Consider the following 72,089-nt stretch of genomic DNA (forward strand, 5'->3'; position numbering starts at 1 on the left):
GACCCAGAGGGAGGAACTGGGGTGAGGGACGTGGGGGCGGAGATGAGAAGCTGTTTGTTGTACTAGAATCACTGGGTGGAGGTGAGCATCCCCAACAATTTCTGACTTGATGGGCGGCAGCTGGGGCAGTTATGTAATGACCACTCCCAAGGACCTTCCTAAAATAACATAACCTCAGCAGCAGCTGATAATCACAAAGAAAACAATAGCACAAAAGGAAATCAGGGCGCGTTTTACTGACAGAGTGTTGCACCTTCGGCAAGAGAAAGCGTGTCCCCCAGGGCTCAGGAGAAGAACCATGGAAGATGGTGGATGGGCCCTGTAGGCCCTGTCGCTCCAGCTCTGGTTGATCCTCTTTAGGGCTGGAGAGTCAGATCCAAGCTGGTTCCTGCCTGGGTTTTGGGACTGGAGACCCAAAGCCATGTGGTTAATCATCTCAGTGTCAAAAGCACTGAGGTGTGTCAGATGTTCACCAAGCGTATCAGTTAAGTAAAATGAATACTTCCTCCCCCAGGCCTCAACAAAAACTGACAGAAGAATCTGAGAATGCACCACCTGTGTACGTACACTACCAATGAACCTGTTCTCTGTCTCAAGAACCAAGCCGTTGCGAGATCTCGCCCCTGTATCCAAGCAGTGATGTCATCACTACTCCAGACAGGAGACCCGCTGGGCCCACTCCCTCTCCCTGGCCAAGTGTGACCTCTGGGGCTTCTAGTGGTCAAGTCCCAAGTTCACACCTAGGAGTTCATGGAAATATGGCTATAGCTGCACACACACACACACACACACACACACACACACACACACACACACACCACTAAAGTGTAAAACCTAGGAGCACAGAAACCACATTTCCTGGCATGGGGTGGTGCTGGTCGTCAAGAAGAGAGACTCAAACTGATGACCTAAGTAGGACAAGAGATGCAGTCTGGGGGCCACTCAGATCTCTTGTTCCAGTTTATTCTCAGGCTCAGCTGCATCTCATCATCAAGATTTCTCTTAGATTCTTGAGTCTGTGAATTTCCCTTTGGAACTAAACTAGCTTGAGTTGGGGTGCTGACTCTTACCAGCCCAACAATACACAGAGGCTAGTGAAATCAGCTCAGGCACTCACCGAAAAGCATCTAGCTGCCAGGGAAGAGGAGCACAAACCTCACAACAGAAGCAGGCTAGTAAGGGTCTGGTGGGAGTTGAGGACCTAGAGGTTCTTGCCTTTTTAAAAATGATTTTTCTTTTATTTTTAATTGTAGGATAATTGCTTTATAATGTCGTGTTCGTTTCTGCTGTACAACATGAATCAGCTATATGTATACATAAATCCCTTCCCTCTTGACCCTCCCTCCTAGCCCTCTACCCCACCCCTCTAGGTCATCACAGACCTAGAGCTCCCTGTGTTACACAACAACTTCCCACCAGCTATCTGTTTTACACGTGCTAGTGCATATGTTTCAATGTTACTCTCTCAGTTCGTCCCACCCTCTCCTTCCCCAGCTGTGTCCACAAGTCCGTTCTCTACATCTGAGTCTCTATTCCTGCCCTGCAAGAAGTTCTTGACTTTGGGATTATCCCAGTGAATGCTGCTGTAGGTGATTAGATCAAGCTGGAAAGCTGGGACAGGGTGAATAAAGGAGGTCCCTAAAAGAGCTGGGAAGCTGGTGGGGGTACAGGCAACGATGCAGATACTGCTCTTACCCATGACCATGACCATGAACAGGATAGCAGTTTTAACCACCAAATTAGGGAGCTCATCATTTAGAGGAGGAATTTGGCTGATGTAGGGGATGGTCAGACACATGCAATGCGTGTAACTCAAGCACTATATTCAAGGTATAGTGCTTCTAATCTGCAAGATTAGGACATACATTACAACATACATTGTAGGACATACAATGCAACTCATAAAAGAAAATTATATAAAATGTCAGCCATAGAGCAAATCATATGTCTGCACACAATGGGGTGACCATAGAACTCCACCAGCAACAGTCCCCGTAAACTATTGTTTTGGCATAATTGTTAACAGCACCCTCCTTCACTCAAAAAGTATCTGTTTGAAGGATAAATTCTATGGTCACCCCAGTGAATAGCTAACTTGATCCTGTGTCACCATGGAAGGGAGGGTTGGATTTCAGGGTCCTAACATGGAAGGGCAATGGCAACTTTTGCCCTGAAAGCTACAGGGAAGCCACAGAGAGCAGTGGGAGGATGGGAAGGAGGGAAGTGGCCGTTTGGGGAAGAAAAAGAAAAAAGCAAAACTGCTGGCCAGTGTTGGTAGGAAAAAAGAGGAAGATATAAGAAACAAATCAAATGATTTGGAAATGAAAAAATCAGCATGCAAAATAAAACTGCTGAGGACATAATGGGTGGAGCTGCCGGTAAGGTCTGGTGAGCTCTGAACACAGGACACGTGATCTCAGGCACAGTGGGATGACCTTGGGGAACACTCAAGTGTCACAGATGGAGAAGCGTGAGTCATAGAGGTAGAACCAGACCGGGCAGAATCTGGGGCTGTGTGAACTTGCCGCAGGCACTCAGGTCAGTGTGTATCCCTGCCAGCGACCAGAGCTGTGCAGTGATGATGAACAACGAGTTCAAGACTAAGGTCTGGTCAAGGGGAGAAAGCATCAGGTAGCCCTCTGAGGTGTCTGTTGTTCTGAGGTTGTGCTTTTTACCCTGAGAAATTCAAGGTTTCTGGTCAACCCTGACTCTGGGATAGACACCGAATCCTAAAGGTATGAACACCTTAGATTGACTCCTTAACTCAGAAGGACAAGGAAGATGAGATCCAAGGAGGTTAAGTGGCTTGTGGTGTCCCCACACAGCCAGACAGTGAAAGACCTGCAGCTAGAATCATGGTAGCCTGATTTTCAGGGTGGTGCATGTGTGGATCATAAGGAACAGACTGGTCCTTGAGATTTTTCCAAGAAACCTTTCCGTTAGGAAATCAACCTTGAGTTCTAAAACAGTAAAGGGCCTCAGAAACCTTGAAGTAAAAATCAGTTAAACTCAGGACCTTCTGAACTTATTTGATTATTCTGTCTCCCCACTCTCCCACCCCCCGGCCGTGGAACATGGAATTTCATATTGAGAGGCACATCTAAGAATACACTTTGGAAATGCAATCCGTGTGGTCCTTGGCTGCTTAGAACACACCTAATTTTCCTGGGGTGGAGGTGCTGCCTTATCTTCTAGAAGACTTTGTGATTCAGGTCTGAACATACAGTCATGCTCTCTGGTCAGTAAGCATCTCAACCCTCTGGACTTTCTTTAATTTCCACCTCTTATGAAACTATAAGCTGGATCTAGCCAACAGGTATGAGACCCCCTGATACCCATGGCTGTTGCTTCCTCCCTAAGATTGATTCTTTATGAACTTTACTTGGTATTTCCCTTCATTCCAGATATGAAATCTATACTTCTGAGGAATGTAACCACATGCAGAAAAATTAATACACTAGAGATACTGCAACTCTAGGAAAGGAAGGAAGGAAACATTTATTGAACATCTATTAAGTGATATGTGCCATGTGAGATGCTTTACATTGTTTTGCTCACTTGGTGTCTTTCATTTGCCACAGTGTTTTCCAATCTAGACCATCTTGGAAAGATGGTTTAATAATTTATGAAAACATACCCATAGGCTTAGAATTTTCCTTGCAGTGGGAGTGAAGTGCATATCAAAAGGATGGGGTTGGACCCAGCAAATCTTTGATGTAGGAAAAGGTTTTGTATAGTTGAGATACCATCTCTGCCTCCTACGTGGTCTCCATCCTCCCCGGCTTGTCCTGCTTCTTGGTTCCACTTAGTAGACTTATGCATAGAAAAGTACCAGGGAGTGAGTGTGGCATATTTCTTGAGTATTTATAATTTGAATAAAAACTAGAGGGAGGAACTTCCCCAATGGTCCAGGGGCTAAGACTCTACACTCCAAATGCAGGGGGTCCAGGTTCCATCCCTGGTCAGGTAACTTGATCCCACATGCTGCAAGTAAGTGTTTGCATGCCACTATTAAGATTCAGTACAGCCAAACAAACAAAAAAACTAGAAAGAGGGCAGTGCTTGAGTAAAGGGAGTGAATGACGGATGGTGACATTTCTGGCCTTGTAGGGAAGGCTGTTCTGCAGGAAGAACAAAGGAACAGTGATCCCTCCCAAGCCCCTCAGAGCACACCGTGTAGGCAGCTGTGTGCTCAGTCATCTGTAAGGTGGAAGCAGGGTGAAGACACTGGTGTGGTGTTTTTGCATCTCACTCCTTTACTGGCTCTAGGACAGGCTGGTTTAAAGCAGCTTCCAGGTGCCTACAGGACATCTGCACACCCAGGAGCCCTTGTTGGAGACTGGTCGCTGGATGGCTCGGTGCCCCTGTCCCAAGGTTTCCTTTTTCTTCACCTTCCTCACTGGTCTGTGTTCTCAGATTTCCCCAAAGTATAGAATGTAAAACTTGGGGTAGCTGGAGAACAGTTTTTCTTGATTTTGCTTTGCTCTGCTCTGCTCAGTTGCTTCAGCCGTGTCTGGCTGTTTGCAACCCCATGGACTGTAGCCCCCCAGGCTCCTCTGTCCATGGATTTCTCCAGGCAGGAACACTGAGTGGGTTGCCGTTTCCTTCTCCAGGGGAGTCTTCCCAACCCAGGGACTGAACCTGCATCTCCTACATTTCCTGCACTGCAGGCAGATTCTTCATCTGCTGAGCTACCAGGGAAGCCTGGTGATTAGAGAAAGTGTATGAAAAGGTCCCTGGAACAGTTAAACTGTGAGTAGCCCTGCTAGGTCAGAAAATGCAAGCACATGGATGCACTATTGCTCTGGAAATCTGATTTGCCTGCATTAAGGAAAAAAAAAAAGAAAAAAGAAAACTTGAAAGTTTATGTATGGATGAGATTTGGGATTTGCAGCAAGCTTTGTTCACAGTTTTCCTGCTTGAAAAGCTGGATTCCTGCTTGAAAAGTTGAAATTTCATTTCAAAAGGAGTGAGAGAGAAAGGGGGAGAGAGGTTGAATCTTCCTGGCTACATGATGCAAACCATCTGGTCAGTCAAGGTCAGGACTGGGTCCCCGTGGAGGCCCCCAGGGCATTTTTGGAAGGGGTATTGGGGAATCACTCTAGCGTGCAGCTCTGTTCACAGGGCCTGAGAGAGAAATTTCCCTGGACTGGTGCTGACCGCTGTTTACTTCTCAGAGGGACTCTGGGCACCTCGCCCTCACCACTTCCTTCCCACGCTCTCCCTTGCTTTCTCTGCCGATCTATAAACACTACAGTATTAACACCTAAGTCTTTGGAGAAATGAATTCTCCTCATCTAAAAAAGTGCTATTCTAAACTACTGCCTCTAGAACTGGCTGTGCATGAGTGCTAAATCATTCAGTCATGTCCAGCTCTTTGCAACCCCATGGACCATAGCCCGCCAGCTTCCCTTGTTCATGGAATTTTCCAGGCAAGAATACTGGAGTGGGTTGCCATGACATCCTCCAGGGGATCTTCCTGACCCAGGGATCAAACCCACATCTCTTAGGTCTCCTGCTTGGCGGGTGGGTTCTTTACCACTAGCAACACCTGGGAAGCCCATAGAACTGGCTACTTAGGACTAATTAGTTCAGTTCAGTTGCTTGGTCGTGTTCAACTCTGTGACCCCATGGACTGCAGAAAGCCAGGCTTCCCCCTCCATTACCAACCCCCGGAGTCTGCTCAAACTCATGTCCATCGAGTTGGTGATGCCATCCAACCAACTCGTCCTCTGCCTTCCCCTTCTCCTCCTGCCCTCAATATTTCTCAGCATCAGGGTCTTTTCCAATGAGTCAGTTCTTTGCATCAGGTGGCCAAAATATTGGAGTTTCAGCTGTAGCATCAGTCCTTCCAATGAATATTCAGGCCTGATTTCCTTTAAGAGTGACTGGTTTGATCTCCTTAGAGTCCAATAGCTGTTCAGAACTAGATGGAAGAGCTTAGCATCATCTTATGTAATTTTTTAGTTTCGTGGCCACAAATGCCTGAACCACGAATTGAAAATATGCTGTAAGGTGAAAGGATTGATTGAGTATCACAGCAGAGAGAGGTCTGGGGAAGATTTAGCAGGATTCAGAGCTGGAGAGGTGATCTTCCAAGGAAGTAGGATGATGGTCCAAAAAACCCACAGTTGCCGAGGGCCTAGGTGTTTCTGACAGCTGGTTCCATCCTGTTTCTTGAACAATATGGTTCAAAAGACACTGAAGTTAAGTCTGCTACATCATAGTTTAGAATGGGAGGCTGAGGATGGATGCATTCAAATTATAGATATTTTTGAAAGAAAGATATAAAAAGTTTAATGTGATTGTAATAGGGAAACTATGAAGGTTTCAGTCTGGTGGATTTATCTTCAGAATTCAACAGAGTGCTCCAATGGAAGCCCATTTCTCCAGGGACTACATATTCTCAGGGGCAGACCCTGCCATCTCGGGGACTTGCGTGCAGGTGTTCATCATCAAAGTGAAGCTGCCACAGCACTCCCTTGTCTGGGACACTCCAATGTCCAAATAAAAAAGTAAGGAAATGGGGACTTCCCTGGTGGTCCAGTGGCTGAGACTCTGCACTCACAATGCAGAGGGCCTGGGTTCGATTCCTGGTCAGGGAACTGGATTCTTCCTGCAGCAACTAAGATTTTGCATGCTGCAATGAAGATCATAGATCTTGTGAAGCTAAATAAACAACAAAAAATGCAAAATGATTAAAAAGAAAGGTAAAATAATAGGCATAAGAAGAACAAACTACTATGTATAAAATAAATCAGCTACAAAATTATGTGGTACAGCCTGGGAATAGAGCCAGTATTTTATAATAACTTTAAATGGAATATAATCTAGAAAAATATTGTATCACTTTGCTATACACCTGAAACTAATGTAATATTTTAAATCAACTATACTTCAATAAAAATTTTTTTTAAAAGGAATAGATGAAAAGAGAAATATATACATTATTCTTTTAATGTAATTTTTTTGAAAGTATTCTTTGATAAGCTTTGTTTCAGGATGGGAAAAATAAAAAAAGTTTGCATTTCCTTTCACTAAGTAGTGACCGTACCAATCACAGTCTCCATGGTCAAAACCACCTTTCTCTGATTTTTCTGATGCCCTATTTTCACTGCTATGAGTTAACATCTATTAGCATTAACTATTCTTCTCCTGAGATGCTTACTATTTATTTAACATCCACAACAATCAAGACAAAATTCAGAATATATGCAGACAATACCCAGAGGATACTGGGACACAAAGCCCAGAATCTTCATTTATTTATTTTTTGCTGAAGTAAAAGAATGATAACGCCTTCCCATCAGGTTTTTGATGTTGCTTTATGAAGACAGCGTGCCAAGCACAGGTAGCAACTGATAAGACCGTTTCAACAAAGGGGTCATTATCTTCAGACTTTTAAAGTAAATGTTCCAGTTTGGCATAATTTTATTCAGGTACCCTTTCAAGAGGGCCTGTGTTTATATTTTGCATTTTACCTGAGTAGAAAAACATCTCGTTTCTCGTACTTAGGAAGTGGTTTTAGCACTTGGAAAGACCTCAGTCACAGGGTGTGATAAGCAGGCCTGGCACAGCTGGAGGTTCTGACAATACCTGCCCCGGGCAACCCACTGTGAGGAGAAACCATCCAGAAATGACACACGTCAGTGGCTAGGGTTAAGCCGTTTGGGGATTTGCATCAATCTGCCCAAATGAATGACGAAAAACCAAAGAAATCACTCAGTCTAGCGTTTGTACATCAAACGGTTTCTTATAAACCTTTGGTTGCGACTGTTTTTCACCTATTAAAACAAGTCTCAAAACTCCTGAAAGTTTAGCTAATTTCCAGTTTATCACAATAGCATTTTTTTAAGTTTTGATTGTTGGTTTTTTTTTTTTAATGTGGACCATTCTTTAAAGTTTTTTTTTTTTAAATTAAAAAAAATTTTTATTTTTGACTGTGCTGGGTCTTTGTTGGTGCACACGGGCTCTTTCTAGCTGCAGAGAGTGGGGGCTACTCTTGTTGCAGAGCATGGACATCGCCTTGTGGTGGCTTCTCTTGTTGCAGAGCTTGCGCTCTGGGCCTGTGGGCTCTAGGAGTTGTGGTGGACAGGCTTAGCTGCTCTGCGGCATGTGGAATCTTCCCGGACCAGGGATCGAACCCCCTGTCCCCTGCATTGGCAGGCGGATTCATGACCACTGGACCACCAGGGAAGTCTCATCTTTTAAAGTCTTTATTGAATTTGTTGCAATGCTGCTTCTGTTGTTTATGTTCTGATGTTCTGGCCTTGAAGAGTGTGGGATCCTAGCTCCCTAACCAAGGATTGAACCCACTCCCCCTGCATTGGAAGGTGAAGTCTCAAACACTAGACCACCACGGAAGTCCCAAAATAGATTTTTTTCCTGTTGTTCTCTTTTACTATTCTGCTTCTTTTGAGTAATTTTCTGTGTCTCAGCCTTTGGGAGCAGCATCAGGCTTCTCTGGTACAAAGCTGCTGGGGACTTTGCATCCTCTTTTCCCTCTGCCTCTACTAAGTCCCATGGATGGAGGAGCCTGGCGGGCTACAGTCCATGGGGTCGCAAAGGGTCGGACATGACTGAGCACAGCGCAGCAGCACTACCTTTAGTAGCTCTGGGGTCAGCCTGCAGCCCCTCTAGGTGGGCAAGCTTCAGTCATCACGAGAGAGTTCCATCTGAATATCTGAATGATGTATCAAAGTGAATTTTCCAGTGAGAGACTGTTAGACATTCACACCCCCCCCCCGCCCCCCACTCCCCCCACTCTACCCTCTGACTGTTCCCTCTTTAGTTTCCTTGGCTGCTCCATACTCAGCCCTTGTGGGGTTCCATAGGGCTCTGCTCGAGGTTGGTTCTCTCTTCCTGAAACACGTCACTTATTCCCAAGGATTTGAATTACCATCTACCAAATTTAATGACTTAAATTTGCCAGATTTTTCTATTAAGTCTGTGAATCTAACTGCTTACTTGACATCTTGACCCAGAAAACTTTCAGGCAACTTAACCATCATCACAAAAATGGAACACATCCACATCCTTTGTTCCCATCCTGTGCTTAGGTATGTGCTTTATCCAAGATGCACAGCCATCCTCCAAGATGCCGGCCAACATCCAGGACACCCGTTTTCTTCCCCCTCCTTTTCCCTGTCTCCCTCCAACAAGTTCTTAGCATCCTAGACACTAATCATAGGTGTTCATCTGAGACATCTTATCAAAGGGAACAATTCAGTCTTCCTATGGCTCCTAAGAAAATGTCCCGAGATGATGTGGCTGACAAGGTCATCTGTGTCCCTACTTCTCTGCCTGCCTCCTCTGCGTCCTTGTCCTCCCTGCTCACCACATGCCAACCACATTCACCTTGCCCAATCCCATGGCAGACATGCATGAGATGCTCAGTCCAGCTCACTGGGTTAACTCTCACCTCACACCTACCTCTCCTCTCCTCTGAGGTTGCCCAGAGTCCTTCCTGTTTCTTTTTACTTGTGTGTGTATTAAGTTGCTTCAGTCATGTCTGACTCTTTGTGAATCCATGGACTGTAGCCTGCCAGGCTCCTCTATCCATGGGATTCTCCAGGCAAGAACACTGGAGTGGGTTGCCATGCCCTCCTCCAGGGGATCTTCCTGACACAGGGATCAAACCTGTGTCCCTTGCATCTCCTGCATTGGCAGGTGGGTTCTTTACCATGAGCTCCACCTGGGAAGTCCCTTTCTTTTTACTTGGTTCCTTTTATTGTATATTTTTGTTTGGCAATATATTTTTAAAATCAATGATTTGTTACATGTTTGTTTATTTGGCTGCATTGGCTCTTAGTTGTGTCATGTGAGATATTTCACTATGACTCACAGACTGTCTTTAGTGTTGTGTACAGGGTAGTTGCCCCTTGGCATGTGGGATCTTTGTTCCTTGATCAGGGATTGAACCCATGTCCTCCGCATTGCAAGGCTGACTCTTAACCACTGGACCACCAGGGAAGTCCCTTGGCAATGTATTTTTAAATAAAAATTATAGCTTCACATGGTTTAAGAGCTGAATTGTTTTCATGGTTTTTAACTCCCAAATCCCAGTTCCTTGAAATCCCCCCTCCATTTTCTGCTCCCTAAGGGCATCTACTTTCAGCAGTTTTAACTGATTATTTTGGTAACATTCACTTCATCACTAAATAACATCAGTTCAGTTCAGTTCAGTCGCTCAGTCATGTATGACTCTTTGCAACCCCATGGACTGCAGCATACCAGGCTTCCCCGTCCATCACCTGGAGTTTACTCAAACTCATGGCCATTGAGTCGGTGATGCCATCCAACAATCTCATCCTCTGTCGTCCCCTTCTCCTCTTGCCTTCAATCTTTCCCAGCATCAGGGTCTTTTCACATGAGTCAGTTCTTCCCATCAGGTGGCCAAAATATCGGAGTTTCAGCTTCAGCATCAGTCCTTCCAATGAATATTTAGGACTGATTTCCTATAGGACTGACTGGTTGGATCTCCTTGCAGTCCAAGGGACTCTCAAGAGTCTTCTCCAACATCACAATTCAAAAGCATCAATTCTTGGGCGCTCAGCTTTCTTTATGGTCCAACTCTCACATCCACACATGACTACTGGAAAAACCATAGCTTTGACTAGACAGACCTTTGTTGGCAAAGTAATGTCTCTGCTTTTTAGTATGCTGTCTAGATTGGTCATAACTTTTCTTCCAAGGAGCAAGCATCTTTTAATTTCATGGCTGCAGTCACCATCTGCAGTGATTTTGGAGCCCCCAAAAATAACGTCTGTCACTGTTTCCACTGTTTCCCCATCTATTTGCCCTGAAGTGGTGGGACCAGATGCCATGATCTTAGTTTTTTTAATGTTGAGTTTTAAACCAACTTTTTCACTCTCCTCTAACATACTTACTTACTAAATAACATACTTACTACTTAATTTTCCTGTTTAGGTGTCATCTATTGATTTCTCCATATGAAAGATGAGGATTTAATTCTCCTCCTGAACGAACCTTTGTGATATCCTTGGACACTTTCTGATTTCTTATTCTTCCAACATGTTATAATTTCAGTTAGTTTATACTGTGTGGTGTTTGCATTATTATGATGATGCTATTTAGAGCTGAGCCAAGTGGTTGTGAATGAAAAATGTTGCCTGCTATATCAGTGAATAGGATGTTGCTGCCATCAAGCCAGTAGCCACGGGAGCTGCCTGACTGTGTGCACCCTGAGGGGATTCAGGATGGAGAAAGTAGGAAACTGGCCCTACACAGCTAAGGTTCACATCAAGGGAATGAATTCAGTGAGCCCAGGCTCTTGTATTTTTCCATACATGGAAAGTGTTAAATTCATTAACTTAAGATATCCAGTTTTCTTTAACTAACAGTCATTTTTGGATGTTCTGACTAACTGGTTTTTGTTACAACCCACCCCCCAATCGGTCCTGGCTCCTCCCTGAAATCTTCAGAGCAGTCCCTCAGAGCTACCTGAGAGGCTGCTTTCTGGGCTCAAGTCCTCAGTATGTCTGCTGAATAAAGCATAGTTCTCAACTTCTATTGTTGTACATTTTTCAGTCAACATAGTAAACTAGGTTTTTCCCCACTAGGGTTAACTATTGCCTTTATTGAGGGCAGGCAGGAGGCTAACTGCCTATGTATTTATCACTAATTATCCACCTCTGGCTTTCACTTGTGTTAATATCACTCAATAAAATCAATCCTGGGTATTCTAATATTTTTTCTTCTTGAAGAAGCTTTTCCAGGAAACTTCTGACCTAAATTTGTTTTGGATTTGTGCCAATTTGGGTTCTCCTGGAAGCAGACACCAGGATGGTATTTAAAGAGCAAAGAGATTTATTAGAACAAATGCCTGGGCAGGGGGAACATAAAGGGGCAAGAGGAGGCAGGGAGAGCCTTCAGACTGGGATGCGGGTCTGACATCTGGGAAAGGAGAGGAGGAAGGAAGGAAGCTGTGGTAGGAAGAGTCTCAGACTGCACTGTGGCTCTGAGGAAACCTCAGGGTGGCAGCTGGAGTCTCCTTGGAAGAATGCTATGTTGGGCAGAAATGACCAGCTGTAGGAACCCTGCAGTTGCAGGAAGGGGGACCCCTTCCAGGGCCTGAGAGTGGGCTCTTGTATAACACTTGGAAGTGAATTCATTGAGGAGACACATGAGCTGACAGAACAAAGATTTTATTGTGAAGGGGCACCCAGGTGGAGAGCAGCAGGTTAAGGGAACCCAGGAGGACTGCTCTGCCACTTGGCTCACAGTCTCAGGGTTTATGGTGATGGGGTTAGTTTCTGGGTTGTCTCTGGCCAATCATCTTCTTTGGCCCAATTCGGTCTGACTCAGGGTCCTTCTTGGTGGCACTGGCATCTCCCAGCCAAGATGGATTCTCATGTGAAGGATTCTGGGAGGTTGGTAGGACATATTATGGGCTGGTGGCTCCTCCCTCCTTTTGGCCCCTCCCAAATTCTCCCAGTTAGTTTTCAGCAGCAGCACCATAGTCCTTATCAGGACCTCCTGCTGTGAGACAACTCATACAAGTAGTTATTATCATGTCTGGCCAAGGCGGGCCATTTCACTCAATAGTTCCCTAACACTGCCATGCTGAGGCATTGTCTGGGAGCTGCCAGCTGGAAGCTGTCACTGACTGCTTCCCTTCTGCAAGACATCTCCTGAAGGAAGGGCTGAACAGCCATCCCACATCTTTACAGGCTGGTATAGCTCCTGATTTTCTGTTCCAAAGGGCCACCAAATGAGGCTGGAGACCTTGAGAACTTTCACTATCACATGGTTTCTATCTTATTTCTTAGCTGTTTACTTCTTGATCTGAGTTCATTCTCTGTAGCTTCCTGAGGAGGAGTGCACGAGGAGGAGTTTTTGAAAGCTTGCATCTCTGAAAATGTCTTTATTCTACTCTGTAGGGAAGGAAAATTTGCCACCCCAAAATGTCTCCTTGGCATGCAAATTATTTTGAGCTGAAAGCAATCGAGGCCCAAAAGACACAGTAAGTCACTTTCCCCTTTCCTCTTACCTGCCTAGAGAATTTAGATAAAGGGACTTTTTCCAGAATAGATCTATTACCTGAGATGCTTGCAAAGATTACAGGCCAAGTGTGATGGGGGAAACTCGGCAGGGCCCAGAAATTGGAGTCCACTCTGTGTCCTATTTGTCTACCAAATGTTTGTTTTCTCATCCTCATGCCAATTGCTCCCTCCCCTTTAAAGTCCCAAACCACTACCCCAACATCCTCTTTTGGTTTCAGTTGAAGATGCTATTTAAGATGAGAACTTCGGCCATTTTGGTGAATTACTCAGTTTTCCTGAGTCTCTCCTATGTATGTTGTTGTTGTTTAGTAGTTAAATCATGTCTGACTCTTTTGTGACCCCATGAACCTCCAGGCTTCTCTGTTCATGGGATTTCACAGGCAAGAATACTAAAGTGGTTTGCCATTCCCTTCTCCAGGGGCTCTTCCAACCCAGGGATTGAACCTGTGTCTCCTGCATTGGCGGGCAGATTCTTTACCACTGAGCCACCAGGGAAGCCCCTCTCCTGTGTATGCATGTTATTAAACTTCTGTTTGATTTTGTTTGTCTATCTCACGTGAATTTAATTCTTAGACCAGACAGAAGAACGTAGGACAGAGGAAATTTCTCCCTCAGGAAGAACTCTCATACTTAATAAACAGCTGTGCATAGGTATCTAGATAAGAAGTAACTTCCCTTCAAAACTCTGCAGGCATTTTGTTCTGTTTTCTCCTACCTTCTAGTATTGCTCTTAACAACTTTAAAGTCATTTCAGTTCTTGACCCTTAACTCCAGGGTTCTGAAACACTGTGGTAATGTGTCTCAGCACATTTTTCAGGCATCCTGGGGTTCTTAATTTGGAAACTCATTCTGAGCCTTGGGGAAATTTATATGCATAATTTCTTTAGTGTTATGTTCTCATTTATTTTCTCAGCTTTTCCCCTCAACTCTTAATCAGCACCTATAAATTTCTTATGATTTTCTCCCTCCTATTTTTCCTTTTTAATTTCTGGGACATTTCTTCAATTTTAACTTCAAAACCTTTCAGAAATTAAAATTTGTTCTCCTATTATATACTAAGTTTAAACACATTTGTCTCAGGAAAACTTCTTTTAAAACATTGTTCTTATGTTATGGATAGAATATCTTGTCTTATTTTGTTCTGAAGAAATTCACAAAGGTTTTTTTTTTTTTTTAAGCTTTCTTTTCTTACTTTTCTTTACATTTTTATTCTTGCTTAGTTTGCTTTGACTTCTGTTTTTCTTACTACAAGGCTTCTTCTGATGTCTGCTGATCCTTGGCTGTTCACTCATATTTAATGGTTGGATACTCAAAGCTGACTGTCAGTGGTGGGCATACGGGCATGGTTTTTAACTGAGATTCCTCAGAACTCACATGGAAAATGGGGATACTTGTGGTGTTACCTCATAGGGCTGCTGTTAGATAACACAGGTCAAGAGCGCATCATGGCCCAAGCTTGGAGAAAGTACCAGATAACACGAACTGAAGAAAAGGAACAGGTCACCTCCTGGAGGTAAATGGACCCCTCCTGCAAGGGAAAGCAGTTGGAGATTCATTCCTTCTGGACTGATACTCCAAGAGGAGAACAGCAGGACAATCTAGACAGGAGGATGGGCCCTGCCCAGATAGAAGAGACCACATATTTCTCATTCTTGAAGTCAGGAGACCTAGCCAACTGCACATGCACAGAAAGTATCCTTGGAGGTCAAAAGGGAAATGATGTCAACCTACCCATAGGCCTCTTCGCCTGAATCCATCTTAGCTGAGAGATGAACATGTAGATATAGGAGGATCCTGAGTTATACAAAATACAGACTCTGAAACAGGCAAATCAAAATCATTGGTCAAGGAAACTTGGAGGAAATGCCCCTTACAAGTGATTCAAACGCCCATGAGGGCACGACTCTCCCTGAGTCTTGCCGATGTGTCTAAGAACAGGTACTGTACTCTTTTCCTCCTAATAAATACTTTACTTGTTTCACTACTTACTGTCTTGAGAGAATTCTTTTCTGCAAAGCTGAAGGGCCAGGGCCTTGTTGCTGACTTCTGGTCTAGGGGCTAGGATTCAGCACTCTCATTGCCGTGACCTGACCTCAATCTCTGGCCAAGAACAAAATCTCTGCTTGCTTCAAGCTGCTCCAGACCAAGGCCACCCGAGATCAATTTGAGTCTCGACTGGACACTCTTGAATCTCTCTGTGGTTTGGGAAGTTACTTAACTTCTCCATGTATTGGTTTTATTTATCTGTACAATGGTATTATAATTTTGCTGCCTCAAAGAGTTATGAGAGTTCAATGAGGTAATGCATACAAAATGTTGGGAATATGGCTCGACCTCACTTACAGTTAGTGATCAATATCCCAGATGGTGTCCCCTCACCGAATCACTTCTACATGTCCTTGTTTGGGAATTTAAGGAGATATGGTTGGAAAACTGATTCTGGCTCCTTCAGAGCAGAGACACATCTGGAATAAATGTTTTCATGTAGTCAGTACATCTCTGCTCTTCCAAACAAACATGAGCTAGACTGCTGCTGAAGGGTGTATTTAAAAAAAAAATAAATTCGTGGTCAGCATTGTCTAAACTTCAGGATAGAATCTAAACTCCAAACCCATATTAACCGCTTATTGGCCCTTAAGAAACCCACCAGACATGAGATCCCAACCTGGTTCACAGCTCGGGAGCATCAGAGGAGGGTGGTAAGTGAGTGTTTACAAAGCTCCTGTGAGAAAAAAATGTCTGGTTAGATTCTTTAGAACAACAACAACCACAGAACTGAATCTAGGTTGTTAGTTTTTTGAGGGCAAAGGAGTTGAGGTTGGGATGGCTTTGACCTTCCATTTTAAGGAAATCAGTGGGGAATGGCCCTCTGAAGACTGGAAGCTAAGATCAGTGAGGCAAACAATGTTGTGTCTCTCATTAACAAGGTTCTTTAGCATTTAAAGACTTTCCCATAATACCTTCCTGCTTTGACTTCCCCTCCCACACTGTTTCCTCCTGGGCCCCTGGAATAGAAGACACACATCTTAGCCCCTTAACAGAGGAGAAACTGCCTCCTTGGAATTGGTAATTTTACTTGGAATTAGGATCTGCTGCCTCAGAACTGGTGATTTTACTGTAGTTTAAAAAGTTTCTCTGAGTAAGCAGTGGCTTCTATCTGAGAAAAAGCGAAGTCGAAGAAGTATTAAAAATCATGATTTGACAAAGATACTCAGAAAGTTGACTGAATATTTAGCTCTTGTGTTTAAAGATAACCATGGCTGCTGCTTCTTTTTTTTCCTTTTGCCTGTGCCACGTGACATATAGGATCTTAATTCCCAGACCAGAGATCAAACCCTCACCCTCTGCATTGGAAGCATGGAGTCTTAGTGACTGGACCACCATGAAAGTCCAAGTAGGCTTCTTAAAGTTCTGTTTGATTAAATCTACAATAAAAGACATCATTCACTAGAACAGACTAAACACGAAATTGCTTGAAAATGTGCTTGTCATGGATGTTTGATTGTTTAGAAATAGATTTTAAATACTTCATGCAAAAGTATTTCAAGGCAGTATGCCTTAATAAATCAAGTAAGCACGTTTTCCTTTTGGTACACTGAAATAATTAATACAATCATCGTTATTCAGTGTATAGGAAGAGTGCTTGATTAAATGAGTGATAAATATTTTGGTTGAGGGGTTTCAAGACATAAGATGCAGAGGATTGGACTGGAAGCCTGTGGTTAGTTGATACAGACTATTATATATAGAACGGATGGGCAGTAAGGTCCTGCAGTATAGCACAGGGAACTATATTCAATATCCTGTGATAAACCATAATGAAAGAGAATATGATAAAGGATATATACGTATAACTGGATCACTTTGCTGTACTGCAGAAATTAACACAACACTATAAATCAACTCTACTGCCATAAAAAAAAAGAAAAAATAAGACTGGTTTTGTAAGAGTTCCCAGAAGGAGTGAAGACAGCAGGAAATGTGCCAGCCTCCTCTCCCTCCTTGCAAACAAGCAGAATTGTGGACGCGATTCACCAAATGATGACAGTGAATGTTTTCCCTGAAATTACAGGAAATGTAATTTCAGTGCTTGTATTTTTTTTTTCTATGACTTCTTGAAATTCCTTTATCTGTTGCCTTCCCCCCCAACCCCCCACCGCCTGCCCCCGCCTTGAGGCTGAACTTCTGATGGACTTTGTGTGGCTCTGAGTTGTGTCTGACATTCAAAAATACCCTTTCCTTCTGGGGGATGGGCGAGGCCACGTGGCCCCAGGGTGGGGTGGGGGGAGGGTGACTGGGCTGGACACAGAGGCTTCTATTAGTAGTAATTCAGAATTTCCTATAAGAGATCGCCTTTTCTCTGGGGGCATATTTCATCTTTTCAAACTTACGACAGCATAGATTGCATGTCCAGTCATCCATGAGACAGCAGGCTTTTAGTTATCATAGGTAATTTGTAGTTCAGGAGCTGACACTCTATTTAATTTCCTTCAGTAAAAATGGCTCACTCTTTGTGTGCATGCTTGCTTTCTTGATAGAGAGGGAGACTTACATTTGTTTAATGCTTTTTGCTTTTCTTGGCATGTTTGCTGATAGAAACATCTCAGCTGTATATTGGAAAAACTGGCCTCTTACCAGTGAATGTCTGGGAGATTTGGTTGGCTGTTCAGAGCTTTCTCTTGTTCCTTCCTAGAGCATGCACAATGGTAACCCTAGGAGGACTACCAGGGTGTTCAAAGGACTTTGCACATTGCAAAACGCTCCTTATGGAGAAGTGTTTTTTTCTGAACATAGCAGGTGCTTGAAAAATTACTGATTAAACCTATTATGCAAGCCGGCAGTAACCTACCCCATTCAGTATCTCTTATTAGAGAGTCACTTGCAGTTTGACCAGGGCTCCGAGTTTCAATCATTTATCTTCTGCTAAGCTGGACAGCATGTGTTTATCCCTGGCCCTGTGACTCACCAACCCCATTACCTAGGACAAGTTGCTGTCCGTAAGTGGTGAGTAGATGGGCTCTTACTGCTGACAAGAGTCCACTTGCTTGGCCATAGCTTGTTTAACTTCTGAAAGAAGAGTTTAAAAACCCCATTGAATTTACTGATGAGATGATATGACATATGGGATTTACTTTGAAATAACCCAGGGGATGGGGTGGGGGAAGTAAGGGAGGGTAGAGATGAAGTGAGATAGTCCATGAATTCACAGCTGCTGAAGCTGAGTGATCAGTACCTGGCAATTTGTACTAAATAATTTTGAAATGTCTCATAATAAAAAGTGAAAACAAACAAACAAAGAAGTTTCCTTCAAAGGATTCAGGATTTAACAGTTTGGAGACCAGCTTCTGAAATACCATTTGGTATGTTGGCACTGTTTTTTTTTTTTTTTTTTTTTCATTTTTAAACAAAGGAAAAGCCCCTCAGGTACTTGAGCAAAGTGGGGGAAAATATTTGGCTGGAGATTCTCAAGAGTAACTGTGGGCTGAGTCAGCCCACCCCCTGGGCCACAGTGAGGTTTTGTCTAGTGGACGGGGTATTCCCCTGTCCCAGGCCAGCTTCGGCTGACTCATACAGTAAATCAGAGTTTCACGTCTATCTGTTCTGGGCATTGGTTATCAAGGTTGGAACCCAAAGGCCTGGCTGAAATCAGGAGAAGCTATTTCACACCTTCTTTAAAGGTCAAAACTTTCCTCCAGAGAAGCCTATTCTCCATCTGGAAGCTTCTATCTGATGTCACCCAAGCTAGGAACTTAAAAGGGGACATTTCCTAAAAGTACACTAAGCTCTTTGGAGACATTCATTTTAGGGTTAAAAAATCAGCTGAAACCATAAGCTGACTTGTATACTTACAGGAGAGAAATGCCTGGTGAGCAGGGAGTTCATGATAACAACTGTTTAGACTGTCCTGACAGTGGACCAGCTATGTCACTGGGCCTCTGACTTCACAGGGCCGTAGATCAGGACAGGCTACTGCCCTTGATCTTGACCCATTGATCAGACATGAATGGGTCAGGAACTCCTCTTCCATGGAGGCCAAAAGCAGGGTCAGAAATTTTCCTTGCTTGGTGTGCAGGCAGCTGCTGCCCTGGAGGATAACTGAGCAGATTCCCAAGTCAATTTTCCTCTTGCTTTTCAATCTGGAGCCTGAGCCTCAGGATGGGGTGGGGTGGGACCACCTTCCTCAAGCTTTCCATGTGATGGCCAGTCTGGTCTTGAGTCCACTTCTCTCTGAGCCCAAGGAAGCAATGTCCACTCTACATAGAATTTAGATACAAATCAAGCCAAAGATAAAAATCAAGCCATTGACATAACTGTGTCCTGAGAATAGACGAGTCAATATTTGCCCACATTTAGAAAATAATTTTTTTAATTGAAGTATAGTTGATTCACAGTATTGTTTCAAGTGTATAGCACAGCCATCCCATTACACATAAATATGTGTGGGTATAACTGAACATGTATAACATACATATACATATACACATATATACACATGCACGTGTATTTTCCTTTTCAAATACTTTTTCCTTATAGTTTATTACATAATGTAAAGTATAGTTCCCCATGCTATACAGTAGGTTCTTGGTTATTTATCTACTTTTTGCATAGTAGTGTATATATGATACTCCCAGTCTCCTGATTTATCCCTCCCTCCACCCCCCTTCACTTTTACTTTTCACTTTCATGCATTGGAGAAGGAAATGGCAACCCACTCCAGTGTTCTTGCCTGGAGAATCCTGGGGATGGGGGAGCCTGGTGGGCAGCCGTCTCTGGGGTCGCACAGAGTCGGACACTACTGAAGCGACTTAGCGGCAGCAGCAGCAGCAGCCACCCGCCTTTCCCTTTGGTAACCCTAAGCTTGTTTTCTGTGTCTGTGAGTCTGTTTGTGTTTTCTACAATATATAGATTCATTTGCGTCATGTTTTTGATTCTACATATGTGATATCATATGGTATTATCACTTAGTATGATAATCTCTAGGTCCGTCCATGTGGTTGCAGATGGCATGATTTCATTCTTTTGTACACTTGAGTAGTTTTCCAAGGTATATATATATATACACCATATCTTCTTTATCCATTCATCTGTTGATGCACACCCAGGTTGCTTCCCTGTCCTGGCTATTGTTAACAGTGGCTGCAATGAACCCTGGGGTGCATGTACCTTTTTGAGTTACGCTTTTCATCTTTCCCGGAATATGCCCAGGAGTGAGATTGCAAGATCAGATGGTAGCTCTATTTTTAGTTTTTTGAGGAAGCTCCATACCGTTCTCCACGGTTGACTCACATTTTTCATACCTTAAATAATTATGTGGTAACTGTGGCATGTCCATTTTACACAGAAGGAGAAGGGGCCATCCCAGATCATAGAGTGGAAGCACGGCAAAGCTACAGCTCAAAGCTTTCTTTAGCTGACCTCTTTCTATTTCACTGGAGCAAATGAGTAGCCCCTGATTATGGCGGATATTGTTCTAAAGGAGCGGAATGGTAGGAATTCCTAGGGGGTGGGATCACATAGCATCACCCTCATTTCCCAGCATCCTCTGCAAACTCTTCTAATCTGCCTTGGATGGTAACTTTCCTCTCTTTCTCTCATCTCCTTAAAAATCTTCTCAAGGCTCATCTCAAATGTCACCAACCTTTCGTGATCATCCCAGTTATGATTAGTTCTATTCCCCACCCTCCATGCAGTTTTCTTAAACATTTTGTCTCAGTTTACTTAAAAAAAAAAAAAAATGTCTCCCTTCCCTTCCTAGATTGCAAACAGCTTGAGGCAAAGGATACAGTCAAATAAATTTTAGCTTTTTATTAAAAAATATGACCTGTTAAGTATGTAGAAAAGAATCAAATACACATATTCTAATGAGGTTGAGATTATTAACCATCCTGGGGGTTGCTCTCTGATCCCGCATCCTTCCTTCCACTAGAGCCAACTGGAAACAATGTTGCACTGTTTGTACTGAGCAGCAACTTGCTTTCAGAATGTTGAGGATTCATTCATATTGGTGTTTGTGGCTGTAGGTCATTGATTTCATTACGAATCTGGTGATGTATAATATTCCGTTGTAAGAAAACACCATGATTGATCCATTCTCCCATCAAGAAACAATTGGGCTGTTTCTGACTTTCTTGCTTTTTCAACAATAATACCAGGAACATTCTTTTCATGTCCTTTGGTGCACATGTGAAGGAGATTTTGTACACATTTCTTTGCAGTGTCCCCGGTGGAAGATGCAGTATTTCTGATCCCTGGTGTGCACCAGTGCAGCTGCACAGATATTTACCTCTCTTACCCTGGGTTGAAATGTAGGGGAAATAGATTCATTGGCTTATATAGTATCTCATCTGTTTGAAAGTTATACCTTAGTCATCAAAGAGCTATGGAATCAGGGGCTTGCATTGATGATTTGAAGGAAGAAAATGTTAGGCTTGGGGTTATCAGTCGTCAATTCAAAGCAAAGTGTGGAAGACAGGGTTTTCTTAGCAGCATTACATAAATCCTGTATGTATGTTAAGTTGTTTTGGTATGTCTGACTCTTCGTCACCCTATGGACTGTGGCCCGCCTGGCTCCTCTGTCCATGGGATTCTCCAGGCAAGAACACTAGAGTGGGCTGTCATTCCCTTCTCCAGGGGATCTTGCCAACCCATGGATTGAACCCACGTCTCTTATGTCTCCTGCATTGGTAGGCTGGTTCTTTACCACTGGCGCCACCTGGGAAGCCCCTAAACAAATCCGAGTTTCTCCTTAAATTAGAGGGCAGATTGAGCTGAGTTCCGGCCTCAGGGACTGATTAGTTGATTAGCAGAGCTTTATGGAAGGTCGAATTCTTAGCACGTCTCCCGCCAAAGTCAGGGCCCTGATAGGAAAGAAGTAGAACATTAAAGCTTGGGATGGGACGATCAGGGTATTTGTATTTATAAGCCACCAATATGCAAAATCCCCTAGCCTTCTGCAGCCCTTCCCCCATTAAGAAAAGGGCTCTTTCTCCCTTATAAAAAATAACACTCCCTGACCCTTCCTGAGGACCATGCTGAAGCTTTAAATGAGGCGGAGGCTGGTGTGGTCAGGTTAATGCCTGTCCTTCTTTGGCATCTGCTCTTCCCTCCCCTCCAGACCACCAGACGCATCTGAGGTTAAATCCAGGCTGGCACATGCTAAGGCACGGGAAGGAATTTGTACCCTCAAATCACTCCAGGCCCTGGCTACTCAGTCCTGGCAGGAACAGGAAATCTACATCTGAGAGTAACTCTTGGTGGTTCAGGATTAAGCTGGATCCATGTATGTCTGGATAAAGAGGATATTTGTCAATATGGAGAGACTCCTGTTAATTAGGAGGGCCCAACCTGGCAAGAGCCCAAGAACGAGGACTTGGTCATATGGCTTTGCTCAGAGAAAGTGATGGGTCATGTTCAGTGAAGCAGAGATGCTGAAACTGCCATGGCAACCATGGAGGAAGGGATCAAAAGTCCCTGAGAGGTGGGCCTGCTGCAATGACTTGCTATTTAAGATGGAGAACTCACCAGCTGACACCGCTAACATTTAGGAGACCCTAAAGGACATCTGTTTACTAAGATGATAAGAGATGTGCTGGCTACGGAAGCACCGACATTTCTGGGAGCTCAGTAGAGGTTGTCTTCTGTATGTCACAGATAATGGACGCAGATGTTGTTCGAGAATTGGGATCCCTAGTAGTCAAGGTGATGCCAGGTGGATGCATTGAACACTACCTCAGAAACCAGCTGGGTGTAATGACCAGAACGGGCCACAGAGTTTGAATAGCTCCCGCCTGAAGAGGTCCATAGAGATGGTTACTAGAATGTATTGGTCCTCAGACAAGAGAGATGGGCAGACTTGGAGGGTCTTAGTCAATGTCTAAAATCAAAGAACCTCAAAAACAGGTGAGCAGGAGGCTGAGGTCAGTCACCACAATGGCAAGGTAGGGACCTTGCTCTTTTTCTAGATAGCTTTTAGACCTAAAACTCATCGATTGAAGGAGAGGCTGGCTTGCCATAAAGGACCCCAAAACATCATGGCAGTTGTGGAAAGCAGTGATTTTCCTGGTCTTTCCCCTAAAGGTTTACTTGGGTACCATATACTGAAGAGAGCGGTGGAGCCACACCTTTTGAGGACTATTGGATGCAGGGCAAGCTGACCTGATAACTGCCCTCCTGAGTAAGGGCAGGTGGAGATTAGGTGGTAAATGCAGTGTTAGCAGGTCCATCCAACAGAGGGTCTACTAAGGCATGGACTCACCCAGTGGCAATTTCCTGAATTCCCGGATATATGATGAGAATTAACATGCCTAGTAAAATTAAGGCTGACACCCTAGGCTTCCTAAAGGCAGGACCAACTCTGGTACAACAGATGCTCCAGAACTTCCTATGGGATTAGACTCCAGGTAGACTTCAGGTGGAACACATTCTTGCTAGTTTCTTTTCCTGCCACATCCTGCTTCCCTCACTTCCTCCCCCCAACCCCCACCCCAAGCACTCTCAATACTTGCATCTGAATTCAGTTTTAGGTCTTGCTGTTTAGGGAACTCGATCTAAGACACATACTATCTCAACTGGTTTCCTTTCATTTTATGCCTTTGCTGTTGTAAATCATTAAATGCTTTTCAAATTATCCCATTAGAATCTGCTTGGATCTTGACAAGTATGCTGAGTTTTTTAAAATGAATTGTTGGTGAATTTTATAATATGTTTTTACTAAGATCAAATCCCTTCTATGAGATAAACATAAAATTTTCTCCTTTAATGTATTTAATGATAAAATATGTGAGTTTCTATATTAAGCCATCTGGTTGCATTCCTGGCATGAATTCAGTGATGATTTTTTTTTTTTAAAGCATGCTCTTGGATTCATTTTGTACATATTTTGTATAAAATTTCTGTGACTGTGTTCAGGATTAATATTTTCTTTCTCGTACTCTGATTTGATGATGAGGAGATTATAATAATCTCACTGGATTCCTTGGGGACTTTTCCTGATTTTATATTCTCTTAAAGAATTAGTATATTCAAAAAAAAAGAATTAGTATATTCAAATGTTTGAATCCTTGAATAATTTGTAAAACTTGCTGGTAAACCTTTGGGGCCTGAATTTTCTTTGTGAGATGATACTCAATTATTGGTTAATTTTCTTTAAGGGTTCTGTGACTATACAATATATCTATTTTTGGCATTAATTTTTTTGTACTCAAGAAACAATTGATAAATAAATAAGTTCCTTACCTTGGCATATGTCGAAGTCACTATGCTTTAAAAAGGGAGTTAATCTATCAACTAACAATAACAAACTGATGGGCATTCCCTAGCATTCTAGTGGTTAAGACCTCTCCTTCCAGTGTGGGGGGCATGGGTTTGATCCCTGGTTGGAGAGCTAAGATCCCATATGCCTCATGGCCCAAAAAACCAAAAACATAAAATAGAAGCAGTATTGTAGCAAATTCAATAAAGACTTTAAAAGTGGTCCACATCAATAAATAAATAAATAAATAAACAAACTGAAAAGAGAAGAATAAAATACTTAGGTATAAACTTAAGGAGGCAAACTATTTACATACTGAAAACTACAAAACATTGCTGAAAGAAATTAAAGATCTCAGTAAATAGAAACACAATCCATATTCATGAATCAGAAGATTAAAGACTGTTAAGATGTCAATGGTACCCAAATTGACCTACCTGCTCAGTGTAATCCCTATCAAAACCCCGATGATGCTTTTATCAGAAATAGAAAAATCTATCCTAAAGTTTAAATGAAATTTCAAGAGAGAGTTTGGTGAATCCCCAAGGAGCCAAAGCAATCTTAAAAAAGAAGAGTAAGCTTGGGGGCCTCACACTTCCTGATTTCAAAACTTACTGCAAAGCTGCAGTAAGCAGAACTGTGATCCTGGCTTACAGACAGACCTATAGACCAATGGGATGGAATAGAGAGCCCAGAAATAAACCTTCATACACATGGTCAAATTATTGTTGACATAGATGTCAAGATCATGGGGAAAGGAGAGTCTTTTCAACAAATATTGGGGAAACTGAGTATCTACATGCAAAGAATGAAGTTAGACCTTTACTTATGAAAGTGAAGTGAAAGTCACTCAGTTGTGTCCAACTCTTTGCAACCTCATGGACTGTAGCCCACCAGTCTCCTCTGTCCATGGAATTCCCCAGGCAAGAACACTGGGGTGGGTAGCCATTCCCTTCTCCAGGGGATCTTTCAGACCAGGGATTGAACCTGGGTTTCCAGCATTGCAGGAAGATTCACCATCTGAACCACCAGGGAAGCCCCTTATCTTATACCGCATACAAAAATTAAATAAAATGTAAGAGCTCAAACTGCCAAATTCTTAGACAAAACTATAGTGAAAAAATCCTCATGGTATTGGATTTGGCAATAATTTGTTGGCCATGACACCAAAAGCACAGGCAGCAAAGGAAAAAGAAAAGATAAATTGACTACTTCACAATTAAAAACTTCTGTGCATCAAAGGACACAATCAATGCAGTGAAAACATAATCCACAAAATAGGAGACAATATTTGTAAATAATTTATATGATAAGAGATGAATAACCAGAATATATAAGGAACTCCTATAACTCAACAATAGCAAAAGAAATAACCTGATTAAAAAATGAGCAAAGGACTACTTACGATAGCCAGGAAACAGAAGCAACTTAGATATTCATCGACAGATGAATGGATAAAGAAGTTGTGGTATATCTACACAACGGAAAATTACTCAGCTATAAAAAAGAACACATTTGAGTCAGAATGAGGTAGATGAACCTAGAGCCTATCATACAGAGTAAAGTAACTCAGAAAGAAAGACAAATACCATATGTTGATGCATATATAAGGAATCTAGAAAGATGGTACTGATGATCCTATTCTCGGGGCAACAAAAGAGATGCAGACATAAAGGACCAGCTTTTGGACACAGTGGGGGAAGGAGAGGGTGGGATGATTTGAGAGAGTGGCATATACACTGAAATATATACGTTTCCTTATGTAAGAGGGATGGCTGGTGGGAATTTGCTCTATAACACAGGGAATCCAAAGCCTGTGCTCTGTGACCATCTGGAGGGTGGAATGGGGAGGGAGGTTCAAGAGGGAGGGGACATATGTACGCCTATGGCTGACTCATGTTTATGTATGGTAGAGGCCATCACAATACTGTGAAGTAATTATCCTCCAATTAAAATAAAATAAAGATTTTTTTAAAATGAGCGAAGAACTTGGAGGCATTTCTCCAAAGAAGATATACTAATAGCCAATAAGTACCTGAAAATACGCATCACTTGTCGTTGCCTAAATGAAAATTAAAATCACAAAGAGAGAACCCCTCACAATCATTAAGATGGTAAATATATATATATATATATATATATACACACACACACAGAAAACATCATGTTGGTGGGTATGCAAAGAAACTGCTTTATTGGAAAGAATGTAAAATGCTGCAGCTGCAATGAAAAACGGAATAGTGGTTCCTCTAAAATTAAAAATAGAATTACCATTTGATCCAGCAATTCCACTTCTGGGTATATACCCCAACGATTTGAAAGCAGAAACTTGAAGAAATATTTGTACTCCCTTGTACATAGCAGCATTATTCACAATAACTGAAAGGTGGAAGCAACACAAACATCCATTGACGTATGAATGGCTAAACAAAATGTGGCATATACACACAATGAAATACTATTCAGTCTTCAAAAGGAAGTAATCTCTGAAACATGCTACAACATGGATGAAACTTGAGGGCCTTACACTAAGTGAAATGCGCCAATTACAAAAAAAAAAAAAAAAAAAGCCATGTGATCCCACTTATGGAATCATAAAATTCATCAAAACAGAAAAGTGGAATGGTGGTCTCCAGGGATGGAGGAATGAAAGAGTGAAGGAATTACTGCCTAATTACTGCCTAAAGAGTTTCAATTTTTTCAAGATGAAAGGAGTCCTAGAGATGGATGGTGGTAATGTTGCATAATAATGTAAATATATTTAATAACACAACTGTCCACTTAAAAATGGGTAAGATGGCACATTTTGGGTTATGTGTATTTTACCATAATAAAAAAAGAAATGTGTTGATTCATTGAACTAATCCCCCAAGAGCTTGATATGGTATATTATTGACCTCAAGTTTTCACTTCTCTCTTTATTCATAACTTTTGTCATCTGACTACCACTCCTCCTAAGCAACAGAGTGTATTTCTGTATCCTTTGTCAAACCAGCCAAGCCCCAGAGAATCTGCAGATGCATGAGCAGTTATAAATGATTCCTGTTTAAAACCCACTGAGTTTTGGTGTGTTTCTCAGCAAAGGCAAGCTAATTTAAGTATAAACACACTTCAGATTTTAGAACAGTATCTATAATGCCTATGAGCGTTTCACACTTGCATCAAAACTAATAGAAGAGCATACATGCATTACCCCAAAATAATTTTGGGAAATAACATTGTCATATACATTTTCCACATTCCTTTCCCAGAGCTAATTATAAACCCGATCATTTCTTTGCTCTTTTAAAAAATAATTTTCTCATCTTTTTCATCCCTTCTTTGCCTTTTTCAAGAATAATTTTACCAACATTTTACGAATCCCTAAACAAGTGTATTACTTAGTTTTGCTTATTCTCTAAACTTTATATAAGTCTGATTTTACTGTGTGAACTTGATTTGGTATAAAATTGCTTCTGAGACTTGACCACATATGTGGGGCATGTTTTTCGTTCATTTTTTCCCCTCTGTTGGTAAATTGCTGGTTCTTTCTTTGGTTGCCCTTGATGATTTAATGTGAAAACTTCACAAAACCCAAAGTTAAGTAATGCATTCCCCCCTCCCCCAAATCAGAGAATCTTCATGATTTAACACCAGTTTCTTCACTCCCAGTTGCCAAGCTGATGCTGTCCAGTCACTTTGAACTTCACATGTTAAACACTATCAGTTTATATAGACTATGCTTGTTTAGATTTCCTACAGGGCTGGTCTACCCTGTCTACTCATCAGATTTCTTGTATTTCAGACCTTCGCTCTGTCATCCAAGAGCACCCCCAAAGTATACTTTTTCTTAAAGTCAGTTTTTTAAGAATTTCTTTTTGAGGATCTGTGATGGTAATCATTCTCAGTTAAAAAAAAAAAAGTCTCCATTTTCCTCCTTTTTTTTTTAAATAATTTTATTTATTTAGTTAGTTACTATTTTGACTGCCCTGGGCCTTCATTGCTATGTGCAGGTTTTCCCTAGTTGCGGCAATCAGGAGTTACTGTCTGGTTGCCATACATGGGCTTCTCATTGTGGCGGCTTCTCTTGTAGCAGAGCATGGGCCCTAGGGTGGGCTTCAGTGGTTGCAGCACGTGGTCTCTGTAGTTGTACCTCATAGGCTCTAGCGCGCAGACCCAGTAGTTGTGGCTCATGGGCTTAGTTGCTCTGTGGCTTGAGCGATCTTCCCACACCAAGGATTGAACCTGTGTTCCTTGCATTGTACGGTGGACTCTTAACCACTGGACCACCAGGGAAGCCAAATTTTGCTCTTTTTCTTAAAAGATAGTTTCACAGGCAATTCTAGGTTGATATTCATTTTCTTCTGTAATAGCAATAATATTGCTATTAATACCATTTTCTGTCTTAATAACACCTTGGCTGTTGAAAAATAGCTCTTTTTAATTCCTCTGTAGAAAATCTGTGTTTTCTCTCTGACTTCTTAAAATATCTTTTTGTTTATGTAACTTTGAAGTTATGTAACTAAGGTTTCTGTAGGTATACATTTAAAACTACTCTGTCTGGATTTGCTGGACTTACTGAATGTGTTACATCAGTTCTGGAAGTTCTCAGACTCACTTTTTCCAATATTCCTCCATCCCAGCTTCCTTTATTTTCGCTTTTAAACCCTGATTGAATGTATGTCGGTCTTTCTCACTCTGTCACTTGGCCTTTAATATTTCCTTTTCATTTTCTGTCCCTCTAGGGTATATTGTGGTAGTTGATCTAGAACTATCTTCCAGTTTACTAACTTGTTCTCTGATTGTGTCTAAACTAGAATTTACTCTTCAAATTTTGCTTATATTAATTATACCTTTTGCTCCTTAGAATGTCTAAGTCCTTTTGAAGATTCCTCTATTTCTTCTTTTTGCTCTTTCTTGTTTATGGTGTCTTGTTTCCATGCATGTTCATAATTTTTGAATGTGAGCCCTTGATCTCTGTCATTTTCCTATGGGGATTATTTAAGGCCTAGTTGGTTTGAGTATACATATTTTCAGGGAGGATTTGCATTTACTTTTTTCTGGCACTGAAGACATTGCCAACCACAGCTATTTTAAATCAAAAGTCTCTGCTCATGCGTTTCCAGGCTGTGCAAATTCTCTAACCTGAGGGCTGGTCAGGGACTGGGAATATTCGGGGAAGATTTAAAAACCATCTTCCAGAAACAAAGCAGAAATAGGCCTATCCTTTGTTCTATGCTTCTGCGAGGTAGATTTTTTTTTTTCTTACTTCACCCATTCCTCATGAGAGGATATAGTCTTTTCCTGGGTCTGGCCTGTGCTTGGCGTGTGTGTGTGTGTGTGTGTGTGTTTAGGTTATAGGGGGTGTTCATTGTTTTGACTCCCTTCTTTTTCTTTATTTTTTCAACCTTTTTATTTTGTTCTGAGGTATCGCAGATTAACAATGCTGTGATACTTCCAGGTGAAGAGCGAAGGAATTCTGTGTCCATTCTCCCCCAAACTGCCTTTCCACCCAAGCTGCCACATAACATTGAGCAGAGTTCCATATGCTACGCATAGAGTTCCATACACTATATGCTATTCCTTGTTGGGTACCCATTTTAATCACAATAGTACGTACATATCCATCATGTGCTAGTGGGAAAGAACTGTCTGCCATGGCAGGAGACGTGACTACAATCCTTGGGTGGGGAAAATCCTCTGGAGAAGGGCATAGCAACCCTTCAGTTGTTCTTGCCTGGAGAATCCCATGGACAGAGGAGCCTAGTGGGCTACAGTCCATAGGATCACAAAGAGTTAGACACGACTGAAGTGACTTGGCATGCACGCACATACACACCCATCCCAGACTCCCTAACTATCCCATCCCCCATCCTTTCCCTCTTCATCCCCCTCACAACCATAAGTGCATTCTCTGTGTCTGTGATTTTTTTCAAATGATGCAGAATCCTGTCCCCTGTGTCCCTAAGTGAGGCTGTTTAAACAGAGGCTCAATCAGCCTGAATGATAGATCCCTCTGGATCCGCCGCAGAGCCAGTGTCGGCTTGCCTCCCTGAACTTGTGCTTCTACTTGGTTCTTATGGGAGCTTCCTTAGTTTCTTGCAAGCTTATCCACTCACTTAGAATATTGAATTTTATCTAAATTTTTAGATTTTGTGGCAGAAGGGTTTCAGGATTTTTGGTCCATCTTCTTCCTGAAAGCAGAACTTAATTTTATAACTTGCTCTTGAATCTTGAATCTATTTCTTTCGCGTGGAAGGCACTTACATGTGTGCTGAAGTTATGTGAGATTGCTGTGCCATATGTGAATCCCACCTCTCCCTGTTAGTCCTGTTTTGCATTTCTTTTATGTCTATCCTAGCACCTAACCTAGTGTGCTGTACTTGTTTGGGGCTTATCATAATACTTGTTGAATGAATATACAATACTTTCTCTTATTTCTCTAGTGAGAGAGGTTTTATAAGTGTTTTTGAGAGCTTGTTGTATGTATTGGGTCATCTTCACATTCAAAAGGTCCCATTCCACCTACTCAAAATTTCTTTTCAAAAATGTGAATCTATTTCCTTCTGTTTTGACCTCTGTGAATATGGAGAATAGGCGACTGGCAATTTTCTCATTTTGAAAACATTAAGCTTTTAAGCATTGTAAATCTAACACTTCAATAAAAATTTTAAAACATTAGAAAAAGCAAGTTTTTAAGTGACATTAACATGGTTCTTTAGCACCTCTTTTCTAGAGTGAACAGCATCATTGCTGTAGTCATAAAGAAATATACTTCATGAAGCTGGGTGTGGCATAGTTAAGGTTTTATTCTGACAGTTCCATGTATCTGATTGTGCTCCAGTAGAAACAGTACACTTAATAAGGACTTGGAAAGGTGACTTGCCAACCAGGCATTCTTACTGAAACTCTCCGTGCGTCATGGACCCCTTAGCATGATGTTTCGGGTAACCAGGGCAGAGAACACAAGCCTCCGAGGCTCTGTGGTCAGCCCTTTACGAGAGCTGCATCCACGTTCTGTGAAAACTGTGAGATGCTGCAGGCTAGAGGTACCGCGGCTCACCACGGCAACTTCCTGCCTCCCTGACTGGGACGCTCTTCTCTGAGGCCTCATGTGGCTGGGTGTGCCTGCCCACCCCCCTACACCCCCACCAGTCTTCCACCCAAACACAACTTGGCCATCCAGAGGCTGAGGAAAGACCCAGATCTTCATTTTCCTTCCTGGGAAGGGTGCACCTTGGCCACTTACTTTGTGGTCATTCATCAGGGCAATGGTCATGGTGTTATTTGGGGCCCCTGGTGACTGTTGCGGGGCGGGGGGGGGGGGGGGGCAGAGACATGTAAAGATGTCCCTGGATGAAAAGATGGTCTGCTGATTTTTTGCCTTTTCAATCAGATAACCACTGATTCTCTAGCAAGAATGAACTTGGTTTCCCTACAGTACTCAGCCTTGTCCTTTGTTCAGAGAGGAGAAGGAAGCAAGACACAGGCCCTGCCTCTGGAGAACACCTCTCTAGAGATGGATTTCTTCAGTCTTTCATTCATTTATTCAACAAATATTTTTTGAGCACCAACTATGTGCAAGGTCTTAATGTGGGCATTTGGGATACAAGCCAAAACAAGGATCTCTGTCCTGAAGGACAGCCATCCTAGGTATGCACACATGCATTTTTATTTTCGGAATTGTTACCGAGTCCAAGCTGGCTCTGCTTGCTACACAACAGGCCAATAAATCAGAGACGAGGTACTGAGGCAAGAAATATGAAATGTGTTGGAAAGCTGGTTGACCAAGAAAATGGCAGACTAATGTCTCAAAATAGCCATTTAATCTGGGTCTGGATGCCAGGTTTTTCTGTAGATCAGAGACAGGGAGGCAAGGAAAAGTAAAAAGGCCATTAATGTTGCAAGCATTTCCTAGAATGGCAAGCCTCAAGCAGGGGATGTTAATTTCTCCCTTCCTGGCATCTATAGGTAGACAAACCCTTTAATAGTCAGACAGAGGGGCAGGATTTTCTGAGGCAGACCATTATGCATGATTATAATGACAAAAGCAATGAAAAATAAGTTAAAAAAACAGTTCCAACATGGAATCAGAATTGGGTGCTTCCCCCCTACCCCCCACCAACAGAAGGTTTCCCTGGTGGCTCAGATGATGAAGAATCTGCCTGCAATGTAGGACACTCGGGTTTGATCCCTGGATTCGGAAGATCCTCTGAATAGGAAATGGCTACCCACTCCAGCATCCTTGCCTGGAAAAATCCATGGACAGAAGAGTCTGGTGGGCTACAGCATATGGGCTCACAAAGAGCTGGACACTACTGAGTGACCAACATTTCATGACTTCCCCCAATAGCATCTGGCTTTGAAATGCCCCCAAGGGAGACTGCTCCTTGAGGAAGCCTACTGAATTCTTTTGTAAGACACTGGCTCCTTCCTAGCCTAATGCAGTGGAAAGCACTGTAGGAGCCCCTCATAGGTCTACGCTGATTTTGGAGTCTCGAGCAATTCACAGAACCAGGGCCGGGTACATAACTTGCAGGGCCCAGTGCAAAATAAAAAAGTGGAACTTCTTGTCCTGAAAGCAGGAAGAAAGCTATTTCCTTTCCCCGGGAGCCTCCCTCTCCACCCGCTGTAGTGCTTTGTAGTTTTGGCTTAAGGTCTCACTCCCTTAAGCACGAGGACACTTGGAAGGTGAGTTCAGACTCACAGACCCCCAGACCCCACCGTGTGTCAGGATGCACTGTGTATGCCTTGCAGCTTGGCCCTTTTCAGGCCTGTGTCCAGGCTGGGGGTGGCAGATGGTAGGGTTGGTGGGTGGTGGCAGCCAGGGAGCAGGTGGCCAAGAACTCGGTGGGGGCAGGGAGGCATCAGGGGTGGGACAGTAGGTGACTTCGACCCCCCAAACATCTTTATCATCCTACTGGACTTCCCTGACAAAACACAAATTCAAAGACCAAATTGTTAAGAATTTTAATTGACAATAAATTAGTTCTCAAGTTCTGAGACCTCAGAGTGCTAAGCCTTGTGTGACTACAAGGCTGGTCCTGCACAGAGCTATTAACTAGTGTATATAAGAAAGTGATAATAATACCTCTCTTCTAGCTCCCAGTTCTGTTCTGAGACCCAAAAGAGGAATCAGAGGAAGTATTTTGAAAAAGTTCTGTATTATATATATATATCTATATATGTATATTATATATACATATATGTGTGTGTGTGTGTATGTGTGTATTGCATAATATAATAAGGAGCCTCTTATAAATAAAGCCCAGTTTCCTACATCTAAGATATCATGTTGGCTTAACGTGATCCACACGTGTAAAGGGCTTCACACCCAATGGTAAATATTCCATTTCCCGACTCTGTCGAAACAGCTTATCTATAGTGCCATAACAGCCTGCTATAAAGGGGCCACGTGATTTGGCCTCTTGGAGGTCTCATAGCAGGCAGGTGGCAGAAAAGCTCCAAGATCAGCTTTGCCCATGAGCCCCTGAAAACCTCCTTGTTGTGTTACAGGAAAATCCCGTGAAGTGTTAAAAAAAAATGTTTTTCATGGCAGTTTATTGGTCTTGAGGGGCTGGTGTCATGTAGAGGTTAATTAGGCCTGGACTTGAACCCAAATCTACTGATACTGGGAACATGATCTAAATAACCCTCTCCACTTACCATGAAATGGATGTGCTATATAACTATTTTTTAAATAGTTATTTATTTGACTGTTTCACATCTTAATTGCAGCACTCAGGCTTAGTTGCCCAGAAGCATGTGGGATCTTAGTTTCCCGGCCAGAGATTGAAACTGTGTCTCCCATCTCCTACATTGGAAGGCAGGTTCTTATCACCACCAGGGAAGTCCTGGATGTGATGTTAACATCACCTTCTTCAAAGGCTTCTTGTAGCAATAAATGTGCATGCAGAGGACTCAACACAGGACCAGGTATGCAGTAGGTGCTCAGTAAATGTTAGCCATGATTACTTTCAGCTTGGGGATTGTTTAGGCTCATGCAAGAGACTTGAAGAGTAGTAGATAGTTTTGGCTGGACACATATTCATTGAGTATCATTCCTAGCACCCCAAATAAATGAGAGAGGCTAAGTCTGATGGGTCACTGGAGACTCATGACTTGTCTTCAAGAACTTGAAATTCTCCCTTCAGGAAAGGTCTATTGGGAGAAAGAGGAGAAATCACAACAGAAGCAATATCTCAACCATCCTATTGTGACCCAGTGAAAACCTTGACTTTCTCCTGTTGTCACAAAAAAGCACAGAAAATACTAAAGAAAGTGAAAGTGTTAGTCACTTAGTCGTGTCTGACTCTTTGCAACCCCAAGGACTATAGCCCACAGGTTCCTCTGTCCATGGGATTCTCCAGGCAAGAATACTGGAGTGGGTTACCATTTCCTCCTCCAGAGGATCTTCCTGACCCAGGAATCAAACCTGGGTCTTCTGTATTGCAGGCAGATTCTTAACCATCTGAGCCACACATGTCATAAATTCTGAACCGTGCACGGTGTTACCCTGAGCTGAATTTTGTTTACTCTTCGGTTTGCATACACCTTTCTGGTCTCGTTCTTCAAGGTCTGCCCATGAAAGTGGACTGTGTAGAAGACCGATAACTGTGGTTTATGGAGAGCCATTTCTTAGCCAAGTCACACATGGGGATCATATTCAGCACCCAGGATTCTCACAAAACTCTCATACATCTGCTTCAGGATTAAAGGTTGCTGATTACAAAACTATCCCTGAAAGAAATGGCCACAACAGATTACCCACCACTAAGGAAAATACTGCACCAGAAACATCCAATTGCACCTCCTACATTAGAGTTGTTCAGTTGCTCAGTCGTGTCTGACTCTGCGACCCCATGGACTGCAGCATGCCAGGCTTTCCTGTCCTTCCCTGTTTCCCGGAGTTTGCTCAAACTCATGTTCATCAAATTGATGATGCCATCCAACTATCTCATCCTCTGTCGTCCCTTTCTCCTCCTCTGCCTTCAGTCTTTCCCAGCATCAGAGTCTTTTCTAATGAGTCAGCTCTTCACATCAGGTGGCCAAAGTATTGGAGCTCCAGCTTAACTCCTTAGAGTTAAGAACACAGAAAAGCCAGTTCCTTTTGTGACCTGACAAATATGTGACGCCATCTAGTGATGAGTTTTCAAAAATTCAGGCTCGCTGTCACATTTCCCAGGTCTCTCCAAGGCCTGGGACTAGGAACAGAAGGAACCATTTCAGTCAAAGCCATGCAGAGCCTGGGCAGAAGCACAGCACAGACCCAGGAGTACCTGAAAGGTCATGTGCATTCTCTGCTCATCTGTTTATGGCCTGACTACATTGTAACCAACCCAGTGGACGAGTATCTGTGATAGTTCTATTCAAAGCCATACTTTCTTTTGTGTTTCGTATGATATCCCCCGGAAAGGTGGACATTGATTGATCTATTTCTGTTATTGGGTTCAGTTCAGTTCAGTCACTCAGTCGTGTCTGACTCTTTGCGACCCCATGCACTGCAGCACGCCAGGCCTCCCTGTCTATCACCAACTCCTGGAGCTTACTCAAACTCATGCCCTTTGAGTCGGTAATGCCATCCAACCATCTCATCCTCTGTCCTCCCCTTCACTTCCTGTCTTCAATCCTTCCCAGCATCACGGTCTTTTCAATTGAGTCAGTTCTTGCATCAGGTGGCCAAGGTATTGGAGTTTCAGCTTCAGCATCAGTCCTTCCAATGAATATTCAGGATTGATTTCCTTTAGGATGGACTGGTTGCATCTCCTTGCAGTCCAAGGCACTCTCAAGAGTCTTCTCCAACACCACAGTTCAAAAGCATCAATTCTTGGATGCTCAGCTTTATAGTCCAACTCTCACATACATACATGACTACTGGAAAAACCAAAGCTTTGGCTAGATGGAACTTTATTGATCTGAACATCCTAATTCTCCACCAAAAACTCTATTTGGTAAGTGATGAGTGGGAAACTGGCATCCACCTTTATTCCTTTCTTTTTAAAAAAATATTAAAAAATATTTATCTGGCTGGGTCAGGTCTTATTTTAGCCCATTGTTCTCTCTAGGTGTGGTACATGGGCTCCAGTGTGTGCGGGATTCAATAGTTGTGGCATACAGGCTCAGCATGTGGGATCTTAGTTCCCAGACTAGGGATCAAACCCACGTCCACTGCATTAGAAGGCAGGTTCTTAAACACTGGACCACCAGGAAGGCAAGTCCCTCTTCCTTCTTTATTTATTTATTTATTTATTTTTCTCTTCCTTCTTTATTAATGCAACAAATGAAGAAAAAGAATTAGCCCCAAAGTCCAGTTCTGCTCCACATGGTGGGGAAACCTGACTTCTTGGTTTTCTAATGTTTAAGAGGACCCATGTAGCTTTGACTGATTTGATTATCCATTCATACGTTCAACACACTCATAGCCCCAAGCTCTGGGCATATGAGGGTGATTGAAATGGACATAATCCTTGTTTTCCTATGATAAGCATTTTTTTCTTTTTTGTAAAGAGTGGATGATGAAATAATGTAGTAGGTTGTGGCAGGCATTGAAAAAAATGAAGTTGCACAGATTGGAAAAGCATGCCTTGCACATGTATGGGCTTCCCTAGTGCCTCAGATGGTAGAGTCTGCCTGCAATGTGGGAGAACTGGGTTTGATCCCTGGGTTGGGAAGATCCCTGGAGAAGGGTATGGGTACCCACTCCAGTATTCTTGGGCTTCCTCGGTGACTCAGACAGTAAAGAATCTGCCTATAATGTGGGAGACTTGGATTCGATCCCTGGGTTGGGACGGTCCCTGGATGGGGGCATGGCAACCCACTCATATTCTTGCCTGGAGAATTCCCATGGACAGAGGAGCATGGTGGGCTACAGACTGTGGGGTCGCAAAGAGTCAGACACGACTGAGCAAATCTCTGTTTGTCTGCATAGGTATATGAGGAAAACAGCGACAGCATAATGATTAATCCTAGGAAAGTGAGGCCAGGAGAAAGTACCAATGAGCAGATTTCCAGGACTTCCCTGGCAATTCAGTGATTAAGACTCTGTGCTTTCAATGCAGTGGGCATGGATTCGATCCCTAATCAGGGAATTTAAATCCCACATGCCGCTTGGCTTGACTAAAAACTAAACCAAAATGAGATATTTCCTTGAGGCATTGGGAATGGACTGATTTCACACAAGAAGGTGAGAACTCAGGTGGGTGAGCAGAGACTCGGGGTTCCAAGTAGAGGAAACTCTTTATTCTTGGTCCCATTGGTAAAATTCAATGATTTGGAGCACTTATGGAGTCAGGTAGATGTGGAGGTGGCCGAACTTAGTAACTTGTCATTTTTTGGGTGGGGGGCACACCTTGCGGCTTATGGGATCTTTAGTTCCACGATCAGGGGATGAACCCTGGACATGGCAGCGGGAGTGTCAAGTCCTAACCACTGGACCACCAGGGAATTCCCAGTAGCTTGTGTTCTTAATAAGCCCTTGGAAATCTGATCCTCCAAAGCCTTTGATTTTTACGTCCTCTATGAAATCTGCCCATGTTTGTTCTTTTTTTTCTTTTGGTACTTATTTCTCAAAGCAAAATCTCAGGCCGTCTCTGCTCTTGCTGACCCTTGGCCTATGGAACTGTCCCTCTCCCCCATGAAGTCCACTCTTCATCCCAAACCATGGAACCTTGTGAAATTCAACCTGCAGGTGGGACATTTCAAGCATGACACCCACTAATGAGGCAACAAATCCTCTGGGTCGCAAGGATGAGAAACTCTGTCCCCTGCCTCACTGGGGGACTGTGACGAAGGAAAAGTTGATGATGTCCTATGAGATGGGGCTCCTCTGGATCCTGGCCTGTGTGTGTCAGGGCACCTTTGTGGCACAGGTGCCTCCTGGAGTGTCCCAGGAAGCACAGGTTCTCTGAAGGTGGTGGACCAGGTCCTAGACAGGCCACATGACCTGACCTCAGGGGCAGGGGCTCAGAGTGGGCTGCCCTGGGTCAGCTGTTTCTGGATGGCTGGCCTTTGGCAGGCAAAATGGCCTGCACCTCAATGGCCTTCTCTGTGAGATGAATAATAATCTTCGAGTAGGGCTAGAGAGATTGGAAATAATAAAGTGAGTACCCAGAACATACAGGATATCCCAGCACATGGTATTAGTTGCATTGTAAGGTTTGCAAATTTACATTATCTTTGTCTTATTATTAGTTGGCAGTAACTGTGAAGATGTGTGTCACATGGTAAATGAAGCTTTCACGGAGGTGCGGGTGTTAAACTGGAGGGTGGTGACCACAGGTCTCTGTGCTTTGAGCCTCAAAAAACACGACTAAGAAGAAGGGAGTCAGTGAATGAAAGATGCCCAGTTGTGTCGGATTCTTTGCGACACCATCGACTAACCTGCCAGGCTTCTCTGTCCATGGAATTCTCCAGGCCAGAATACTAGAGTGGGTAGCCATTCCTTTCTCCGTGAATCTTCCAGATCCAGGGATTGAACCTGGATCTCTCGCATTGCAGGCAGATTATTGTCTGAGCCACCAGGGAATCCCAAGAAGAAGGGACTCTTATTTTATGGGACAAGACACCCGAGGTGGAAAGACACTGGTCTCCTGTCCCCCCACCTGCAAGCACAGTTGGCAGCCCAGCTACAGACCCACAGTGCATTCAGTAGCCCTATGAGTCGAAAAAATGTATTTCTTTGATTAAAAATGATGGCCCTTCAATGTGAGAAATGTTACTTAAAATTTAAATTACAGTTCACGAGTGTTTTGAAGATCTGCAAAGAAAGCATGACTCTGGAAGAAATGTGATGCTTGAAAATATCATGTCTGCTCAAGAGCTGTTTGCGTTGTCACCAGTTTTGGGGTCTGTGGGCCTCAGCACGTATAAAGGTCTATTGTATTTTTAGTGTGGAAGGGTCCATTCACATTTAGTTGTGTCTCCCAAGGGGCTTCCTCTCCTTACCAAAGGCTTAAGCTCTTCCACTGCTGCATTTTAAAAAGCAAATCAACAACTTTGATTGACCAGGCTCAGAGGCAGGGCTCCAAAAATCCTGCTGAAATGACAACCAGCTTACTCTTCCACACAAAAAAGAACACAGGAAACCCTGGAGTTCAGCCCTTCCGTTCTGGCAGAAACCTTCTCAGCAAGTTCCTCTAAATGCCTGTATCATTGAGACCCTTCTGTTTCTAAACAGGACATCTGCATTTCCCGATCAATTTCAGTTTCGGGTTTGGGGAATAACTCTGCTCAACTCCCAGACTTGCCCTTTTAATAATACTAGTTACCAGTGCTATTTGTATAACAACTCTTTAGGGCTAAGTGGCAGGCAGTCTCCCATTTTCCTGTAGGAGGCTGGTTTTCTGCTCCACTTCATGGGCAGGAAACTAAAGCATAGAGAAGTTATGAATGTGCCAGGGTCACCAATTAGACACGGTGCAGTGGAGGTTTGAACCCAGGTGGCATGACTCCAGAGTCCACCCTCTGAGCATTCTGCTCTGAGTGGGCACTGGGCTTCGACTTAGGGTACAAATTGTCCTCAGCAAACAAGAGCTGATGACTCAGCGTGCCAGATGCTCTGGAGAACAAGTAAGTTGTGATTCCTACCTGTGTCAGCAATGTGACGAATCATTTAACACTCTTTACTTACAGCCTTCCAGGGGAGGTAGGTATCCTTATCCCCATTTTTCAGATGAGTAATTGAAACTCAGAGAGGTTAAGTCACTTGCCCACAGTCACACAGCTGGTTAATGACAAATTCTGGTTGCAAATTCAGCTGTTACTGACTCCCCATCTGAGGTTTTTTTCCATTATGGTGTGCTACCAGTTTAAAGGAGATGATAAAGGTGGGCAAGCCCAGGCTTTGGTGGAAAGTTTCTCCTTCCAACCTTCAAGGACTGTCAGAATTATCACTAAAAGTTCATTTGAAATTCACATTACATCTGTCGTAAAAACAAAGAATTTTGTCTGGTATTTTTTAACTTCTGTACCCCTGGTATTGGTGATGGCTGTTGGCATTTTCAAGTCTGTTTGAGCAGAGTATTCAAACTTATTTGAAGCATGTCTCAGCCTACTTTGAGTGGCAGGTTTTCACCAGTGGATCTTCTGTGTCAGGGATTTTTCACATTAGATATCCTTGAAATTACCTGCTGCTGGGCATGGTAGATGATGCCGAGCAGGTTTCTGGGGCAAGATGCATCTTCATCATAAAAGTCAAATTATAGAAAAAGTCAGATTTCTTTGTTCTGAGATGAACTCAGAACAAAGAAACAAAGCGAGGTGCTCTTTCCTCTTCTGATCAGAGTTATTCCTCCCAGAAGAAATTGTTTTTGATAGTTTCTTGGGTACACTTCTAGAAATTTAAGTAAAATTTAAAAGGTGACTATTGGATTGAACATCCCTACATATTTGGTTTAGGAAAAAGTTCATTTGTCCCTTCTGACGAAGCATTTTATCCTTATGCTTCCGAAATCCTTTAGAATGAGCTTTATTTAGAATGAGTTTTTCATTTGGTATTTATAATTCTCCCCTCCCCACTTCTTACTTTGGTATCTGTACAAATATGCTTCTGAGTCTTACTGTGGGCATAGAGAGAGTGTTCAGATATCCACCATGCATTGACTGGAAAGTGGAAAAAACTCAGAAAACTCTTCCAAAGGCTAATCATACTTAAATAGATGGAGAGGAAAGACTTATGGCAGTTCTGGACATCACAGGACCACAAACCGGATATGCTTTTCTTTTTCATTCCCACCTGTGTGTCGTTAGTTCTTTCTTGAGCTACACCACAACCATTTGAATGTTCTTGTTTGCTTGCTACTTAACCATCCAGGGTGGCAGTCATTGAAGGTACCTGCTGCCCATTGAGCAAATAGCCCAGGACAGAGAGCAATGCTCCCTCAACTCTTGCGATGCCATTTCTCCATTGCTTCAGTGTCACTTTGGACACCACGCCATTGACTTCCAGGTTCAGCCTGATGAGTAAAATTGAAGTGTGTTGGCTCAAGAAGCGTCTGTGCTCATCAGAAGCTGGTGAGTCACCATCTTCTAGGCTAGCGTCAGTGTTCACTCAGCACAGCCTTGGCTCCAGCCGTGGCCTCTGCCCCAGATTCTGGTTAAAATGCTGACACTTTCCCCATTGCTGTCTTTGCACAATCTCCAGACTATTTCGTGTCCCAGAGGTCAGGACATTGAGAGTCATTACTCACCCCCAGCGCATTCCCATTTCTGGCCCAAAGAGCTAGGGGAACTTCCCGTTTTAAGTTCTCCTGAGCGTTTTTGAAATTGCAAACTAAAGAGAACTCAAGGACAGTTTCAGGTGCCACATCTTCTCCGACATTGAAAAATTCCAGGAGTTTCGCCGGGGATGCTGCTGCCTTTTCACTCTTCCGGCTGGAACTCAGAACGAAACTCTTTGCCGTCCCAGCTGGGAACTGCATTTTCGGCTACTTTGGGGCTCTTTTGCGGACTCTTTGGGGAGACAAATTACATTCTCCAGACCCTGTTTGGGGGGTTTACAAAGCTTCACGAGCCTGTGCTCTTTGCTGAGTTTGTTGCCAGCTTGGGCAGGGCTTTCCAGGTGACGCTAAGGGTAAAGAGATTGCCTGCCAGTGCTGGAGATGTAAGAGACACGGGTTTGATCCCTGGGCTGGGAAGATCTCCTGGAGAAGGAAATGGCATCCCACTCCAGTATTCCTACCTGGAAAAACCCACAGAGAGAGGAGCCTGGCAGGCTATAGTCCAAAGGGTCGAAAAGAGTCGGACACCACTGAGGCAATTTAGCACTGCTTGGGCGGGAAGCAGAGTGTCCTAGCTCCTAAACTGGAGAATTTGACTTGCCAGAATTTAATGATTTGGGCTGGAGCAAGCCTGCTTTTGCCAGCATGGATGTTTGGGAAACTCACCAGTCTTGTCTCTATTCCTTCTGTGGGAAAGAATCCTCACTGCCTCTTCCTGCCTGCAGGAGAGACGCCGCCCACCTGCAGTATTCTTCCATCCACACCTGTGGCTGGAGGAGCAGTAGACTGAGTGTGGTCAGACTTCTGGGACAGAGAGACAGACCCACTTGATCCTTTGAAAGGGACCAGGAACCCACTTGAGAGGTTCATAGGCTTTGATGTTTGGGAGCTTGGGAGGGACCATAAGGATGCTGCCAGCTAGAAGCCCTGCCTTGAGCCGCCCAGCCTCAGATGCCCCTGGACCACAAGTGGGACTGAGCCTTCTCCATTGTGAACAATGAGGCCCCTCACCATGGTTCAGCCTGGGGACCCGACCTGGTGCTGGACGGGTCTTGCCTTTGTAGGTGCCCAGATTGGAGGCTGGGATTCCTTCAAAGCATTCCCGCTGCTTTCATTTAAAATACATATTTCATTTAATTATATGCATTTGTTTCTCTTACTACAAAAGAATACATATTTATACTAAATTTTAAAAAAAATTACTGAAAAGCAAAAAGAAAGCAAATGGCATCCCAGTTCAGGCGGAATGACTACTATTCATTCAATAGCTCTTTCCAGATATCTAGATCTTGATATAAAGCCATTATTTCACTTATTTATGTATTTATAGGGTATAAAGTAGTTTTCTCTGTCAAGAAGCTAAGGGACTAACAGAGGGGTCAGGTAATAAATAAATGGACAGACAAATACCTGATTACAAAATGCTGAACTTGATGAAGGAACATGGCATTTGATAGGAAATAACAGCAGGTGCTTCCCAGGGCTTGCCAGATGGTGCTAGTGGTAAAGAACTTGCCTGCCAATGCAGGAGACATAATAGATGCGGGTTCGATCCCTGGGTCGTGAAGATCCCCTGGAGAAGGAAATGGCAACCCATTCCAGTATTCTTTCCTGGAAAATCCCATGGAGAGAGGAGCTTGGTGGGCCACAGTCCATGGAGTCTCAAAGAGTCGGACACAACTGAGGTGACTTAGCGACTTAGCCCTGCACAACAGCAGGTGATATGACAGGGCTGGTGTCACAGAGGAAGGACATTTTGGCGGAACTGGGAAGGACATGAACAGAAGGAGCCAGCAGTCTCCAGGAATGCAGGCTGAGATGGGCCTGAAGACCCTAAGACACGCAGACCTTGGTGGGTATCTTACAGAACATTCCTCAGATGGGATTTGTCTGATATTTTTTTCTCATGGTTGCCGGGGTCATGGGTTTTAGGAAGAAGACCAGAGAAGTAAGTATCATCTTCCTCACATCCTATCAAGGGCAGATGGTGTCAACATAATGACCGCTGTTATGCTCACTTTGGTCACCGGGTTGATCCCCTATAAAGTTATCACGCCCCCTTTCCACATTGTCATCTTTGGAAGGCAGCCATTGTCACTACCCACACCTCAGGAGTGGGAGTTAGGTTTACCTTCTTGAAAATGAAGAATCTACATATATCACTTGGAATTCTTCTCCATGAGAGATTTGACTCTTCTCTCCCTATACATTCAATTGTTTATATCAGCCAGGACTTGTGTTATTTATACTTTGTATGCATTTTAAAAATCTTTTAAAAGCTTACATGTTTTAAACCTATACATTTAGGTTGCTCCTTTTTGTTGTATGGTAAAGAATATTATAACAAACACATGTGTGTTCAAGTTTTTACTGATCTCTCATTTATTGAGTATGTATTTCTAGACATAGAAGCTTGGAGCAGAATATATGAACACTATAATGTTTCTTGCTATGTTCTGCCAAGTTGTTTTCTAGGTATATTACTCAACATCTATTTCTATCTGAAGACGATGACAGTCCCTGTCTCAACACGTCTTGGTGAGTGTTAAGCATTAAAATTTGTTGAAGGCTTTGTTAAGTTGATAGGAAATGTATCATCCTTTTCAGCAAATTTAAAAATTTTAAAAATATTTTCTAAGATGGTAGGAAGAAAAGCCTCTCTATTTTAATTTGTGTTTCATTGTCAGTGAGGGTATATATTTTTTGCTGCTTTTTGATATGGGAACAAGCACAGCTAATGTGGTGCTCTGGACCCTAGCTCACTGCTGAGCTGTGATTTGGCTATTACGGAGCATCTCTATCCTGCTAGAGTCTTAGGATCTCCCAGATAAGAAAGAATATGAAGAAAAAGTGTGGACTAGGCCCACTTTTTCCATGATGCTCAGAAATGGTAGTTGCAACCTTTTTCTGATCACTCTTCAGTGTGATGGAATATTCTGGAATACCACGAAATGGGAATACTGAAGGCAGAGAGGTTTTTAGGATTTGCCTGATGACCTGAATTAGAAACCACCTTCCTTCACTCAAATCTTCTGTGCCATATCTAAACAGTGAGCTGTGTGTTCCCCATGCCAAGGTGAATATTGCATCTTCCCACTCAGGAGACCTTGAAGCCTAGCGAAGTCTAGTTAATCAGTACTTTGAATAATAAGTCTAGTTAATCAGTACTTTTGGTGCTTTAGTGGGGGTAAGTACAAAGCCTGAGTAACTTTCTGGAGCTGGGGATGGTTTCACAGAGGAAGTGACAAAAGAGAGCTAGGTCTTCATAACAAATATGAGTTTGTCAGTTGGAGAAAAGAAAGAAGAGCATTTGACACCAAGATGTGGTGAAGCAATGGAAGATTTGGAATGGGGGTATGAAGGATGTACTCTGGTAACCACATGACTGGGATCTAATAGAACTAAGCATAACTGATGTGCACAGCTCCAAGCCTGGGGTTTGGGCTTCAGCCTCCCGTACAGGTCTCCCCTGCCCTAGTTCCCTTCTAGATGGTTGGAACGGGGACACTGTTCACGTGGTTATGAAAGGCATGCTTGATGATGGCAGAGACTGTCACCCTGGCGACTATAACAAATTTGTAAAAGAGGATTGCCCCACCGGTATGTCACCTCTGATATTTTTAAGTGAGCAAGAAATAGCTTCTATTGTCATTGATTTATTATGTATCAAACACAGTAGTTTACTATGTATTTACTAAATACACATCAGCCAGCTTACTGTAACCAACAAACCACAGGCAGAGAGGGCAAAATAGTGAAGGGCTTGGAAAGCCACACCAAGGAGCTTGGGCCTGTTACTGCAGAAACAGGATGCTTTTTAAAGAGAGCATGACATGCTGAGTGCACATGTGGAGAGAAAGGGACACGCCTTCCAGTCCATGGACAGCATCCCGGTCTCTGAGATCGTTGCTCAGTTTGGTTTCCTTTGTCAGCCTCCACTAGACTGAACCCACTTTTGGATGTGCCAGATACAAATTCTACTGGCCTCTTGAGCATCTGCAGATATCTCAGAAATATATTAGAAGAGGCATTTGAGGTAGGTTGTTTAACAATCACAAATTCCTCCTCCTCCTCTATGTGTGTCCTGTGCGATGTGGCTTTTCTGCTCCTTCCTTCAAGAGACAGAGTATGTCTGGGACTTCTCTGGTGGTCCAGTGGCTAAGACTCGGCACTCCCAATGCAGGGAGCCCAGGTTCGTTTGATCCCTGGTCAGGGTACTAGATCCTCCATGCTGCAACTAAGAATTCATGTGCCGCAACTAAAGATTCTGCATGCTGCAACTAAGACCCAGTGCAGCCAAATATCTATAAATAAAGAAAATAAAGATCTTAAAAAAGAGAGAGAGAGAGTTGTTTGCTCCCTCCTGAAATAGAGATATGGCCATACGACTTGCTTCATTAGCACACGGGACACAGGTTGGCTCAAAAAGTGCTTGTGCATCGCAGTTCAATCTTTCCTGCTCCCCTAGACCTCCATGTAAAGAGATCTGGACTAGTCTCCTTAAGAATGAACAAGCACATGGAGAATGGCAGACAGACATGTGACGCTACCGTGGAGGAATCATGCCAAGCAATCCATCAGATGATTGGGGCCTCATGAGTGACTCTAGGTGAGGCCAGCAGAAGACCTAGCAACTCAAGTTGCCAACCAGAGAATCATGAATAACCCACCAAGCTCTGGTATTCTGTTACACAGCAATAGATAACTGATAGGATAATGGGAATCTCACTGTTAAGAAGATCACAGTTGATGACAGTATCAAAGAAATCATCAATAGAAACCTAACAACCCTGCCTCCATTCACTCAGAACTCCCAGTGATGCCACAGAGCAGCTGCTAATATTCGGTTTGACTATATGGATTTATTTTTCCACAAAGCTGAATGGAAATAATTTCCTTTGGTCACTCCAGTTTTATTTGTTATTTTTTGTCCTATTTTTGTCCCTTCTCTTCTTTTTAGTTTCTCTTGTGAGAAGAGTCTTGTTAGATATTTTAACTCCGCATAAATTCCTCTCTCTACTTGGGGTAACACCAGAATGTTGAAATTTCCTTTGCTTTGTGGATGCTCGTGGTTCTTCCACATGTAGCTTCAATTACTTCTTCTTTTCAATTTCTTGAAGTTTGAGTTAAGTTCTTGAGTTAAGAAAGAAGAATCTTCTTCAGATTTCTTAGAGTTTTCCTTGATTTCTCCCCCAAATTAAATATGTAATCTTTGCATTACAATTATCTGAAATTATCAATATTATTTATATAAATCTCTGTATAGAACCCTGTCTCCTATATGACAGCAACTGGTAACATGAAAAAAATTCAGAATCGCATGATAGGGAAAGTTGTTAGCTAGAAAACACTTGCTCACCAATGGTTCTTTAAATTTCACCAATAGAATGCATTTCTTAAGATTCATCTTTTCTATCTGAAAAGTCATATCTTTCAGTCAAAACTTTAACATCATTGTGGTTTCTTCTCTGACATTCCTACATTTAGTCACTAAATATTCAATAAGTTTTCTGAATGCTTGGCTGGGGCTTAGATATATAAAGATGAATACAAAACTCTGCCTTCGAGATAGAAAGCATGTGATAGAAAATAATATTACTTCAACAAGCTAAGTGTCATTTAGCTCGGCACACAGGGCATTTCAGGAGTTCAGAGGTCTGTGTGTGTGTTTGGGTCCCATTGTGAATAAGAAAAGGTCTGAAGAAGGAGATAGTGGATTAGGTTGTAAATTACAAGTAGGAGTAAGTCATGAGATGTGTACGGGTTGTGAATGGGTTGCTGAAGTCGAGGCACACAAGCTGAGATGCAGATACGGGAGGAACACACAGTGTGAAGTAGGGCGTGATGAGAAGGCAGGTGGACAGAGCCTGGCCACTGGTCAGAGACTCTAGAGAACCAGGTTGAGGAGAGGACTTCATTGTGCAAAGCAGAGTGAGCTGCTGGAGGAGTTCAAGTAAGATATGATGGTGGGTTTGGAAGGACAAAGAGACCATCAGAGCCCATCACCCTTGCATACCTGATAGAGAACAAAGAACTGAAATAGGATAGTGCCAGCTTTGCTGTTGTTATGAGGCAAAGACTTTACTAACTTTGTTGCAAACTTTATTCCCAGGCTTCTTCAGCTTAGTTGGCTGTAAAGAATAAATTTAAAAATGAAAGGTGAAAGGAAGTGCAATGTCCAAGGGGCAGGAATGAAAAGAAGAGATAAATGAAGAAATGGTTAGAAAGGTGAGCTGGGAGAACCTGCAGTCGACTGGCTGTGGAGGAAAGAGAGAAGGAGTGAAGGGTGACTCCCGGGCTCTCGTTTGGTGAGGGAGTGGATGGTGGAGCCCTGGCATGGGGACACCGGAAGGGGCGCAGGTCAGCACCACCAGCCTTGGAGGAGACTGCTTCAGCCTCCGCAGAACCCTCTTCGCGTGACACCAAGTCATTAGTCATTGGCTTGGTTTGCTGGACAGATGACCAGTCAAGCTCATCCTGTTGAAATTGGTCTTTCCCTTCTTGATTTTTGTGCAAGGTGAGGATTTTGGCTGCAGGATGAGGAAGAGAATCAAGCCTTGCTCAGAAACGTGACACCATCAGTTGCAAAGTTGTCGGTTTAGAAAGCAAGTGATAGATACACAGCCCAGAGGAAATTTCCAGAAGTTGTTATTGCCGTGTGCGGAGACTAAGCCTCACTTCACGATCCGACTGGCCTGGCGGGCTTCTTTCCCTACTTCAGGGGAAGGGAACCTATCTGCTTCTCTTTGAGGGTGGTCATTGACATGATGGAGTTCATAGCTGGCGTAACGATTTTGCTTAATGGGCTGTGTGCTTTTTAACACAGGCAGCTCTTCGTGTAAATACTAGTCAGGAAAGAGTTTTTTTTTTTAATGTTCAAGAGAAGCTGTTTTAGTTAAACAAAGGGCAGTTCCTTCCTGAATGGTTAAAGTCCTCCTGATTGTATTAGCAATGTGCTGAATACAAACTGCCCCTTGGCTACTTTCGTGACATTTATCAGAATTCTTATTAAATAGCATTTTCCCAAAAATGATGTGAGGAAAATCAAACAATGGAGCGTACAGGTGATTAACCAGGAAAAACACAATGAATAGAAAAGTTTTTACGCTTCTTCACTTTGAGATAAAGGAAAAAAAATACACTTTTCTCTTTAAAGATATAATTTGTAGGTAAAAACTCAGTTTCATTGTCACTGTTACATATGTTAACTTTTTGTGCTCAATGCAATCTTTTAAAAAAGTAACATATTATAAACAGATGCTTATGTTATAGAACATTCAGACAATACAGATAAGCAAAAAGAAGAAAATACTCATCTCTCACAATTACTCCATTCTGAGATAACCCATGCTAAAGCAGTTTTTCAGTTTTCTTTCCTTATATGAAGAGAACAGCATTCACCAGTTTGTTGCAGGGAGAACACGGTCTGTGACTGGTTGGAACACACGGATGGTTTGATCACTGGAGGCCATGAAGGATAAACTCAAATACAAACACCCAGTCTGCGGGGGGCCCCTAAGCAGAGATGTGCTGGAGGACGGAGGTGTGTGTCATTTTGTCCTTCAAGCTGCAATGAATGGAATCTGCACTTCCGGATTCACAGGATCAAAAGCTGAACTCTTCTATGTAAGAGAGGGGAGAGGATTCTGAGGCCTCTTTTGGGAAGGAGCAAGATGCCAAACTAGGAGGAGGAAAATAGGATCAAGAGAGGTGGCTATTGCAGGAGAGACAGGGAGATGAGAAAAGTTCTCAACGTTGTAGCGTCTGGGAAGGACTTCTGGCTTAGCCTGAGATACGTGGTGCATCCCATGTCTTCTGAGATTCTTCCCCAAAAGTCAGGAAAGTCTTCACCAGTGGTTTTGAGGGAGTAGGTTTTTTCTTCTTTAAACTTAGGATCCCTGCTACCTGGCTCTTTATTAAGTTACCAGTTCTTTTCTTTTCCATTATGGTTTATTACAGGATATTGAATATAGTTCCCTGTGCTATACAATAGGACCTTGTTATTTATCCATCTTATATATAATAGTTTGCATCTGCTAACCCCAAACTCTGAATCCATCCCCACTTTCCTTCCCTCTTGGTGACCATAAGTCTGTTCTTTATGTTTGTGAGTCTGTTTCATAGACAAGTTCATTTGTATCATATTTTAGATTCCACATGTAAGTGATATCATGTAATATTTGTCTTTCTCTGTCTGGCTTACTTTATTTGGTATGATAATCTCTAGGTCCATCCATGGCATTATTCCATTCTTTCTTGTGGCTGAGTAGTATTCTATTGTGTGTGTGTATAAATATACACACACACATATATATATGTATATAAAATCATATCTTCTTTATCCATCATTTATTCATCTGTTGTTGGATATTTAGGCTGTTTCCATGTCTTGGTTATTATGAATAGTACTGCTATGAATTTAGGACTGCATGTGTCTTTTTGAATCATAGTTTTGTCTGAATCTATGCCCAGGAATGGGACTGAAGGAGTAGATCGCACCCAGTTGCCAGTTTGTTGAAGGAGGTCCAAGCTAACTAGCGTTAACATTCCCTGCTGCAGTGGCCACAGAGAGAATCAATCAATGCTAAACCACCTCTCCCCATTTTTCACTCCAGAATCAAGTTTTGTATTTTGTCTTAAGTAGGCTTTTTCTTTCTACCTAAAATGAAGAAGTAGCGTTGATCCCCACCCATTGTTTTTTGGTCTCTCTTTCTACGTGATTGATGTGGTCAGCTTCCGGAGAGCATGACCTCAACAGAATGCACATCGCTGCAAAGTGGATTTCAACTCTTGCAAAAGAGGTTGGGATTTCATGAAAGTTTGAAAGTGGTATTGGAAGAACTAGTCAAAACATCTGCCAAGTCACTGACACATGAGAATCTGGCTGCATTAGAGCAGTTGGTAATAGAAACCAACAAAGAAGACCTCTGATGCTGCTTCAGTGAGTGTGACTTTACTATCAAAGAATTAGGGAAGGCTCCTGGAGAAAGGGATGAAACACTCGAACTGGGCAAAAGCACCCAACTAGCTTTCTGGATTCACTGTGAAACTCAAGAATGCAGCAGCAAAGCACATCATAGATCTACTGAGGATTAACTCTGTTCTTTCTGAAAATTGGTGCGTGGATAGTTTTAACCTACATCACATAGGGCTTCCCTGGTGGCTCAGGTGGTAAAGAATCCACCTGCAATGCAGGAGATCTAGGTTTGATCCCTGGGTCAAGAAGATCCCCTGGAGAAGGGAATGGCAACCGACTCCAGTATTCTTGCCTGGAGGATTCCGTGGACAGAGGAGACTGGCCGGCTACTGTCCACAGGGTTTGCAGAGTTGGACACGACTGAGGGACTAGCACTTTTGCTTTCGTTGAGTGTCAGATAGACTTGTTTTTTCCTTTGTTAGTTTAGTTTTCCCAGATAAAGTTTGAGTCAAACCTCATTTTCAGACTCTTGACTATAAAAATTTTAGCTCATAATAGAAAATCTAAAACATGAATGACAATAGAGGTAATTATGTAATAAACTCCCTTGTATCCATTATCCAGCTTGGACAGTTAAGTCCCCTACATACAAACCTTCAAGTTGCAAACATCCACATCCATCAATGTCAGGCGTGAGTGAAACTGCATCTCGCCCTCTGTCTCCTAACTGCTGATGACCCTTCAGCCCTGCCATCTCCCACCTCCTCTCCCTCCTCCAGTCTGTAACTCTTCTTGCCTGTTCGCTCGATGCCAGCCCCTGTGTGCCAGCTACTGTACTCTACTACTGTACTTCAAGGTACTGTACTGGCAGATTAGAAAACGTTTTCCTTGTTTGTTTTTTATGTATTTATTTGTGTGAAAAGTATTATAAACCTATCACAGGACAGTATTGTATAGCTGAACGTGTTAGTTGGGTACCTAGGTTAACTTTGTTGGATTTGTGAACAGATTAGACTTATGAACATGCTCTTGGAATGGAACTGGTTCACTTGTAGAGGACTTAACTATATACATATAATACACCCACTCTACCCTCTTCGTCCCCAACTCTGTGTCCTCTTGCCAGCAAAAAATTAATCAGTTGCTCTAGGAAAGAAACAGGAAATTTTACTTGAGTGAAATACATGTATATATTTATATGTTTATATATATATATTATATAATATATATATATGTACTTGTGTGCTCAGTCGTGTCTGACTGTTTGTGACCCCATGGACTGTAGCCCGCCAGGCTCCTCCATCCAAGGGATTCGCCAGGCAGGAATACTGGAATGGGTTGCCATTTCCTTCTCCAGGAGATCTTCTCGACCCAGGGATCAAACCCGCGTCTCCCGTGTCTCCTGTATTGGCAGACGGATTTTTTTACCACTGCACCACCAGGGAGTATAGAACATGTAAATCATATCTGTACAGATGTAAATTTCCACCAATTAAAAATTCTACTTATTAATCATACAAACCAAGAGATGCAGTATCACCAGCACCCCAGAGGCACACGGGGGCCCACTTCCAATCACTTTCCTCCCAAACAAATGACCATCCTGACCTTTAACACTGTATACTAGGGTTGCACAGCCAACCTTGTCCCCTCCCAGCCCACGCCACCCTCCTCTGCCCAACTCTGTATCCTCTTGCCAACAAAAAACTAATCAGTTGACCTACAAAAGAAATGGAAATTTTTACTTGAGCCAAATTGAGGATTCTAACCCAGGAAGACCCTCTCAGAAAGCTCTGAGAACTGTTCCACCCATTAGAGTTAAAACACAGTTGTAAGAGTTTTTGGAGACAGAGGGCTGCACATTGGATGACATATGATTGACAGTTTACACAGTCCAGATCTGTAAGTACAATGTGATGGATCATCACAGCCCCCTACAATATGGAGGAGGAATGTTTTCTTTAAGGAGTTGTCTTGCTGGTGCTGGGAGAACGTTGCTCTTTGTGGTTAAACAGGTATTCCTGCTGATGGGGGAGTCTGGCCTGATGCATAACGCAGATACAAAATGCACAGTGTTGGGGAGAGAGTGGGCCAAAGGGTAGAGAAAATTCTTTCATGTTAAAATTTTTCTTGTCTTGCCATAAAAATGAATTTTATTTCATGCTACCGTTTCATCTGATTATATTTCGGTATGGAAGCCTAAAACACAGAGACCTAAAGTATAACCATGATGCTGTAGTAACATTTTAAAGCTTAACCATAATAACTGAATGTCAGCAAATATCCTGAACGTGTACATTTCCTTGTTTGTCTCATATGCCTGTGTACTCAGTTATGTCTGACTCTTTGCAGCCCCATGGACTGTAACCTGCCAGGCTCCACTGTCCATAGAATTTTCAGGCAAGAATACTGGAGTGGGTTGCCATTACCTCCTCCAGGGGATCTTCCCAATCCAGGGATCAAACCCAAGTCTCTGGTGTCTCCTGCTTTGGCAGGAGAATTTGTTACCATTGCGCAACCAGGGAAGTCCTGGTTTGTCTCAAAGATTTAAGATTTTGGAGGTTGCTTGAATTATGACCTAAATAAGACCCATAGGGGATCTGAAATGTTTTTTAATCTGTAGGTTCCCCTTCTCCTTTTCCCAGTTCCCACCACTTTCCCCTCCTCTTTTCTCTCTTCCTCACTGAAATATTACTTTATTTGTTTGGTTGTTGAACTGGATATTTATTCTGCAGAACTGCCCATGGTCTGATCTTCATCACTGCATGCTGCGGTGGTGTTTATTACATCTTTCTGTCTCATTTTTATTCTGTAACTTGGTAGTTATTAGGTTTGACCTGATTCAATTTTGGTATTTTGGCAAGAACCCTTCATAGGTGGAGTGGAGTTCTTGTAGACACATAAGGCTTGTTGTCTCTTGGTTGTGATATTTGCAGCCATAGATCATCATTGTTTAGACCCACTGTCATTATGGGTTTTTAAAATGGTAACATTCTATTATTTATTTTTCATTTATTAGACATAACACTTCTAAAAAGAGAAAATTACCCTCATCAATAATTTGATTACCTTGAGGGTCAGTTTACATAGGAAATGAAGAATAAATGCTCACTTTTTACCTTTTTATTTATAGCTAAATAAAAATGAGTTGGTGCCCTAGTATCTTTGAGAGGTGACTTTCGATTCCTGGGTTGGGAAGATCTCCTGCAGAAGGGAACGGCTACCCGTTCCAGTACTATTGCCTAGAGAATTCCATAGACAGAGGAGCCTGGTGGGCTGCAGTCCATGGGGTCTCAAAGCGTTGGATACAACTGAATGACTAACATTTGCACTTTCACTTTTCATGAACTCTTGTCATGCTTTGAAACATTAATAAAAAAAACTGTAAATCTACTTAAAATTAAATTTTAAAAAAATTTTAATTTTAAAAAAATTAAAAAATTTTTTTCTGATGTTGGGGGTCAAAAAGGGAGGGGGCGCCAACCCACAATACGTCTTGCCAACCTCCTAGAGACCCTGGCACTGGAATCCATCTTGGCTAAAAGATGGGCACACACATCAGGAAGGACTCTGGGTCAGATCCGATGTGGGCAACGAGCAAGATGATTGGCCAGAGGAACCTAGAGAACTGCCCCTATAGAAACCATACAAGCCATCCTAAAAGCACGACTCCCTCTAAGCCCACTCATCCGCATGTACTTTCTCCTAATAAACACTTAACCTGTTACACTACGCAGTCTCTTAGCTGAATTTTTAAAAGCTTTTTCTTTTAGATTGCAGTAGAGATGATTAACCATGTTTTAGGTGTATAGCAAAGTGATTCAGTTATACATATACATGCATCTATTCTTTTTCAAATTATTTAGGTTCTTACATAATATTGAGCAGAGTTCCCTGTGCTACACAGTAAGTTCTTATTTTAAATATAGCAGGGTGTACATGTCCATCCCAAATCCTGATCTATCTCTTCTCCCCCATCCTTCCCTCAGGTAATTGTAAGTTTGTCCTCTAAGTCTGTGAGTCTATTTCTGTTTGTAAATAAGCCAAGGGATCTTTGTTGAATTTTTTTTCTCCAAAGAAGACGAGGACCAGGGAGGGACTTACATCATACCCAGACGCCCTCATCATCTAGTGGCTAGGATTTGGCACTCTAAGTGCCACAGTCTGGGCTTGATTCCAGGACAGGGAACTGAGATCCGGATTTGAGCAGCTGTACCTCAAGCCCCACCCACCAATCAGAACTAGCTTGCAAGCCAGTGTAGCCGGAAGGCTTTGAATGGGTGTTTCCGATTCTCTGTCAGTCTCAAGATTTGAATCTCAAAGGTGGGCTTCACATGCCTTCCCTGGAAGGAGACCACCCCATGCCAGAGAAAGTGGTGGGGAAATGTTTGTAGAAGAGAGTCTTCATTGAGATTTCATTTTTAAAAAGACTGATTTGTGAGCATGGACAATGTGCTTTTATCTCATTACCCACTTATCTCTGGATATCTCGACCTGGGTTTGATCCCTGGTTGAGAAGATCCTCTGGAGAAGGGAATGGCAATCCACTCCAGTATTCTTGACTGGAGAATCCCATGGATAGAGGAGCCTTTGTGGGCTACAGTCCAGGGGGTCATAAAGAGTCGGACACGACTGAGTAACTGACACACACCCACTTATCTCAGAAACATTGTGATGATATGAACTCAGATCCCTTTTTTATAGAAGAAGAAAACGACGTTAGCAAAGCCAGAAACTCGTTGGGACCACTTGGCTTGTCAGAAGCCTACAGGGCCTCTCATCTGTCTGTGTGGCTTCTAGGCAAAGTGGGTTCATGTCCCCCTGTTCACAGCCCTCTGTTCTGGGCTTTCTGGGGCACAGAGCCCTGCTTGCTCCACAAGACACCTGTGGCACCCTTGGAGGACTGACACCCACGTTTCAGTCTCCCTTCCTCTTGACATTATACCCCTCCCACCTTCCTCTCCCCAAGAAAGGAGGCCTTCTTGGATCTGCTATGTAAAATGGCAGCCCCCACTTCCTTGCCCTGCCTGCTTTCCTGGTTTTGCATTAGTGCTTTCTTCTATATAAATAATTTGCATATTTATTGTGTTTGTTGCTTGCCTGTCTCCCCATTAGAATTTATGCTCCACGGGAGCAGGGATTTCGGTCTATTTTGTCCACTGCTATGTCTCTGTGTAGAACAGTCCCTCAGAGTGCACTCAGGTGACTCTCCGCAGAGCTGTGTACCTAGGGCTCCGGGTTGTCTGCTGCCTGTGTGGGTTGGAGATGGGTCTGACCTGCAGGCAGGCTCCGCATCAGCATCTTATCACGGTGATGCCGTCGAGGCCCCAATGATCTGCATTTCCCCGTTCCTACCAGGAGGTGGCAGTGTGCTCACTCGGCCGGAGCCAGCTCTGTTGAAATTTCCCTGATGCAGTAGCCGCTTGGTACCTCTGGCCCAGGACTGCCCCCACTGCTAGGGAGAGAGAATTCTCTGTCACTCTAGGCCTGAAAGACCTGTCATAAAACCAGATGAAAAGCCCTTCTCTATTTATCCCGCTGAAGTCAGAACAAATCGTTAATAACACTGAAACGTAGATCATGGGGCCTGGTCCAGCATACATTGAAGTTACCTGCAAGAAATTCTTGAGGAGCACTTTCATTTATCTTGGGATGTTTTTTCATTGTGATTGTTTAAGTATCTCCCTTCCCCCACCTTCCCAAACACCTCTATGCCAGTTGTTTACTTGAGCTAAAGTGAACAACTATTTCTTTTTTTTTTTTTTTTAAAGTGAACAACTATTTCTTATGTGCCAGACAATTTGGGAAAAAATAGAAATTTTCTTTTGGGAAAATGTTCTTTGTTAGAAATTAAAAAATCAGAGCACAGTTCATGTAGCTTTCAACAAGAGTAAATATTCTGATGCTAGGCATGTTTAATAATCATGCAAAAAGTATTACAGATTAAAGAGCAAGACAATTTAATAAACATTTCTTGGGCACCTCCTGTGTGTCTGGCACTATGTTCAGTTCAGGGAAATAAAATATGAATCAAAAAAGGTCATTGCTTCCAAGGAACCTAATCCCTACTGAGAGTCAAAGATATTTGTACAATAAATTATGATACAAGCAGAATAAAATATATGATAAAAAATAGAACTGAAAGTGTTCATAGACTATTCACCAAGATTTTTTCTTTTTTCCCCGTGCAGTTGAGTCTGACTCTTTGTGACCCCATGGACTATACAGTCCATGGAATTCTTCAGGCCAGAATACTGGAGTGGGTATACTTTCCCTTCTCTAGGGAATCTTCCCAACCCAGGGATAGAACCCAGGTCTCCCAAACTGCAGGCGGATTCTTTACCAGCTGAGCCACATGGGAAGCCCAAGAATACTGGAGTGGGTAGCCTATCGCTTCTCTAGGGGATCTTCCAGACCAAGGAATTGAAAGTCACCTCTCAAAGATACTAGGGCACCAACTCATTTTTATTTTGCTATAAATAACAAGGTAAAAATTGAGCATTTATTCTGTAAAAACCAGGGTCTCCTGCATTACAGGTGGATTCTTTACCAACTGAGCTATGAGGGAATCTTGTTCACCATGATAGACTATACATATTCTGAGCATACAAACACTTCACTTCAGGTGAAAGAATAAACTTGGATCTGTTACAACTGATTGCTATAAGAAGAACTAGTTCCTCACTGATATCAAAAGATGTTATGTCATTAAAAACTTTTGTATGAATACAGTGATAAAATTAAAAACAGAAAAATTAGGATCTGAAAGAAAGTACTTAAGGACTCCAAGGCTAAAGTGTATATGTGTTTTGTGAGTCAATCAACTTCCAAAGAAGTCCATCAATAATAGATAGATGATGCTTTGCTGATGTTTTGATGATGATATTTATGTAAATCTACAGTTATATATGTGGATTTAATAAAGTTTTAACAAATATTGATTAAAAATAAAGTTGATACCAGCAATGTTGCATGGGAATGTAGAAGCTGGAAGAAATAATTTTGGTCAGGGAAATCAGAGAAAACTTCCTGAAAAAGGTGGGTTTTACACCATCCCTTGAAAGATGAGCAGGACTTCGGTAGATTGAAAATGGGAAAGAAGTGTATTCCAAGCTAAGACACAGGCATAACCAGAAGCCCAGAAGTATGATCATTTTGTGATCTTGTATATTTGGAGTGTGGGGCTGAGGTTGAATGTGAATGGTGTGGATCTAGGAATGTCCAATTCCATTTTGCAGAAAAAGTGCCTAGTGGCAGGGGATCAATAATTGCTTATTGAGGGAAAACAGGCAGGAAGGCAGAAAAGGAAGAAAGAACAAAGGAAAAAAAAGGTCAAGGTCTGGCATAGATGTTTACTGTGGGTTATGAGAACCAAGGAGTAAATCAGAACGTGCGACAGTAGTGGCCCTCTTCCTACCTCCCCAGTTCTTCCCATTTAAACAAAAATTCTTTCTTTATTTATTTTTGGCTGTGCTGGGTCTTTGTTGCTGCCCAGGCTTTTCTCTAGTTGCAGCAAGTGGGGTTACTCTCTAGTTGCTGTGTGTGGGTTTCTCCTCACTGCGGTGGTTTCTCTTATTTTGGAGCATGGGCTCTAGGGCTTGGGGGCTTCGGTAGTTGTGGCACATGAGATTAGTTGCCCTGCAGCATGTGAAATCTTCCTGGGAGAGGACTCAAACCTGTGTCCCCTGCATTGGCAGGCAGAGTCTTAACCACTGGACCGCCAGGGAAGTCCTCCCTTCTTATTCCAGTTTTGTTGGAAGAATAAAATGGAAATAGCAAAATATTATCCCTTCTTCTTCTACCCCTTGACTGTCTGGAAAGAGTATTTATTAACTAAAGCTACAGTAAATGTTCTGTTGTTTGCATGTACAGTTTATCTCTCCATTCACCTACTAGAGGGCATCTTGATTTCTTTCAAGTTTTGAAAATTTTGAATAAAAGTAGTATAAACATTCAAGTGCAGGTTTTTGTGTGGACATAAAAGTTCAGCCCCTCTGGGTAAATACCAAGGAGTTTGATTGCTGGATTGTATTGTAAGAGTATGTTAAGCTTTGTAAGAAACTGCCAACTGACTTCTGAAGTGTCTATACTATTTTGCATTTTCACCAGCAATGAATGATAGTTCCTGTTGCTCTGCGTCCTCACCAACACGTCAGCGTTTTGAATTTTGGCCATTCTGATAAGTGTGTAGTGGTATTTCACTATTGTTTTAATTTGCAATTCCCTGATGACTTAGGGTGTTGAACAATTTTTCATATACTTATTTGCCATTTATCTGTCTTTGGTAAGTTATATGTTCAAGTCTTTTATCCTTTTTAAAACTGAGGTTTTTTTTTTTTATTGTCGACTTTTAAGAATTCTGTATATGTTTTGGATAATAGTCCTTTATCAGAGATGTCTTTTACAAATACATTATCCCAGTCTATAGATTGTCTTCTTTTTCTCTTGACAGTGTTTTTCTCAGAGCAGTTTTTAATTTTAATGAGGTCCTGCTAACCAATTATTTATTTCATGGATTGGGCTTCTGGTGTTGTATCTAAAAAATCATCAGCTTACACAAAATTATTTAGATTTTCTCCTACTTTTATAATTTTGCCTTTTAAATATAGATCTGTGCATAGAGAACAGACCTGTGGTTGCCAAGGGGGAGGGGGTGATGGATTGGGAGTTTGAGGTAAGCAGATGCAAACTATTATATAGAGAATGGATAGCAGCAAGTTTCTACTGTATAGCCTAGGGAATTATATTCAATACCCCATGATAAACCATACTGGAGAATAATATGAAAATGAATGTATATCTATGTATAATTGAGTCACTTTGCTATACAATAGAAATTAACACAAAGTTGTAAATCAACTGTACTTCAATAAAAAATAAGCAGAGGTCTATGATCCATTTGAATTAATTTTTATGAAGAGTGTGAGGGTGTGACAGAGATCTAGATTCACATTTTTGCACTGGATGTCCAATTTTTCTAGCAATATTTGTTGAAAAGATTATGTTTGTCTGGTTGAACTGCTCAATACATTAATGTGGGTCTATTTTTGGGCTCTCAGTTCTGTTCCACTGATTTATTTATCTGTTCTTTCACCAAACTATTCAGCCTTGATTATTGTAGCTTTATACTATGTCTTGAATTCAAGTAGTTAACCATCCTTCAACTTTGCTCTCTTTCAGTATTTGGTTGGCCATTCTGAATCCTTTGCTTCTCCATACAAAGTTTAGAATCAAGTGGTCAATATCCATAAAATAACTCTCTTGAGATTTTGATTGGGATTGCATTCAATCTTTAGACCAAGTTGGGAAGAATAGACACTTTTTGTTCATGAACATGGAATATTTCTCCAGTTATTTAGTTATTCCTTGGCCTCTTTCATCAGAGTTTCATAGTTTTTTCAAATAGATTTTGTATGTATTGCTATATTTATACCTAAGTATTTCACTTCTAGATGCTAATATAAATGGTATTATGTTTTTAAATTCAAATTTGGTTTGCTCATTACTGGCACATAGAAACTGATTTTTATATATCAATCTTACATCTTTCGACTTTGCTGTACCTATTTGTTAGTCTCAGGAATTTGTTGTTGTTGTTGATTCCTTTGGAATCCATAGACGACCCTGTCATCTGCAAAGACTGTTGTTTTCCTTTCCTCTCCAGTCCATACACCTTTTGTTTCTCTTTCTTGTCTTATTGCACTGGCCAGAATTCTAGTATGATGTTGAAAAGGAGTGATGACGGGGGATACCATTTCCTTGTCTCTGGTGGAGCCATTTTTAAGGTTTCATTTTTATCCTGTTCGTTGCAAGTGTATAGAAATACACTTGATTTTTGTATACTGGTCTTGTATCCTGACCACTCCATATGCAGCCTTCACATTTATCATTTTAATGGTTGCACACAATTTCATCAAGTAACACTCTGTAATTTCCTTAATCTTCTCAGCTGGTTAGATTTATATGCTGTGTGTAAGTGCCTCATGTTTATAAACACTCCTGCTGGAAATAATTTTGCACCTTCAACTATTTTCTTTGTAATTATTTCTTTAGACTAAAGGGTTAAAGGGAATGGATATTTTGTACGGTTCAATATTTTTATTGCCAAATTGGCCTTCAATGGAGTGTTAAAGCCTGAAGCTGATGCATGCATGTCCCTATTACCTACAGCTCATCTAGCATCTCATGACAGCTTATCCAGTCTACCATAGTACAGTTGTTTTGTGAGGTCATCGAAATATGAATAAGTTAGAAGGAACAGATGGCCATTTGGCATGATGGTGTGCTGTTTTGTGTTCGGTCACTTTGACTTCCTTTAACCGTTGCCATTAACTCTCTTGTAGACATGCACAAGGCTACTGACTTGGTGAGAAAGGTGGGTATAAGTCTTTGGGAATCACCATCACTCCCATCAGAGCTAGAAACACGTCTTGGAGCACCTGCCCCATTGATGGTAAATTGGTATCATCCTCTGCGTTGCACAAAGCAAATGTCTGTCATCAAAAGCATCCACATGGATGATGCTTATCCCTCACTCACTATGTACAGGGAACTGTGTTATGCTCCTAAGATCTCCCTTAGTCTCCACAACCCTATGAGGTAGGGAATGTTGATATTCTCATTTCATAGATGAGTTAACTAAGTCTTTGAGAGAGTAAATAACCATTTAGGCTCTCTCCAGTAATAAGTGTTGAACCAAGGGTTGAAGGTAGGTTTGTGTGGTCAGCGTCCATGCACTAAAGCATCATGATGTATCTGAGAAACTGAAAGACTGTGCTTTGCAGAGATAATAGCAATAGTTTTATAAAGATACTAACATGGTAAATCATTTGCTCCACCTCAAAAATAGCTATGAGACATCACAACACTGCAATGAAAGGTTTAACCACCACATAAACAGCTTTAGACCAGCAGACAAAATAATTTGATTGTCCAATTAACTTTCAGGGAAACTGGCCACGTCTGCCTGTGGTCACTCTGGCCAGGCGAGCTGGCCTTTCTGTTCACAAGTCCTGCACCTGTTTGGTATAATTCTACTTTCAAACCCTTCCTTTCCTTGTGCCAGCTCCCTCACAGATATGGAAATAACAGCTATCTAGTAGGCTCCAAAACCTCCTTCTTTTCATATAAGGTGTGGAAATGATAAGACCATGCAGAAAAGTTCATGCAACTAGTGCTGAAATTTAGTAATGTTTCTAAAAATAGAGTTCTGAAAGATTTAATATTATAAGTCACTGTGATCCCCAGAGAAAAATCCATGGTGGTAGACGTATCTTCCAGTAAGTGTGAAGGTGTTTTTTCCTTACCCCCTCAAGAACATTTTCCTTTGTAATGTGGGGTCGTCTGGCATTTTTCAAAGGACACAGATAGTGCTAGTGAATTCAGTTGACAGTGGAGTTGTGGGGGGGGGGGGGACCCTGGGGCAGTGTCAGCAGGAACTTAGGGGCAGGTCTTGACTCTGTTGGGTGACCTTGGACAGATTTTGAGCCTCTGGGTTTAGTTTGCTTGTATGTGAAATAGGAGGTCACAATACCTTGTGTCACAGAACTGCTGTGAAAAACAGCTCCAAGTGAGGTACTATTTGGAAAATAACTTTGGAAATAACAGAATTACCCAAATGCCAAGTAGCGGTTGCACCAGCCGCTTTCAGCTTATTTGAGTTGAGAGATATTCCATCAGCTGAAGTGCCAGGGGCAAAGATCCTGTGTTTAATTAGATTTTCTGATATTCTCCAAGATTCAGTTAAAAGTTCTTACTGACACAAACCTTCTTAGGGATTTTCCCAAGCTTCACGTGACCTCTTGCTTGTTTTATCCCTTTCCACCATGCTGAATGAACTTCCTCTTCAGTTAACGTTGTGTCTACCAGGTTTCTCTTTCATAATTTCAAATTTCTCCTTTCTGATTAAAAAGCAATTAGTAGGGAGATACTTTGAGACTGCATAAGTATCCTATCAAGACTTCACCATTTGTTTTAATGGATTCTGATTACCTTGTTCGTTCTACATCCCTTGGTGACTCTACTGTAAGAAAGGGCTTTCTCTTTCCCCCATTTATTATTATTATTTTTTATTGTGTGTGAGTGCTCAGTTGTGTCCAACTCTTTGCGGCCCCATGGACTGCAGCCTGCCAGGCTCCTCTGCCTGTCAGGCTCCTCTGTCCTTGGAACTTTCCAGGCAAGAATATTGGAGTGGGTTGCTGTTTCCTGCTCTAGGGAGTCTTCCCAACCCAGAGATGGAACCCACGTCTCTGGCATCTCCTGCATTGTCAGGTGGATTCTTTACCAGTAGTGCTACTTGGGAAGCCCTATTTTGTTTATGAACTCATGGATTCTCATTCCGTGCAATGGGGCATAATCTATTCTTATCATTACTTTGATGGTCAGTTGTCCCCACTTTGACCAGAGGGAGGGGTTTAAGGGTGGCCAGGATTGTTTTAATCAGGTATGGTGGGATGTACAGATATGACAATGACCATCATGAAAGGAGACCTCTGTCTTCCTCATGGATCCCTAGACACGGGAGGATGCTCACGAGGCCATGTGGGGAAGCACCGTACAGGGCCAGTCAGGAGGCAGAGGAAGTGGGGGGAGAATGGGGGAGCCTCTATTATCCCCACAGGAAGGAATGGGTGAGGTGCTGTGGGTAGGGTCAGGATGGGCTGGTTTCACCCTTTAAGCAGGCTCTGAGCCCCAGGGACTGCCCCTCGTTGTCGAGAGCCTGGCCTTGGGGTGATTCAGGCAGGAGAATAGGGACCCTGACTTTGAGAGCCCAATAGAGGATGTGGTTGGGGTATGGGCTCCAGAATGGTTGATTTACATATGAAAAACAGGCTCTGGAGGAGTTATTGACTATATCTAGGAATTAGCTAACCCTGGGAGGGGCAGTCCCTCCAGAGTCAGCAAAGCCACAGATGTCAGAGCACCAACTACAGAAACAAGGAAACAGCCCTCTTACACGGAATCCCAAGCTAGCATCTGTATCTTTTTGACATATCCCTGCCATTCTCTTGGGTTTTCCTAATTTTCTGGCACAAAAAGTCTGCCCTTCTTGTTTTAATATGAAGATCCATTTTGTCTGGCTTGTGAGCTTAGAATTGTTTTAACTTTCAAAAATCCAAAAGGAGAAAAAACAACAACGCTTAATTTCAAGTTCCTTGTTGCTGTTGCGTCACTCAGTCATGTTCAACTCTTTGCAACACCATGGACTGCAGCACACCAGGCTTCCCTGTTCTTCACTATCTCCTGGAGTTTGCTCAGACTCATTGAGTTGGTGATGCCATCCAACCATCTCAAGCTCCTTAAGGATTTCTAAATCCTGGCAACTGTGGGTTGGAGGTAGGCAATATTGTCTCCTCTGAGGATGTGGGTCTCAGACGCCAGAGAAAGGATCTAGGAAAAACTATGGGAGCATTAAGTCTCTATGATCCTGTGTTTTCCTCATGGGTCACCTCATCATTTCATCTGTAGGGCATCTTAGGGAACAAAGTGGTTCTATTCCACTGGGTTTGGACCTAGTCTTTTTTTGGGAGTTTGGGCAAAGTCATATTTAGGTCTGGAGATGTTGACCTATGGGATAGGACACTGGCTCATAAGACTGTGCTTGCGGGGAGCCGTCAAAGCGGAGAAGCAAATATAGTATATTAACACAGATATATGGAATCTAGAAAGATGGTACTGATGAACCTATTTGCAAGGGCAGCAGTGGAGACACAGACATAGGGACCAGACTTGTGGACATGGCAGGGGTAGGGGGGAGGAAGAAGCAGGTGGGATGTGTGGAAAGAGTAACCTGGAAACATACATTGAAAGTGAAAGTAAAAGTGAGGTCGCTCAGTCGTGTCCGACTCCTTGCGACCCCACGGACGGTACCCCACTGGGCTCCTCCATCCATGGTATTCTCCAGGCAAGAATACTGGAGTGGGTTGCCATTTCCTTCTCCAGGGGATCTTCCCGACCCAGGGATCGAACCCAGGTCTCCCGCATTTCAAGCAGACGCTTAAACCTCTGAGCCACCAGGGAAGCCTGGAAACATACATTACCATATGTAAATAGGTAGCCAGTGGGAATTTCCTGTGTGACTCAAGGAACTCAAACCTGGGCTCTGTGACAATCTAGAGGGGTGGGATGGGGAGGGAGGTGGGAGGGAGGTTCAAGAGGGAGGGAACATATATATACCTATGGCTGATTCATGCTGATGCTTGGCAGAAACCAACACAATATTGTAGGACAATTATCCTTCAATTAAAAATAAATAAATTAAATTATATATTAAAAAAGGAGGGAAGGGGGAACAGTACTGAGATCTCACGTGAAAACGACAGCAATTGAGCTAGACCCGAGATCACATCAATTATGGGTGGACAGCCTGACCTCTTCTTTCTCCAAGTGTGGAGCACAGACCAGCAACCCCGGCATCGTCCAGAAACTTGGTAGACATGCAGACTCTTGGGCTCTGCCCCAGACTTGCTGAATCAGAATCCTTGTTTGAACATGATCCTGGGTGTTCCTGGGTGTCTTACAGTTTGAGCAACACTGCTCCAACAGCCCAACCTACTGATCTAGAGCTTTGGGAGTGACAGGAGACAGAGTCTGTTCTGACAACCAGGTGAAGAAACCCAGCAGAACCTTTGAATCTTTCCACCTGGCTTCAGAAGGGTCACCAGCACCAAGAGCAGAGGAAGAATGGAGGCGAAATGGAAGAATTATCATTCTATGTTGTGTGGAGTCTGTTCAAGGTGCTGGGCACTTTGTTTTCTTAAAATAAATTCCTATAAAACCAGATACAATCCTGTTCATAAAAGCATGTGGGGATAGGATTAGTGCTCTTGGAGAATAGATCCCAGAGAGCTCCCTGCCCCTGCCACCGCTTGAAGACACAGCAGGGGATGCCATCTAGGAACCAGGAAGCTGGTCCTTGCTAGATTCCCAATCTGCTGATGCACTGACCTCGGACTTCCCAGGCCTGAGGACCGTGAGAAACAGATGCCTGTTTAAGTCGCCAGTTTGCTGTTCTTTTGTTATAACAGCCCAAGGTAGATTGCACATCTCACCCACAACATAGTCATGTTTCTGGAGGCCAGTGGTAGCAGCCATTGAGGCAGGAACTCCTCCCTGGGCCTCACCCATGTACAGTGGGGAAGATGTCTGTAAAATCAAACCACCTCTCTCTTCTTCCTGATGAAAGTTTCTCAGTCATGTCTGACTCTCTGCCACCCCATGGACTGTAGCCCACTAGGCTCCTCTGTCCATGGAATTCTCCAGCAAGAATACTAGAGTGGGTTGCCAGGCCCTTCTCTAGGGGATCTTCCCAACCCATGGATCAAACCCAGATCTCCCACATTGCAGGCAGATTCTTTACTGTTTGGGCCACCAGGGAAGCCCTTCTTTCAGAGCCTTAGGACAAATCACGTCTTCGGGGCCAGACAGTGGACACCCTCACCAGGTGATCTGGCCCTGAGGAAGCTTGGTGAGGGATTAACTTTTGGAATCTTCGTCTCATTTGTCTAGGCTGAGATCCCTTTTAACATTTGGGTTTCCCAACCCAAGTATAATTTGTACGAGTCAGAAAAACCCTCTGTGTCCCCCAACTCATTAAGTACACCTGCTTTGCAAAAACAGCTTCATTGTTCTTAGGTTGTGGAGATTCCATCTTTCCTGCTAAACCCATGTTTGTCTCACTCTCCCCACCAGGGCCCCTGCCTCCCCATGCTATGCCATCTGCTTCCACCTGTCAGTCTCACAGGATGCTGTCCCCTCTGCAGTATGCATGGCTCCGTTCTGTAAGTCTGTGGTTTCCCACCACTACCCAAGAGAAAAAGGAACAGGGGCCAGCAGATGACACTTCACCCCACATCCACTTGGTCTGTTCTGTCCAGTGGACTTTCCACAAAACTTCGGCTTGTTTTTCTTTCAGTTTCTCTGTCTGCTGGCCAGGGCTCCTTCATGACCTTGTAGCATGGATTCCTGCTCACCTTAATGGGTCTTTGTGAAACACAGAATACAGAACAAGAATTCTTTCATTTGTCCTGCATTCTTTCTCTGCTCTTAGCCCTAGTGAACTTTCTGAAGCCAGGTGGAAAGATTCAAAAGTTCTACTGGATTTCTTCACCTGGTTGTCAGAAATGGAAACTTCTGGGTGGACCCGGGTGCTCTTGTTAGTTTTTGAAACTCTAGTGAATTCCAATGTGCCCCTGCCTTCCTGGCTGTGATGGCAGCAAGGACTCTTATCTAGATTCCAGGGGCCATGAAAGCCAGAGATGGATCTAGAAGGTAGAAGGATGGTCTAGGGAGTTAAGAAAAGCAGACATACTGGAGCAGTGATACAGGTAGGGCAGGGAGCCCGTGGAGTCTGGGCGTGGAGCTCTGGGTAGGGGGTGGTGGGGGAAACATCTGCCCTGGCTGCCCCACGGGTCTTTCTCAGCTGGGGAAGGAGCAGGTGGTTCCCTGGGGCCTGAGCTGGAGGGAAGGTAAGTTCAGGTTTGTGGGGAGTGCTAGGGGACTCCTCTGGGGACTGCACTCAAAGCTGGCTGCTGCTTTGTTATTTTCATTCATTGGTTTTGTTTTAGATTCCACAGAATAGAAACAGACACAGATGCAGAGAACAAACCAGTGGTTTTCCCAGGGGCGGCGGGGAAAGGGGCTGATCGGGGAGGGGGATTTAGAGTTACAAGCCGCTGTGCTGTGCTTAGTCACTGTCGTGTCCGACTCTTTGTGACCCCATGGACTGTAGCCCACCAGACTCCCCTGTCTGTGGGAATTCTCCAGGCAAGAATACTGGAATGGGTTGTCATGCCCTCCTACAAACTATGAGGTATAAAATAAATAAGTAATAAACATGTAATGTACAGCACAGGGAATATAGCCAATATTGTATAACTTTATTTGAGATGTATAATCTATAAAAATAACAAATTACTGTGTAGTATACTTGAATCTATGTAACATTATAAATCAACTAGGCTTCAATTAAAAAATAGGAAAAACTGATTGTTGCTAGGAACCAGGCCTGATGCCAAGGGTGCCTTGAGAGGTGTCCCTGCAGCCTCTGGGGCCCTTGCAGAGAAGGGCTGCTCCTGGGAGTACATGTGGCAGGGGGCATGACCCAGGAGACCACTGAGGGCTGAGGGCTGGCAATACCAGTTGTGACAGGGGCTAATCAGACCCAGAGCCCCTGTTTGATAATACGGCATTTGTCAAAAACTCTTTTTCTATCTCAAAATGAATGGTCAATAGAACCTCCTTCACTCGAAGCTCGTTTTTACGTCCACATGATGGATGATACCATGGATGGGTGATTCCAATGCCCCTCTGCTCAAAGCCACCAGGGACTCGCCTGCTCCAGCGTGGATGGCCAGAGGTACGTAGTATGGGTGACTCATTGACTGTAGTGTAGACTCAACGTGATTAATGAGATTTTACAAAATTGTCAACAACTCTTAGCAAAGTAACAAATAGCACAGAAAACTATCTTCCTTTGATTAGCAGCAAAATGTACTAGAACATTCAGTGTATTTGTAACCATGTAGAAAATGCTTGCATTTGTGTGTGAAATGGAATTATGTTCCAGGCTGGGCAATTCTGGGTTTGTCAGCTTCATGAATGTTCAGTTATTTGACAACCAGACAGGGCCACGGGTTGATTTTCAAGTTGAGGGGCTGAAGGGAGCAAAACAGTGTCTGGTACTCAAGACCATCATATTTCATTACTGCTTCCCCTGTTGTTATGAAAACCCCACCATCCCACCGCAGGGAGGAGGGGAGAGAGGGGCCATATTTTGTTGATCAACTCTAGGAACCAAGTTATAGGTGTAGTGGTTTACATACTTCTTTCAATAGAGATAAATTTGATGAATAATATTATGTAAGTTACAGGTGTACACTATGATACACAAAATTTAAAGGTTATACTCTTTTTGTTATTATTGTTGTAGTTGCTAAGTTATGTCTCTTTTGTGACCCCATGGACTGTAGCCTACCAGGCTTCTCCGTCCATGGAATTTTTCAGGCAAGAATACTGGAGTGGATTGCCATTTCTTTCTTCAGGGGTTCTTCCTGACCCAGAGATTGAATCTGCATCTCCTGCATTTGCAGGCAGGTTCTTTACCACTGAGTCACCAGGGAAATTCCATATTCCTTTTACATTTATTAAAAAATATTGACTATATTCTCTGTGCTGTACAGTAGAGCCTCGTAACTTATCTGTTTTAAACTTTAGTAGTTGGTCCTTTGTAATCCTTCCCCTATTGTGCCCCTCCCACCTCCCCTCTTTCCAATTTTAATCTCTACTTTGTTCTCTATATTTTTAAGTCTGTTTGTTTTTCGTTATATTCATTAGTCTTTCTTTATTCAAGCCTTGAAACACCTTTAATTGGGGTGTATTCTAACAGTTGTTTCACAAATGGAGAACGAGAGGTTCAGAGAGGGCAGCTAACTTGCTTAAACTCACACAGCCAGAGAGTAGAGGAGCCTGAATGTGAGTTAAGTCTGTTTCAACTCACAGCTGAACATGAGCAAAAAGGTGCAAACAGTGAAGACAAAGAGGCAGAGGACCTCTCTGGTCAGATCTCCTCTGGAAGCTCAGTGAAAAGGAAAGGGTGTTTGGTTGGTTCCTTTACAGTTTTGGGCGTGGCTTAGGAGTTGCTCTGCCTGGAGATGTGGAATTAACCAGGTGAGTTCTTGGGATTCATCCCAACTCTATGAATTCTCTTGTTATGAAAGCTCCTTCGTTTTTTAAAAAAGAAATTTCAGCAGTGAACACTTTGGATTGTCAAGTACACTTTTTTTCTCTGAATTGCATATTAGTAAGGTTTTAAGTGGGCAAACCATCAGGAGGACATTCATCCCTGAAACCGGAAGTTTGTCTTTTGGATCCTTGGCCCTGGTTTTACCGGGTTCCATCACTGCGGCTGAGGAGCTGGCTGGCCTCAGTTGTGGCTGACCTCGGATGCGAGGACTGCTTCTTTATTCGGGATATTGCTTCCAAGAGGCTCTGGCCTCTGTGCCTTGTTCAGCACTCAGGTCTCTCTGGGGACGTGGACCCAGGTGTTCCCAGCCTAATACTACACTACAGGCCGGCACTGGTGCAGAAACCCTCGGGGTCCAGCAATCCACACCCATCGCAGCAGAGATGTGGCCTCATTTAAGGACCCGTGAGGCCCATGGTGGCTCTGCTGCAGTCAGCGCAATGCACCCAACACCTCCAACACCTGCTCTGTGTCAGGCCCCAGACCCTTACGGCACTGACTGCCCAGAGCAGTCAGCCCCAGGGAGGAGACACCCACGCAAGGCTCTCCCACAAGTGTACGGCTCCAGAAGTATCACTGACTTACAAACAGTAGGTCCAAAGGGTTAGGAGCTGCTAGGCAAGTACAGAACAGTCAAAATGAACACTGCATTGAAATCTATCAGCAAACATCATTCAGGTTACAGAACTGAATTTTCCCCACTTTTCTGGAGTACATATATTCAGGGAATTTTAGAACTTAAGAGACTTAAGAAATCACCTATTACATTGGCATGTATTGCTTAAAACAAGGTGTCTATATCGGTGCTGTGACTGTGAACTAGCAAAAATGTATCCCAAGTAAGCTGTAGATCTGGTGTGGTTTCAGAATTCTAGGCAGAATTTGAATGGGATTTTTGTTAAGTGGTTGGTTATATATTATACGCAAGAATTTCTTGTCTTAGTTTTTTTCTTCACATTTTACCTGTATGCTCTCATGATGCTGTATTTTAACACATTATTGACTGGAGATGTATCAATACGTTTTTAGAGAGTGATACAGTTAACATCACTGTCTGAAGGTGTTAGAGATTAAAATTGATCTAAGGTTCATTATATAACTTACGATGGTCGTTACCATTCACATTTTGCTCTGTTGGGTTTTTGTTCCAACCTTGTGTATATTATAAACACAAGTTTATTGCCATAAAAGTTTCAAAAATGATACCTCACAAAATTTTGAGTGAAGAAGAATTTTTTGGTGAATTTTAAGCAGATACTTTCTCTAATTGTCTGAGCGACCTATATATTAGTGTCTCAAAAAATGATAGCCCTTCAGAATATAGTTCTGATTCAGACAATGTGAATATTAGACCAACAAAAAGACAAAAACCTTAGTTACTGATTCTGATACGGAGAGTGAAAATGGAACAGTGATGGAGACGACTTTACAGATGTGGCAGGTGTAACTATTTAATATAGTAACCTGCAAGTGTTAGTGAAATAACTAATTTTTGGCCAGCCAAAATAAAAATCGCCTGCCACAGGTATTATTTTCTTCAAAAACCCCTCTGTCAATAATGAGTTAAAAAGTGATGTTTGCTTTGGAATCTTGAATCTGGTCCTTTTGAGTTTCTGATGGGCTCAATTTATTAAATCCAATCATTGTATCTTTGCTTTCCTAGGCTGCCATCTACAGGCCACTCAGGGTAATAACATACATACCTCAGCAGAGAAGCTGGAGAGGAGGAAGGGGCTGCAGGGAGAGCAAAAATAATTGATTCTTCTTTCTCTGCTTTACTTGTTAAGGGATGCTTACACATAATGTGTTTGTGTCTCTACAAATATTTTGATTCTGGCATTGAAAGTCTAAATGGTCTTTCTACGCTCTTCTCTGGCTTCCTCACTTGAATACAACAGGAGGTCCCATTTGTCTCCAGTCCTAGAACCTTATTTAATTCATTAACTAAAATAAAATAAAGACAATCAGCTTCTGGGGACACAGCCTGGTCTCAGGAGCCCAGACTGCAGTATTGCAGGTGGCTTTGTCTCTGGCCTCCTGCCCCCATGGCCCTCTGCTGAAGGGGAGAAGGGATCCCTTTGCAAAATTTCAAACACTTAAATTTGAAGAGGGCTTTAGAGATTGTCTAGCAGTGATTCTGGTCTTCCCAGATGACTCAGTGGTAAAGAAGCTGCCTGCCAAGGCAGAAGACATGGGTTTGATCCCTGGGTTGGGAAGAGCCCCTGAAGAAGGAAATGGCTACCCTCTCCAGTATTCTTACCTAGAAAATCCCATGGACAGAGGAGTCCGGCAGGCTACACACAGTCCATGGGGTCGCAGAGCTGGACACAACTTAGTGACTGAACAATAAACCAGTGATTCTAGCCTAGAAAACTAGCTTCCTGTGGCCATAATTGCTCCAGAACTGTAATTCGCGATGGTTGATCTTTTCCCCAAGTCCTGGGGAAAAAAATAACAAGTAGAATGTTCTCAACTTACAGTCTTCTCCCATGCAGTCTTCTTAAATCATTTTATCTACTGCCCGTGTCTAACTGAACAGGCAACAAGACTTGAGATGGAGACTCTGGGGGCAGATGAACGGGGGTCAGCAGCAGCTCCCTCCCTCCTCCCCGCAAAACTCAAATAAAACACAGAGATTTCAACCAGTCTAACAGGACTACGGAGATAAGATCTACTTTTCTTTTCTTTTTTTTGCTGGAATTTTAAAACAATTTCTTATGATAAAATGAAATCTATCAGAACTCCATGAGGAGCTCACATGGCTGGCTGCACTTTAGGACTCAGGCGAATCTGTCAGCCCAAACCCCTCATTTCACAGAGGAAGCAGCCCAGGCCCAGAAAGGTGAGGTGAGAGAGCAGAGCAACAGGGCTGGTGACTGAAAGAACTGGGCCCTTCTCCAATCAGCTTCCGTCACATCCGGTCCAGCCTGTGTCACTTCCGGTCCAGCCTGTGCTGCTT

General features: G+C 42.8%; 1 long non-coding RNA gene and 1 other non-coding gene across 2 annotated transcripts; both read left to right on the plus strand.

Moving 5' to 3' along the window:
- Positions 1-6,532: 6,532 nt before the first annotated feature.
- On the plus strand, positions 6,533-6,605 carry TRNAV-CAC. Its single transcript has one exon. It is a non-coding gene; the product is annotated as a tRNA-Val (tRNA).
- An 11,318-nt stretch (positions 6,606-17,923) lies between these two features.
- On the plus strand, positions 17,924-51,374 carry LOC122681840. Its single transcript, XR_006337119.1, has 3 exons — positions 17,924-18,029; positions 43,936-44,009; positions 51,013-51,374. It is a non-coding gene; the product is annotated as an uncharacterized LOC122681840 (long non-coding RNA).
- Positions 51,375-72,089: the final 20,715 nt, after the last annotated feature.

The sequence above is a fragment of the Cervus elaphus genome, chromosome 23 (assembly GCF_910594005.1).
Source record: "Cervus elaphus chromosome 23, mCerEla1.1, whole genome shotgun sequence".
In the NCBI taxonomy this organism is placed as follows: Eukaryota; Metazoa; Chordata; class Mammalia; order Artiodactyla; family Cervidae; genus Cervus; species Cervus elaphus.